General features: G+C 34.8%; 6 protein-coding genes and 1 pseudogene across 9 annotated transcripts; 3 read left to right on the top strand and 4 right to left on the bottom strand.

Moving 5' to 3' along the window:
• Positions 1-492: 492 nt before the first annotated feature.
• On the top strand, positions 493-1,626 carry LOC132051991 (solanesyl-diphosphate synthase 1, mitochondrial-like; annotated as a pseudogene).
• Positions 1,627-1,703: 77 nt separating this feature from the next.
• Positions 1,704-5,271, bottom strand: LOC132051990 (geraniol 8-hydroxylase-like). The gene is made up of 2 exons (XM_059443308.1): positions 4,219-5,271; positions 1,704-2,437 (listed from the first exon to the last, which is right to left on the bottom strand). Exons 1-2 carry the CDS (start codon positions 5,098-5,100, stop codon positions 1,811-1,813), a joined length of 1,509 nt encoding a protein of 502 aa, XP_059299291.1. The 5' UTR covers positions 5,101-5,271; the 3' UTR covers positions 1,704-1,810.
• Positions 5,272-12,172: 6,901 nt separating this feature from the next.
• LOC132051987 (uncharacterized) lies at positions 12,173-14,370 on the top strand. Its single transcript, XM_059443305.1, has 3 exons — positions 12,173-12,465; positions 13,082-13,267; positions 13,980-14,370. The coding sequence occupies exons 1-3, from the start codon at positions 12,400-12,402 to the stop codon at positions 14,178-14,180; spliced, it is 453 nt and encodes a 150-aa protein (XP_059299288.1). The 5' UTR covers positions 12,173-12,399; the 3' UTR covers positions 14,181-14,370.
• A 1,629-nt stretch (positions 14,371-15,999) lies between these two features.
• LOC132051986 (uncharacterized) lies at positions 16,000-19,257 on the bottom strand. Its single transcript, XM_059443304.1, has 2 exons — positions 17,726-19,257; positions 16,000-16,562 (listed from the first exon to the last, which is right to left on the bottom strand). The coding sequence occupies exon 1, from the start codon at positions 19,211-19,213 to the stop codon at positions 17,783-17,785; it is 1,431 nt and encodes a 476-aa protein (XP_059299287.1). The 5' UTR covers positions 19,214-19,257; the 3' UTR covers positions 16,000-16,562; positions 17,726-17,782.
• A 5,253-nt stretch (positions 19,258-24,510) lies between these two features.
• On the bottom strand, positions 24,511-33,727 carry LOC132051985 (phosphomevalonate kinase, peroxisomal-like). Its single transcript, XM_059443303.1, has 11 exons — positions 33,570-33,727; positions 32,491-32,550; positions 32,249-32,399; positions 31,999-32,096; positions 31,687-31,796; positions 31,507-31,559; positions 30,140-30,526; positions 27,949-28,053; positions 27,072-27,299; positions 25,704-25,826; positions 24,511-25,061 (listed from the first exon to the last, which is right to left on the bottom strand). Exons 2-11 carry the CDS (start codon positions 32,496-32,498, stop codon positions 24,795-24,797), a joined length of 1,530 nt encoding a protein of 509 aa, XP_059299286.1. The 5' UTR covers positions 32,499-32,550; positions 33,570-33,727; the 3' UTR covers positions 24,511-24,794.
• A 2,320-nt stretch (positions 33,728-36,047) lies between these two features.
• LOC132051984 (protein IWS1 homolog 1) lies at positions 36,048-41,032 on the bottom strand. The gene is made up of 11 exons (XM_059443302.1): positions 40,774-41,032; positions 39,674-40,178; positions 39,357-39,476; positions 38,929-39,149; positions 38,701-38,830; positions 38,553-38,615; positions 38,386-38,463; positions 37,789-37,883; positions 37,625-37,690; positions 37,365-37,518; positions 36,048-36,732 (listed from the first exon to the last, which is right to left on the bottom strand). The coding sequence occupies exons 1-11, from the start codon at positions 40,791-40,793 to the stop codon at positions 36,634-36,636; spliced, it is 1,551 nt and encodes a 516-aa protein (XP_059299285.1). The 5' UTR covers positions 40,794-41,032; the 3' UTR covers positions 36,048-36,633.
• Positions 41,033-54,203: 13,171 nt separating this feature from the next.
• LOC132051983 (inactive poly [ADP-ribose] polymerase RCD1-like) lies at positions 54,204-62,818 on the top strand. Of its 4 annotated transcripts, XM_059443301.1 has the most exons (9): positions 54,205-54,463; positions 56,170-56,293; positions 56,722-57,199; positions 57,275-57,948; positions 58,296-58,537; positions 59,427-59,521; positions 61,426-61,590; positions 61,702-61,797; positions 62,473-62,818. In XM_059443301.1, exons 3-9 carry the CDS (start codon positions 56,849-56,851, stop codon positions 62,536-62,538), a joined length of 1,689 nt encoding a protein of 562 aa, XP_059299284.1. In that variant the 5' UTR covers positions 54,205-54,463; positions 56,170-56,293; positions 56,722-56,848; the 3' UTR covers positions 62,539-62,818. The 4 variants fall into 4 exon arrangements, with proteins under 4 accessions (XP_059299283.1, XP_059299284.1, XP_059299281.1 ...); XM_059443300.1 differs by having other exon boundaries at positions 54,204-54,463; positions 56,722-57,948; positions 59,427-59,491; XM_059443298.1 differs by having other exon boundaries at positions 56,722-57,948.
• Positions 62,819-71,799: the final 8,981 nt, after the last annotated feature.

Here is a 71,799-nt window from a genome sequence, read left to right as displayed (position 1 = left end):
TAACTTTAAGGACAAATTAGGGATTTCAATATTATGGATCCTATTCCGCGTCATTGCATATGTAAAGTCCGTTAAAAATCGGACGACGCTCATCTCCAATGCATGAACCTCGATCCCTCCAGTTGGTCCAGTGCATATTTAATTTTGTGACATCTGTCTATTTCTAGATCTAATTGCTCTTAAATATGCATTGGGTCAACTGAATGATCATGTACTGGAGATGAGCCTCGTCCTTAAAAATCTGGTCCTATACTTTGACATTTCTCCTCTTTCTTTTCTAGTCTATCGAAATATATAATCATCACACACAAATTATACATACATAGAAAATAAAAACGATGGGTTTATTTCATATTTTCAAAAAACCACTTCAGTAGATGTCGATGGCTATTTTCCTTACGTCCCCAGCAGCAATTACAACAGTCCAATCACTTTGCCTCACAAATTATTCATTCATGGGTTTCTAATGCTCTTAGGCAACAAATTCATCATCGAAGCACTGCTGTAGCAGAGGAGCAAGTGGATCCATTTTCCCTTGTTGCAGATGAGTTATCCCTTGTGACAAACAGGCTGAGATCAATGGTAGTTGCTGAGGTCCCAAAGCTGGCTTCAACTACTGAGTATTTCTTCAAAGTGGGAGTAGAAGGAAAGAGGTTTCGACCAACAATTCTGTTATTGATGGCAACTCTGCATTGAACGTACCAATGGATGTTGATTCTTTGTCCAGAGATTTGCGTACAGGGCAGCAGTGTATAGCTGAGATCACTGAGATGTACCATGTTGCCAGCCTACTTCGTGATGATGTACTGGATGATGCTGACACAAGACGCGCGATAGGTTCTTTAAACTTTGTGATGGGAAATAAGCAAAGCTGTACTAGCTGGAGACTTTCTACTTTCCCGAGCATGTGTCGCACTTGCCTCTTTGAACAGCACAGAGGTTGTATCCCTTATGGCAACTGCTTTGGAACAGCTTGTTACTGGAGAGACGATGCAGATTAAGACGTCTTCTGATGAATGTTGTAGCATGGAGTATTATATGCAGAAAACATATTACAAGACTGGATCATTGATTTCAAATAGTTGCAAATCAATCGCACTACTTGCTGGGCATACTGCTGAAGTCTCCATGTTGGCTTTTGACTATGGAAAAAATTTGGGATTGGCATTTCAATTAATAGATGATGTTCTTGATTTCACGGGCACATCTGCAACCCTTGGCAAGGGTTCATTGTCTGATATTCATCATGGGATTATAACTGCCCCAATATTGTATGCCATGGAGGAATTTCCTCAACTGCGTACGCTGGTGGACCGAGGCTTTGATGATCCTGTCAATGTGGATATCGCTCTCGACTACCTCGGGAAGAGCAGAGGGATACAGAGAACAAGAGAACTTGCAAGAAAGCATGCTAGCTTGCCTCAGTGGCAATTGACTCTCTCCCAGAGAACGATGACGAGAAAGTGCAGAGATCAAGACGGGCGCTTGTAGAACTTACTCACAGAGTCATCACAAGAACAAAATAGGGGGAATAAAGGGAATCTTTCAGGTGCAGCCACACATTCGATTTGTGTACGAAAATTTTATTTTCAACATCAAATTAAGTCAAATGCAGACTCATTCATGTTCCGAAAAGAGCCTGATAAAATTTCATAAAAGAAAGACAAAATCAAGTTACAGCGGAAAATCTTTGACAAGATTAATAAGCAAATGATATTTCCCCCTTCTTAATTAATGAGTAGCCATAAAATCAAAATGTTAAGGACATGTACATATCATCCATATTTTACATAGATAGATAGAGAGAGACTTAAAACATGACCTTGTAATTTTCTTCCATACTAGGAATGGCAACAAGAGGAATAGCCTTCCTCAAGGTAAGTCCATATTGTTCCACCGTGTCCAAATTCTCTGGTGCCAACCCTTTTGGCAACTTCCAATTAAATGGTTGAACAATAGAAGCCAACATTAAATTCACCATCCTTATAGCAAGCGGCATTCCAGGACAAATTCTCCGGCCCGTGCCAAACGGTATATACTCAAAATCCCTACCTTTGTAATCCACACTAGATTTAATGAATCTTTCGGGCAGAAACTCTAGTGGCTTTTCCCAGTACTTTGGGTCTCTTCCCATTGACCAAACATTCACGAAAATTTGACTATTTTTGGGCACGGTGTAACCGAACATTTCTGTGTCGCTCAAAGCTTTACGTGGTACGAGTAATGGAACTGGGGGATGTAGTCTCAAGGTTTCTTTTACAACTGCTTGAAGGTATGGAAGTTTGTCGATGTCCGATTCTTTCACTAGCCTTTCTGAGCCTATTTGTTCAATAATTTCTTGTCGTACTTTGTTGAGTTCTTGAGGTTTTCGAAGAAGTTCTGCCATTGCCCATTCTGTTGTTATGGCGGATGTGTCACTTCCGGCGATGAATAAATCCTGTCATCATCAGATGAGTGCCAGGTGTAAGTGGCAATTTGAGTCCATATTTAAAAAATTAGCCTATTTAATTCATATTTTAGTGAGTTGTGTCACTCATATGTTAGGTGGGTAAATATGGGCTTCAAATCTCTTTTTGACCTATAAAAATATGGGCAAATACGGGTAAAATATGGGTATCCATATAAGAACACACTATATCCAATAACAACTCATTTCGAAAATGAGAAAATTCTTTGTTACCTTCCACCCCACCCCAACCCTTACCCAATCACCCACCCCACCATGCCCCACCGCCACGCAACATTTTCTATAAATTTATTTTACTTCTATAAAAAAATATAAAAAGTGAGAAATTTTTTTCTTACCCCCCCCCCCCCCCCCCCTCTAGTTTTTATTTCATATACTTTATTTTACTTTTCTAAATTTTTTATAAAAAATGAGAAATTTTTTTCTTACCTCAACTCCGACTCGTACCCCTCCCCCGCAAATTTCAATTTCATATATTTTACTTTTATAAAAAATGAAAAAAAATTTCTTACCCCCCACCCCACCCCTCCACGAATCCCCCCCCCCCCCAAATTTCAATTCCATATATTTTACTCTTATAAAAAATTTATAAAAAATGGAAAAAAACTTCTTACCCCCCCCACCACCCCCTCCACGACCCACCCCTCCCCCTTCCCCTCCCAAATTTCAATTTCATATATTTTACTTTTATAAAAAATGGAAAAAAAAATTCTTACTCCTCACCCCACCCCACCCCCTCCACGACTCCCCCCCCCCCCGAAATTTCAATTCCATATATTTTACTTTTATAAAAAATGAAAAAAAGCTTCTTACCCCACGACCCACCCCTCCCCCTTCCCCTCCCAAATTTCAATTTCATATATTTTACTTTTATAAAAAATGGAAAAAAATTCCCCCCCCCCCCCCCCCCCCAAAAAAAAAATCAATTTCATAGATTTTACTTTTACAAAAGATGAAAAGAAATTTCTTATCCCCACGCCACCCCTGAAATTTCTATTTCATAATATCAATTATGAATATATGAAAAAATTAATTTAAATTGACAAAAGAAAAAAAACTATAAACGTTACACTTGAAATAATATTACACTTGTATGATATGGGCTAACCCATAATCAACCCACCCATTTATCACCCAACCCATATTTACCCACATAAAATATGGGCGGTTTGAAACCCAACCCGTTTTTGTTAAACTCATTTTTAACCAAACCAAATCCAACCAAACCCACCCATTTGCCACCTCTAGTGCCATGACATTCAAATTCTAAAACCTATTATTAACTTCTTATATAAATCCTAAGTTTATTTTTTGTTCTATAGCTAGCTAGTTTAATTTTGTAATTGCTATAAGGTAAATAACTTGCTATTATGAGTTAACATACAAGATACAGTAAAAGTTACTAATTCGTTACACTTTTAGAATGTATATCGTCGGATGACACTACTTTGTCAATTTTATTTTTTTTTACTAAATACACATATTACCAATATGTAAAACAGGTACATATAAATTAAGAGTTTAATTTGATACACATCATCAATGTAAATAATTTTACATCAGCGGGTCATTCAAAGGATATTTAGAGGCAACCTCCTTATAATATAGAATATGAAACCTTGAAATTAAGAAAAAGTCCCTGCTATGCTACAACAGAAAAATGTGACTAGATGGTCTAAAAACTATTTACAGTAGTGATAATATATATAACGAAAACTCATTAATTCAAGAGGAGGAGAAAAAAAACTTACCAGGATAAGAGGCTTGATAGTTTTGCGATCAAATCCGGACCCTTCATCTTCACATTCATCAAGAAGTACATCCAAGAAATCCTCTTTCTTTTTCATCCCCGAGTTACTTCTTGATTCTAGTCTCTTTTCGATTTCTTGTTCAAATATCTCATGCAATCGTAAATACGCTGGCGTTATATGACGTTTCACTCCTTGCAAATCTAGCCACCTCAGAACCGGAAAATAATCAGACAAGTTAGGCTTCCCAGCATCCTCATTGATAGTCCAGACCAAATCCTTAAACTCTTGAGCCGTCTCGAATTCCTGGTCAACCATATCAATCGAGAAAATCGTGTTCGATATTAAATTCAACGTCATCGCAAACGCCACGTGTCCTATATCAACAGCCGAGCCACTCTCACACCGTTTTCTAATATGACTCACAAGTTGTTCAGCCTTTTGGTGGCGGAGTTCTTGGAGAGAATCGAGTCTTTGGTTAGTGAACAACTGCGTGTTACATATTTTTCTCTTGTTCCTCCACATGTTGTCGGCTGGGACCCATGCTAATGTGGCTTCTGGGTTTGGTTGGGAGGCGACGACATGGGGAACTGTGCGCGCTGAGAATGTTTTGTCGTGTTTTTGGAGGATTTCTTTGGCTGTTTCTGGGGAGGAGGCGATTATGGTTGTGACCGAACCGAGTTTTAGAGTCATCAGAGGGCCGTAGATTTTAGCTAGCTCGGCTAGTGATTGGTTGGGTTTTGAACCTAGTTCTAAAAGTGAGCCGACTATTGGGATACCAGTTGGACCTGGTGGTAGCTTTCTGGATTTAGAATAGACATATGGTTTGATGATGAACCACCAGAAAATTAGTGAGATGCAGAAGAGAATGATGGGAAGTTCCATTGTCGTCTCTTCCTGTTACATGTTTCTAGGGAATCGATGCCTGGATGTAGTTGTTGATATATCCATATTTACATTTACATGTCTCTAGATAAGCTTCAGCTCTAGCTCTCAACAATACAGATAAGCTTCAGACATCACAATAACCGTCTGACTCTATTCCTAAAATAGCCAACAGTACTTATGGATAGACTAGACCTCTAGATATCTTAATTGATGGAGTTTGTAATTTATGGCGTACAAAGAAAATCGCTAAACGCATCAAATCCATAAATTGAGTTAAATTGAGAAAAAAATTCGACTAGTGATTTGGTTTGACTTAATTTGGTGTTGAAAAAAGAAACCCGATCATAATTGTTTGATTTGATTTTAGCTAAAAAAAGTTAAACCGAATCAAATCAATCCGATATACATGTATTTAATTTTTAAAAATATTTTATACATAAAAATATTCATTTATATGTAATTCATAAATATTTCTTAAATTCTTATCTCTTATCATATTATTTCAAGCTTGGACTTAGAATTTTAAATGTCAATAAGTTTTATAGCCTAACTCAACACTAATGCTAACAAAAGAAATTCAATTCTAACACTAGGAATGACAATAATGTTAGATATTTGTTCTTTAGTTTTACATAATTGGTTTAGAGAGTGAAAATACATAACTTAATTTTATTTTTTTATTTGTCATGTAATTAATTACTATTAGCTGTACTTATTTTAGCATTACTTAGTATTCTTAGATTATGATCATTTTCTTTATGACTTATTAATTAGCAATATTTATTTAACCGATTTTATTATCTTCTTTTTTGAATATTTTAATATAATATCATCACTCATCTCACATTTTGTGTTATTTTCTTAAGAAACCCCTTAATTATATAGTTGTATCTTAGTAGGACTAGAGAAATACTTGAAGTAAAAGTTATATATTTTGTCTGAAGACTTTTCCGGAAAAATCCCCAAAAAATCTGAGAAAACAATTTTATTGGTTTAGTTTGGTTTATAGATTTAAAAACCTAACGCAATTGGTTTAGTTTGATATTTAAAAAATCTAAACCAACCTGGTCCATGTACACTCCTAATTAGGGTTGTTCACGGTTTTGTCAAACCGAAAATTTAACCAAACTGAATAAAAAAATCGACATTTGATTTGGTTTGGTTTTAAATTTAAAAAACCTATAATATTTAGTTTGGTTATGGCTCTATTAAAAAATAACCGAATAAATAACCGAACCAAACCGATAAATTATATACAAAAAAATTATAATTATTTATATGTATAATATTAGTTTTTCATAAATAATTATAAATATTTTATACCTTTTAATCATTAATTTGATTTTTGGTCTACTTATTTCACATGATTGTTTAAGGCCCATGTTTTTAAGAATATGTCCAAGCCCATGTATTTAAGTCTTTTAACTCTTTTAAGTGTTAAGTGTAAACCTACTAACAGAAGCTCACGTTAGAGTCTAATGTCTTTAGCTTAAATTTTTAGCCTTTCTTTGTCAGCCATTTGATTTTAGATTGTTTCTTCTTCTTTTTTTCCGAATTTATGCCTTTCTTTTTTCTTGTCTGAATGGGTCCTAAACTTCTAATATTTTTCATATGAAAAGGACAGAGGTTATAGATTTGGAGGTTCCTATAGAGGATACTTCGAATATCGTGTGTGTGTCACGTGTCAAGTACTCTCTAATGTCCTAATACTTCTTCTGTGGGTAATCCTCCTAAAAAGCAGAAAAGAACAACTCCTTGTAGTCGAGACCCTAGCCTTGGGGATAATGATAGAAAAACATTTGAAGTTTGGGATCATTACACAAAGTTTTTTTAATAAAATGGGAGAATTGAGGGCAAAATGCAAGTGCTACCCCAAAGTTTAGGATCATTACACAAAGTTTTTTTATTTCATATATTTTCATTTTAATTTTAGGTAGTTTTTATGTTTAATTAATATGTATGTTTGTAACAACAACTAAAAGCTCCTATGCTCTACTTTATTTCCAGGGTATGTGTATTAAGATGACAAAAATGGTGCAGCCACTACTAAGTTAGTTTTTAGCTCCCTATGTAATAGTTTAGTAACTTTGGGTAACTTGAGTACTACACTATCACTAATAGTGAAAATGTTTCGATGATGTATGTTCCACCTTAAACTATAAATAAAAGTTATCGTTTGAACAAAAAAAAAGACATGTCTTTTTCAACTTTTTAATGTTTTACTGATAAGTCTCATGTCTGCTAGTCATAAACCGAAAATTCAAATCAAACCGAACCAAACCGGTGGTTATTATTTTATTTGGTTTGGTTATGGTTTTAGACATTTAAAAACCGACTAAATTGGTTTGGTTATGATTTTAATCAATAATCGACCTAAACCGAACCATGAACACCCCTACTCCTAATTTGTATATGTATGAATATCCTAGGTTGATAAGCTAATAAGCTAACATGTATGATTCTTGGCTAAGAGAACTATAAATAGGCCATCTCTATGTAACATACTCTGCTGAGAAATACAAAAGATATTCTTCCTTGCGTTAATTGCATTTCTTCAATTGGCACTTGGATGGTAATAACTGGGAATCAACAAGGAATGTAATGGGATGTATTGGATATGTTCATTATTAATTAGAGATTTCATGTTCGAGCACTAGGAATGAAATTTATTTTGATTGGGAGTGTTACCCCCTTGAATAAATTTTAAGCAACACAAATTTGTATCGGGCCAATGGGTTCCGGCCCACGAGGCTAAAGAAAAGAAACAACTTTTTTCAAGAAAGATTTCTTTTGCTTTTTGGTTCCCAATTTAGTGTTTGGTAACTGCTTTGCAACTCTGACTAATCCTAATTTGTGAGATGTAAGATCCATTAAAGGGTAAGCGGGTTCACTAAAGGGTCGGGTAAGTGCTCTCTATCCTACATTTTTTTTTCACTCTAAGAGTTCAAATCTGAAACCTCTAATTAAGGATGGAGAAATTCTACGTAACCTAGTAACCCACTATAACTCTGGTGTTAGGATGTCACTTAGTATTTATTGGGTCATCAACATCTAGAATATCCGGTCCTATAACCAAAATTGATTCAAACTATTTGTAACTTCTGACTTTTGAAAATCAAAAGGGCATTAATTAATTTTTCAGAATCCACCTTTTACTACTTGAGAAAAGCATATAGTCATCAAATATAGTATTTATTGAATAAATAAAGATAATTTAATCTAATATTTTTGTAATTACTGTTATTACATGACTTATTAATGGTATGTCAACCCCTTAAACGACAAATAAATTAGAGCTTGAAGTATAATACAGAGAAACCATAAAATTTAGCAATAATTAACTTCGTCACCCTAGACTTATCATCATTTCATTTCATTTTATTGATTTGTTCTATTAAGAAATAACATAAAATTCTTGTCACATGCTCTTTCAGTCTCAAAATATTTATCGTTCTTACTAAATGACGTAATACCTAAGTAATGACGTGATAGTTGTAAACTTTTAGGAAAAAAATATTTTAAAAATTAAAACCAATATTTAGATTAATTTAGCACTCAACCCACTCTAAAGCCATTTTTTTGCGCGGAGTGCCCTTCTTTTGGGCTGGTCTTTATATTTTGCCCCTCATTTATGTCTTCTTTAATTTTTGCCCTTGCCACTTTGTTTAATGAAAGTTTTTTGACGAAATTACCCTTACCCCATTAAAACTCTTTCTATTTCGTCATTTGCTCTTTTCTTTTCTTTTTTTTTGCTTCTTTCCTCCTCTTTTTTGTGTCTATCTCATCTGTTCTAAAACTTAGGTACGAATTTGGATCTTTTGCTCGTTTCAATATTTGTTTTTATGTTAAATTGTTGTTTGTTGAATTGATACCTTTGTCTTCGTCATTTTTTATATTTAATTGATCCTTTTTTATTTAAAATTATAGTGTTTTGTTATAGTGTCTCTACGATTTTTTCAACTTTAGTTTCGTTCCCCATGTATATATTTTGATTTTTTGAATGTCGTAATATGTTTTAGCTGATTTTGATATGCGTTTTGGTTTTCTCTTTGTTGAATCTTTGAAGTTTTGCCTGTGAACAACTTTTTATGTTGTTACTGCTATTTTTGTTTAATAATCTGGTTTTTTGAAGAATGTGTTTCTCTGAGGCAACATATGCCGGGTCCGGCAGAGTTTATGGTTTTTGAAACTGAAGTTATGCCGGTTCCGGCATAAAGTTATGCTTGTTCTGGCATAACTTCATGAATTAAGTTAATTTATGTGTGTCTTGATTTTTTAGTATTGTCTTGTTAATAATTTTGATTTTTATGCAATCTTATGTGTTCTTGGTGTTGTTTTGTTAATAATATTTTGTTTTGGTTATGAAAAATGAAAGTTTGCCTCTCACGGCATACTTTGTAATTTTTTAAAGTGAACTTCTCCTCCTCAGACTTGTCTAATTCTTAACACTTGTACTTTTTTATTTTGCTTATGAAAATGAAAGTTGCCTCTAACAAGATACTTTGTTCTTTTGTAAAGTGAAATTCGCCTCCTCCGCATACTTTTCTAGTTCTTAACACTTGCGTAAATTTTTGTTTTGCTCATAAAAATGAAAGTTTGCCTCTAACAAGATACTTTGTTCTTTTGTAAAGTGAACTTCGCCTCTCCTCCGATACTTGTCTAATTCTTAACACTTGTGTACTTTTTTATTTTGCTTATGAAAATGAAAGTTGCTCTAACAAGCATACTTTGTTCTTTTGTAAAGTGAACTTCTGCCTCCTCCGGCATACTTTTCTAGTTCTTAACACTTACGTAAATTTTTGTTTTGCTCATGAAAATGAAAGTTTGCCTCTAACAAAGATACTTTGTTCTTTTGTAAAGTGAACTTCTGCCTCCTTCGGCATACTTGTCTAATTCTTAACACTTGTGTACTTTTTTATTTTGCTTATGAAAATGAAAGTTGCTCTAACAAAGATACTTTGTTCTTTTGTAAAGTGAACTTCCTCCTCCGCATACTTTTCTAGTTCTTAACACTTGTGTAAATTTTTGTTTTGCTCATAAAAATGAAAGTTTGCCTCTAACAAAGATACTTTGTTCTTTTCTAATGTGAACTTCTCTCTCCTCCGCATACTTGTCTAATTCTTAACACTTGTGTATTTTTTTTATTTTGCTTATGAAAATGAAAATTGCCTCTAACAAAGATACTTTGTTCTTTTGTAAAGTAAAATTCTCGCTCCTCCGATACTTGTTCGAACTTTGCCCGATTATTTTTTGTCAACCGAAGTTACTATAATTTCAAGTCTAAGTCATTGAGCATTGTATACTAATCAAATGGAACGTATAAACTAATCAAAATCGAACAAAGCAATAAATTTGATCAATTCTATGTTGTTGAGTAAAATTATAATTCGCAATGTTGAATCTCAACGCATATCGCTTGTTTAGTTCATAGAAGATGATTTGTTGTTGTTGTCAAATATTAACAAATCTAAACTTAATAAAGCATCAAATTGAGTTGAATTACATTCAATTGAACGCTATATATTATGTATTTTATCTTTTTCGATGTTGTAGCAAAGAAAATCAATGGAGATTTCTCCTGAAATGTTAGAACGATGGAACGATTGAAAGGTTTGTTGTTGAAATGATGGATAGGTTTAATTGGATGTTTGGGGTTAGTTACGTACTTTCGCATTTTTATATGTTATGGGTAGGGGTAGTAAAGTTTTTTCTTATTATCTTTTAAATTAGTGGGCGAAATATTAAAGACCACGCATTACGGGGCCAAAAATTAAAGACCAGTGCATTTGAAGGGCATTCGCGCCAATTGCAGACTCAGTTCTTGACCTGGCCCGCTCAATGGGTTACTATTATATAAGAGATGTCTTCAAACTTTAATAGCATTTAACTAAAAAGAACCCGATGATTCTTCAATTAAAAATTTAACTAAACTATTATAAAAATTTAGAAAGGCTTATTCTTTTAAAATAAAAAATAAAAAAATCACATAAATTAAAGCCCATATAGTATCAAAAGGGCATTATACAAATTTCTTCGTATTATTTCACTAATGAAAACAATAATTACAAAAAGTGGTTCTTCCTTGCAAAAAAGAGTTGACTCGTAAATTATCATACTCATAGAACTATAGAAATGACTGTTGCTGCCAGAGAAACCAAAGGGTCCCAGTTGAGCAGACAGAGACAACGAAGATTAGATTACGTATCCAACAGATACAAGTTTACTGTCTACTCCACTCAAACAAAAACACATCACCTGACAGTTCATCTAAGTTCCTACCTTTCCTTGATCCGCTGTCTTTGTTTTTGTTTTTTTCGTAAGTACTAAATATAATCTTTTTATCTATAAACTTATGTCTAATTAAGTAGTTTTATATAAAGTGAAACTAAGGGCTCGTTTGGTTAGAGGAATCAGGTGTTATATCCCGGTTTAGAATTTGGGACTAAATTTATCCCATATATGGTTGGAGGTTTAAGTTAAAATAGATACCCCCTCCATCCCAATCTAAGTGTCTTAGAGGGTGTTTGAATTGACTTTTTAAAAATAGTTATTATAAGCTAAAGTTGAAAGTCATAAGCTCGAAATATTCAACTTTTAGCTTATTTTTGTACTTTTTTGGGCCCGAAATAAGTGCTTAAAAGCATTTTTTGTCTTTATCAAACACCACATCTTAGCTTAAAAGATACCAAAAAGCACGTAAAATAAGTCAATCTAAACACCCTTTTAGTTTGACTGAAAGACAAAGTTTAAGGAATAAAAATAAACTTTTGAATCTTATGATCCTAATTAAAGATGTGTGTAATGTATTAAAATGTCCTTTTAATCTTCTGGTTTTTAAAACTTGCTGATGTTTGAATTGTCAATTTATTAAATATAGAAAGAGATACTCTTTTTAGGATAAATTGGAAAGTAAAACATTTAAATTGGGACGGAAGAAGTATTAGAGTCAGGACTATAATTTGGTTAACTTATCCACCTTTTAGTTATATCGTAATTTTAATGCTAAGATTATAATTCTGGAATATAAAACAAACGGCCACTAAAGGAGAAATTAATAATGATTCTCCCTAACCAACACTTTTGTACTTATTCCCAACTTTTCCACTTCATTAACGCCCAAGTAGGGACGTATATATTGACTAACTGAATCCACACAAAATTCAACTAGCCAGGCAACCTTGTTACGTATCTTCTTCTTTTTTCTCTTTCTTTTTTCTGATTACAATATACAGAGAGATTAATCTGTGTAATCAAGACAGCCATTTGGGTGCAGGAGAAGTGATCAAAGAGGCAAATATGGTGGGCTTATTCTCTAGATTTTCTGTGAGCAGAGCTGCCCATCGTCGAACTCAAAGTGCACTTGTCAGTTTCTCTCTCTCTCTCTTTCTCTCTGTGTGTATATATATTTGTTTCATCATTTTACGTAAATTCTTTAGCTTTATGTTGATTTTCTTGTTTTTCAATTTGGGTGTCAAGAGCTTTTCTTTCTTATGTTCCTCGACTTTGTTGTTTGCTTGTTTCCTTTGAAACAAATTGGCTTTTCTTCCGAGGTGAACTAGATTGATCTTTGTGTTCTCAATTTTTCTGATACACTGGAATTTCAGGTTGACTAATTCTTGGCATTTTGGTGTTTTCAGTCTCTCAATTGTGTCTAATTTAGTCTAACCCAAATTTTGTTTTGGTGTCTACATTTGGTCTTTGTTCTGCAAAATCATTAAAACAAAGTTGGTTCTGATTCTTCTCTTTTCTCATGAATTTGACTGGTTAAACTCATTGTATTGATTGATAACTTGTTAAGCTTATAAATGGCCAAGTTCTTGTCATTAAACACTCAACAATTGCTCATAATTAACTCGAAAACATAGTAATAATGTCTTGAGATCTTCCCTTTCGCAAAAAGTCAACTTGGACTTCTTTCCTTAGTGGAGATTTAAATCTGGTTTAGTTATGGCAATTTGTGTTCTCATTTCAAATGCAGGATGAAAGGGAAGTATTGCCCCCAAATTTAGAGGAAACAGATGCAACTAGTATAGGTGGAGCTTCCTCTGTGGCGCCTTATGGTATTGAATTTGCATACGAGTTCAAGCCAGTTGAACACCCACCTGAGCCTCTTGATATTGATTGGCCAATTCAATGTCCGCTGCCAGAACCTTCAGTACTGAATGTAAGATCTTCAACTCACCCTATGTCACTGAAGTTGTGCTCTATAGCCAAGTGCATATGGTCTCATCTTGAGCAAGTGTTTGAATTCCTAGAGGATAAGTACTATTTTTGTAGGCATAAATTCCTTCCTAGTTAGTTTTCTCTGTTATATTAATGGTGGACTCGAATTGCAACTTTAAGGATTTAATTAAGAAGCGCGAGCACATACTTGACAAATGATCTAATGTGATAGTCAAGATAAATGCTCTCTAATTTGTTCAGTGAAGTAATCCGCAGCCTGCATAATATTCCTATTTCATCATTTAGAATTTGTATAGTTGATGGCTTCCCGTGTTGACCTTTTTTGTGTGTGCATATGCCTTCATACATAAAATGGTCAGATGAAATTGCAGGGCTCATATGAAAAATTGGTCAGTTTGTGAATTGATTCAAAGTATGGTGGCCAAAGGGGAATATGGTTAGACGATTTCACGAGCTATATTTGCTTCTACGATCTATAAGGAAGGGCTTGGTGCTGGCTTTGCTGATTAGTAATAGGTGTCCCAATTCAACTGTTTGATATAGTGCTATGTTGGTAATGGACATAAGGCATATGATGACTGCTAATAGTACAAGATCGCTATTGACCCCTCAGCTCTTTCATTTATAATCACTATTGATTATAAATAGGATTGCTAACTGCGAATTTGTATTTTTCTTGACTATTCCCACAGGATGGAAAAATATGGAAGGAGCGAGTCCCTGCTGTGCGAATTAGAAAGCCTGATATTCCCGTTGTGCAGGAAGGAAGAGCTGCCAACTCTGAGTCAGCTCGAACAATACCTAGACCTCCCATGAATCATGTTATTCTTCCGTCAATCAGTGCACCTGAACGTAGTCTGCTTAAATTTCTGGAGGAATCAGGGATTTGTTGATCGATTGGTTTACTTTGTCGAGGTACTATTGCTATACCGCAGAAAGTTGAGACTCTCCGCTCGCCTCTTCAGAAGTTCCCCCTTTTGTTTTTTTCAGTTTCATGCTTGGTATTGTGTACGTATTTCACAGGAAAATTCAAACACAGTTGCATGTAAATTTTATAATAATGTTAACAGAATCATTTGTACAGTTTACAATAGTAATATTTTAGGTTAGTGTTGTATCTTTTACATCATTATCGGTTGGTTCTATGTTACAACAAACATAACATATGTAGATGGTTCTTGGAGAAACAGGATTCAAGTCTAGCTCAGACCTATTTGAAACGCTCGCACAGGCTGTTTATTGTGTTATGTGTCTAAGTTTCTGTGCACGCCTGAAAGCTTGAACTTGGTGTTATGACGGAAAAAATTCACCAAAAGTGTTTTCCGGAAAATGAGTCATTTAGACGAGTGGATATAAAAATCTTGTTTAAATATTAAGTAAATAGTGGTTATAAAACAAGGACAATGACACATTTTCCGCATTCTTGGTTTCCAATTGAAGGACGCTCCCAAGAGTACAAAAGATTAAAAAGAAATTCTCAAAGAAGAGGGAAACTAGATAGTATCCGACTCTTTTACTTACTGATAAAAAAAAAAAAAGGGTATCTGATTCATGTCCCATGAGTGCCGGTATCTTAACATGAGTGTGACAATACATGGCCATAAAATTTGGTGTAGGTACACGATACGGGATTCTTCATTCCAGCAACTTGTTAAGAGTGAGGTTTAACTTACATTTTCCTCTTATTTAGTTGGATAATATTGTATATCCTTACAAGAGAGTATGCCGTTCGCCCCTATTTCTAAAGTGGCTTATGCAACCTGAGGAGGAAATATGAAAGATCATCGAAGACCTTAGACGGTATGATTAAAGTTTCACAACTATGAAGATCCGATTGATTGGAATGAAGATCCGATTGACTGGAGATTAGAAGCGTAGTTGATTGATCGAAGAAATCAGTATGAGCCTTTATTTTTTCAAACGGGGCCTAACTGCTTTCTTTTCCATATGAGCCTCCACGTACTAAAGAACGTGATATTGTTAACTACTGAAAGAATTTGCTTCACTTACAACTGTACTCAAAAGTGTTTTGATGCGTTTGTTATGCGGACAGAATTTGCCAACTTCAGAATGGGACAAATGTAGATCTTTCATAATTTTAATTTTAAAAATATATGTAGGATATAACTTTCAAGGCTTTGCTACGGTCCTGGTCAGTGCTCATAATCACATAATCCTTTTGAGTACCATCTTTTTTGGCTTCAAGACTTGCAAGTAAATAACGAAAGAGCAACATATCAAATTAAAGAAGAAAAGGACAGTTAATGAAATGACATCGATATCAGTACTTACAAGACTCTTCACTTAACTAAGCACATAATCTATCCAGTTAGATGATGGGATCAGTGGATGACATGAATGTATGGTCCGAATACTTGAACCAGCTCATTTCCATTTCACTTATCAATTCTTCCTAGCTATGCTCAGTGCATGATCTTGAACATTTGTTATCTGAATCCTTCATCAGTATAACACTTCCTCAGTATAGAATTACAAAAGGACCTGGTATGAGCGGTACATAATGAGTTGATAGTCAAACCATAACTTGAATTAAAAAATAACACAACTCTTTGTTCAATACAGAATTACAAAGGACCTGGTATGAGCTGTACATACTGAGTTGATCGTCAAACCATAGCTAGAATTAAAAAATAACACAACTCTTTGTTCAATACAGAATTATAAAGGACCTGGTATGAGCTGTACATAATGAGTTGATAGTCAAACCATAACTAGAATTGAAAAATAACACAACTCTTTGTTCAATACAGAATTACAAAGGACCTGGTATGAGCTGTACATAATGAGTTGATAGTCAAACCATAACTAGAATTAAAAAATAACACAACTCTTTGTTCAATACAGAATTACAAAAGACCTGGTATGAGCTGTACATAATGAGTTGATCGTCAAACCATAACTAGAATTAAAAAATAAAACAATTCTTTGTTCATTGGAAAGGTACGATACATATTAGTACATACTACCAAAAGATAAACAAATCAAAAGAACCATTTTTCGTCAACCAGTTAAAAGCTTAATGGTGACGCTGAGAAAAGCAAAAATTTCCAAAAACTCGTTGAATATCCAAGCAAGATACCAGATACACTACATTCTCGTCGCCGATTTTCAGCCTTCCATTAATCGTGCCTCAGTGAACTCCCACATTTATCTGATCCTTTCTAGGACAACAGAAAACCATGGTTGTGGTCAAAGCCACGCAGGTGATTTCTCCAGACTTTTGCAACCTCCGGATTGCTCTTTGCCATTCAACCCTAAACAAGCATATAACATGGATGACAAGAAATGAGACAAGCCCAGGTTTTTTATGCGATCAACCATATACAGACATAAGATTGATAGTTTGCCCACTCAGCAAACCTCTCTCTCACATCTCTTAACCTTTATAGGCAAGGAAGCTACAACAACAGGGATGTAGAAAGAAATGAGGGGGGCTCATCGGAGGTCATCCTGAAGGTTCATTGGACAAAAGTCACTATTCTAATTTGTCACTTAAACATCATCCAACTGAACTCAACTAACTCAAAATAAAACAGGCCAGAATTTATATATTTTGTACCGGAAAGCTGATGTGGCATATATATAAATTCCTACCTACTTTATTTTTGAGTTAAACCCGGCTTAGTTGGATGGTTTTAAGTGACAAACTGCAATGAACGTCTACTTGGATAACCATAGAATAAATTTTCCCCAACAACTGAGATGTTGTTCTCCAAGAAAGCTTATATAATTTGTGCTTGAATATAGGAAAAAGTTTGGATAGCTGAGGTCACACTTAATCTGCTGGGTTGGTCAATAAAGGGACGCATGAAACGACATAGCAAGATATAAGCTTGCAACTTTCTGCTGGGGATTGTCAATAAAGTGATTCATGAAACGACTTGCAATGCTCTGCTGGGGTTGGTCAATAAAGGGATGCATGAAATAAAGGGTCATGTGTTGGTGGGGGGGTCGAAGGTACACCGTGTAATTAGTCGTGGTGCGGGCAAGCTGGCCCGGACACCATGATGGTGGGATTATACTGGGCTTGTTGTTGTTGTTGTTGTTGGACACCATGATTATGAAAAAAATTAATACTAAACAAGGGGATGCATAAAATGAAATAGCAAGATATAAGTTAGAAACTCTCTGCTGGGGTTGGTCAATAGAAAGACACGTGAAGCGAAGGAGCAAGATATAAGCTGTCTTAACTTAGTTATTTTTTTAAGATAATAAGATTTTTAGATACCAAGATACATAGATATAACTCACAAGAAGGATTCGTATAAAATCACTAAAAGTAAGGAAAACGTCATGTTCCAACTTAGTCGTGTAAAAGTATATAAACTAAAGAAAGCATGTGCTTTTCTTGTTACAACGTAGAATGTATAACAACCATTCGGGCAAAAGAAACTACAGCTAAGAGGGAGGTACTCACTTTGAACTGCAACTCCATTTATGATACAGCATGTATTCAGCTAGAAAAAAAATCAGCTCAGCAATTGGAACATTTGACGGCACTGTTACCATTACAAGATTGACTACTTCTTTGTGAAAGTCGAGCCGGCTTCTTAGAGTAGCAAGAATTCCACTCCCCACCATCTTGAGAATAATAATCCATCGGATAATCCACGATTACCCCTTCCTTCACTTTTTCACCACCATTATCACAATCACCACAAGATTCATTCTTTGAACACTTCAAACCTTCATCGTCTGAATTCACAGTTGTCTTCTTCCTCTCCCACCACCCAGACAAATCACCCAACGCAATCTCTGCCTCAAACGGCGTTAGCAAAGGCTTCCTAAACGCATCTCCCCAATCAATCGACAACCTAGGACACGCGATCTGAATCCAAGCATCCACCGCATCCTCAAACAACGCGATCCTCGTAGGAGATATCTCCGACATCAACACAACCGTCCAAGTCATCCCTTTCTCCGACATCTTCTTCTCTAACCTATCCAATATCCTCGGATTCCCTTGCCTACCTAACGTCCCTAACACTATCCCCCAATTCCTCGCTTCCCTCCTCGCCTTCTCAATCGCTCTCCTCCTCTCATCCTTCATTCCCTTATGATCATACTCCTCCACAAACAACTTCCCTATAAACGGATCGTATCTATACGTCTTTATCCCCGGATTCGCTATCATAAACGCCTCTAAATGAAACCTACCATCAGCCACAAACACCAAAACCACATTCTCAACATCATTAAACCTGTTCTCAACGCTCGGGGCAGTACAACCGAGTACTTCCCCAGCCGATAAGGGTTTACTTTGCGGGACCAAAACCCTAAACCCTAATTTCTCCAATTCGGGCTTTACAGCCCGAATAGCAGAAGCAAACTGAATAGTCCCAGCCATTACGATATCACCATACGTTTCATTATCAGCATCATAGAAATTGAATTTAAGTTCATTCAACAACCTGTTAACATCAATTGAAATCTCGACAAATATATAAAGACAAGGAATAGTAGTGGAATCAATAGGTACGAGGCAACTATGTCCGAAATGGATCAACAAATCAGCGTTGAGCGCACGCGCGGAGAGGTCGTCTACACAACACGCGCCGTAAGTGACGTCACCTAGGATGAAGACGTGTGTCGCTGAAGTGAATGTTGAGAGTATGTCGGAGATGATGAGTGAGTACATGAGGAGACCTTCGGGGAACTGTAGGGCGACGCGCTTGGCGTTAGTGGTGTGCACGCGCCAGACACATTTGTGGATTTCGAAGCTGTAGTTTTGAGGGAGGAGTGAGATGGCGGAGTTGAGTGATGGGTTGTTTAGGATGGTGTCGGGGATTTGGTTTTTAATGAAGCGTTTTGGCTGACGTGGACGAGCAGTTGGTTGTTGGTTTCCGGTGACTGTGGCGGCTAGCGCCGTCGTAGGGTTAAGGTCGGCGGCGTGTTCTTTCTCCATGGTTTAATTAACTGGAGAGTGACTGGAAAAAATGAATAAGCATTTAAAATCTATATATAATATAAAAAGTTTCCGATTGATGACTCCTGATTCCTATTTATCTTTTTCTCTTTGTCTAAATATTGCTTTGGAATTTACAATTACAAAATCTTTCATTATAAGCCTTAAATAACACTAAAATCTACACAATAATGTCTTGAGTCTCTTGAGTTTCCTATCTCTATTTTACCTTATTTTTCTTTCCTCATTATTGCTTCTCACTCATGCTTTACGTTTCATGTTGAAAAGTTTGCACATCAATTAGATTTTAATGCTCTTAAATTAACCTTTAAGAGGATGGTTCATTTCCCTTTCTCCATGTAAAGCCTTTATATATCCAAATCTTCATCCTGTCCTGAAAACCGAACAAACCATTAAGTTTTATACCAAAAACTTTGTTTAATCTCATTTTTGCCAAAGAGAAAAAAATGTAACATGAGTTTTTACAGAGATCAAACTTCTTTTTAAAAAAAAGTTTATTCTACAGCAGCAAGGTTGAATTATCTAAGAATTTGATTTTCGTTAAATTTACCAATTGTGCGGGTATGTTGTTGTTGTTGTTGTTTTTGTTACCAATTGTGCGGGTCCTAAAAAACCAAAATATATCTGGCAAATTCAAAAGTAACTTGGTGATGTACTACTCCGAGTACATGCATATCTTGCCATTAAAATATAACCTCCACTAGAACTTCTTTGTGGATTCTTTATCTAATGCATATTCGCGACTTATCACATTCATCTCACCAGTGCAGTAGTAGAATTTCTGGTGAATGCTTCATTTTTCCAATTTACTTTTTATTGTATTTTTTCGTGTGTTAATCAATGCTTTTACATTTTTGCAATTCTTCCATTTTCGTTGGCCAATTACTCTGTATTCTTTCTTTTTCTTTGTGTTTATCAATGTAATTTGTCGTCATTCTCTAAGATTGAGGCAGCTGAAGATATCAAGCAGAGAGAATTTATTACAGAATATGTTGGAGAAGGTGAAGTTCTGTCACTTTCTGTTCATATTTTTTACTGAAATATTATTTATATTTTGTGCGTTCTGAACTTTCATTCAATAGAAAACATACGTTCAGTACTTTTCAGTTATTAACGGAAAAGACGTGTGAAGAAAGACTTTAAAAAATGAAGCACATGATGTGCTGCACATCAGAGAACAAATTTTTAACTTGTGGGAAATCAATCAGAAAATGGTGATTGATGCCACTTACGAAGGACCGAAACCCAAGTACATAATACATTATCATAGTTGTGCCAAATACTGAGATGCACAAATGGTATGCAAAGTAATTAATCATGTTTGGGTATATTCTCCCTAACTATTTAGTTTGAGAAGTTTGGAAAACTCGCAAGTTAGTAAAATCCATATAATTTTATTGAGGAGGCAAAAAAGCTGTGACAGATCATCAAGCGATGTGACACCAATCTTAGACGAGCAAATTTTTTTTTTCCACATAAAACTGAGTAAAGCACCTCTAGAATCAATTACTAATAATTATTTTTTATAAAAAATAATATTATGCATGAAAAATAATAGTATATAGGAAAGGAAGGCGAGAGAACTTGTGTAATTGTGTAATGAAATCCCACTTTCCAGATTTGATCATGCAAGATTATCTGCAGAAAGATTAATTCTATATTTGTTTTCCTTGAAAGATTAATTCTATATTTGTTTTCCTTTACAACGTATTTTCCTCTAGCATATTCAATTTTTATTTTTTGATATCCATTATTGCATCACTTTTTGCTCCTCTTATTAACAATAATGTTAGCTCTAATTATCTTTGTATAGATTTTATCAAGTTCTATCTCATTTTAATTACTAAAAAAATACAATTGATATTTTTAAAGTAAAAAATATTTTGTATAAATAGTGTGATTAAAGGCTAATTAGGGATCCGGAGTATCCAAACTAACTAACCTATATATAAATATATTTGCCCGTTTAAATGGTTCATATTTACCCCTCGTTATACTATCTCACTTATACCCCTACCGTTAATATATGCAATATTTAATCTTGTCCACTATGGCCAATGTTGTGGGCCTGCTTGTCCAATCCCGTAGGTAAGAGGCATGTTTAATCCCAATTAAATAAATCTTAAAATTAAAAGACCAAATGATGCCTTCTTCTTCACCATTAAAATGCTGTCTTCGACATGTTCAAAATCAGCTAGTAAATGAAGTCATAACTTCAGCGAGAAACTACAACAAAAAGGATAAGAGAAGGGAAAACTTCTGCAAAGGCATATTATTGTACAAATCTCCTAACACATTTATTACGATGGCCTGCTCGATCGGTGCTGTGTGACAAAAACACACATAGGCAGATATAAAAATTCCTTATGACACCAGTGTACAATTGCCTAACACATTTATTAGATGGCCTGACGATAGCTAGCTGTGCGACAAACTACACACAGGTCGATCTAAGAATTTTTCATACTAATATATAACTTGAACCCACATCTATGGTGGCCGTGGTTGTGGTGGTGTGTTGTGGTTTCCTTATCAATCAATTCTTGAACATGAAAATTTTAATATCATTTGGTCTTTTAATTTTAAGATTCATTTAATTTGACATTTCGGCCTCTTATGTGGCAATGTAATGGGACATAATGATGTGCTTGGCCCGTGACATTGGCCAACAAGTTAAATATAGGGGTAAAAATTTCAACTATTCTAACCTCCTAATTAATATTTTCTTCAAATCAGCCCTTTTTCCCTATAAATAATACACATTCCCTCCATCTAAAGTTCAAGACAGAATCACATCAAAAATGAGATGGAGGGACTTAGTAATCAAGAAAAATTGTAGCTGTCCATTCATTTTTTTCCGTACTTTAGTCATCATTCTGGAATTAAAAACAACCAAAACTTATTTTTCACTTTCAGTACATTCAAACAACCAAATATTCTTTGCAAAAACTATAATCAAACACAACTTCATCTTCAACTCCAACTTCCACTTAACTCCAGAATACCAAATAAAGTAAAAAATATTTGGTTTTTATGGCCAAACGCCTACTTAATCTTATATTTTCAGATTTGTCCCTATTAAGTAATATATGATTATATCTCAATATCTATTTAATTAGATCATTTAGGAGTTTATTTTCTTAAGCGCAAGAATATTACACACTTTTGATCCGATCTGAAACTAAATGGCACTTGTTAATAGAAAAATTATAATTTTTATAATTGATTTTTAATCAAATTGATTTTTTCTTCGTGTAAAACAAAAAGGTGACAGATCATATGAGATGGAGGGAGTATACCTGGTCTTGTACAGTCATCATTCTGGTCTTGTATAGTCATCATTTTCTTATGTAGGTAGTATACGGCCCTTTACTTCCATCCGTCTTGATCATATTAAGCCGATCTGAAACTTGGCACTTGTTTAATTGTTTTTTAATTGATTTTTAGAATGATGGCATTTTTGAATGAAGTCTATCCAAACCGAATTAGCAATTCTTCTAGTTCTTCCTTCTTTTTTTTTAACTTTTTTTATTTAGTATAATATTGTTAATGGAAGGAAAACATTACTAAAAAAACAGTATTAGTTTGATAGGAAAGACATGGTGTAAAAGTTGAAGGATTGGAATAAATAAATGAATTTGAATTGCATGAACATTAGATACTACAAATATTTAATCTGACTGAATAAAATCTAGAAGAGTGATCTCCAAGTTGCAGCATCTTCAGTGTAGCAATTCCAATTCTTGCTATCATCTCTCTCATGACCTATTTAGCAAATCTAACATTTCTGTAGATATTCTCTGTACTTCTTCACTACTTGTATAGTTTTACGGAGGTAAGTTGTAATAAAGGTCTCAATTTTCAGTTTCAAAAAAGTTGTAATAAAGGAATCCTTTTGTCTTCTTTCCTATGAGTTTCGACCGTTTTTGGTTGTGCTGAACAACTCGCGGAATTAAATACTAGTCCACGAGGATCTTATATCAGCTATACATTCCCCTTGCATTTCTGTCGTAGCCATATGAATGAATTGAAGCAAGTCCATGGCTAAAACTTGAAAATTGGATTTGTTTTTGGAAACTGCCTATTCAGGCAATCTTCGGGTTACTTGTACTCTTTCAAACTGGGGCAGCATGGATTATGCCTGTTCAATCTTCGAGAATTGATTATCCAGGTTCATTTAAATAAAACAGCATTATTACACACCACGTCAAGAATATTAACCTAGAAGAAGCTCTGTTATGGTATATTCAGATGATTAGTTCAGATTCATGAGTAGATTTTCAAGTTTGGACTTGATGAAGATGGGTTCGTGCAGAATAGTTTGACCAATATGTATAGCAAGGGTGGAGAAATTTGGAAATCTTGCCGTGTTTTAGGCAAATGGATCCGAAGAAAATAGCCTCTTGGAGTGCATTTATTGCAGCTCATGCTAATTCGGGGATGGTCTAAATGCTTAAATGTTTTTGATGAAATAATTTTGAAGAATCTTGGAGGGCAGAAGAAAGTGGATAGGTTGATGTGCTTTTAGCTTGTACTATTTGGTTGTGCTTGATTCAGGCATGGCCACACATGAATATCTTTGAGGAACATGAATGAATGAAAATATTATGATATAGCACTCAAGGGGTGTGGGCTGAGTGGTCAATGAAATGGTTTGAAAATCATCGGAGATCAAGGTCCAAAGTTCAGTAGAGAAAAAAAATATTAGGTGATTTTTTCTCATCTGCTTAAGCCTTGGAGAGTAGAGTTAACTCTGCACTATTTTAGTAGGAGTTGACGGGCATCTAAAGAAATAGTCAAGGGTGTGCATGAACTGGCTGGCACCACCATTATAAAAAGAATGTTACAGTAGATCTTTAAAAGTCTTGTATGTAAATCAGTAAATGTGGCTGCCTAAAGCTGGCAAATGCTTTTACACTAACACAAACATGTGTGTTCCCCCCTACAAGGATAGTTAGGAATGTCAGAACGTTTAGTGATTGTCCACGCATATATAAACTAAGCTTCAATGATTTATGTAAAAGAACTTGTTGTGGACCCGAATAGTTTCCACCATTTCAAAGATGGAACTTGATCTTGTAGAGACTACTGGTGAGTAGTGAATCCACATTCTTTCTTTTTTCCTCTTTCAAATTGCCCCTTGAAACTGCCCTTTCACTTTGTGCAGTCCAAAACTCTAATAAAATTTCAGCAAGCAACTTAAGCAATAAAGTTTATTCCTTGGTCGGTAATGCTTTGGGGTGGGATCAACTAGAATCGACAATAAACTCCAAACATAATCCCATAAGACAGACTCATCAGTTGAATGAAGCTAACCTTTTGATTCCACAAAACTTCAATTAAGCATACAGAATTTTGAAGTAAAAAGGGACCTAATTCTAACAAGATCAAAGTTTTTTGGGTAAAAATACAACAGCTCTCATTCTGTGCTTATTGATGAAGGTCATTCTGACGTTACAGTATAGAGCTCTAATATATCCTTTTTGTGTTGTAAAATTTGATGTTGTAGTCATATAGCATGACAAAATCATTGTGTGTAATATCAAATGCTCGCAGGTCATTACTGAAGTTGGATTGAAGAAACAGCTGCAGTAATTTCCTTTGCTCGAGGATCATTGTCTTCCAAAGACACACCACGAGGATCTTCCGTCACTAGCATAGCAAGAACATTGAGCGAACTCCAAGTTTCTGTCACATTTTTGCTTGAAGCCCCCAAGGTAACAGCAAAGACTGCATCAAATCCACCAGCACCAGGAACACCAGCCAACAAAACCCCCTCCATACTCATCGTCGTATCCAGAAGGTGAGTTTGTGATTCAGGTTCAATCTGTGAATTTGACACATGGTGAAGAATGGTCAAAAACAAGGGAGAAGGCAGCAATGCAGCTGACACCTAAGAGATTTTTTGATTTTATTAAGTCATATTCTTAGTTTATGGCGTGCAGTAGCGTGCCAAACCTTAACATGCAACAGAAAGCACGGCTAGTAAGCCCAGTAGTCTTAGATGGAAAAATCCTGAAAGGCCGGTCGATCAATAGAGAGGAAGTCAAAGTTAAATCCTAGAGCCATTTTTTGGCGCTTGGTCGACAGGAAAGGACCCAAGCTTACAATTTCTCCTGCAAATGAAGTCTGGTAAAACTTGCAGGATTTTGAAGGGTATTTAAAAAAGATTCTTCTCATTGAAGAACTTTTCCCGCAGATACCAAAACATGCATGAAAACTTAATCTTTTTCTTTTACTTCGTTAGAGCGCTTTCTCTTTTTTACTTTCTTGACATTCAAATGAACCATAACGAAATGGACACCAGTACATCAAGAGTGGTAGTCTTTTGAGGATAATTCTTCAGAGACAAAGCTTATAGACTAGTTAAGAATGATGTCCCAATAAAGTTTCATCTGAAGTAAGTCATATCTATGCGAAAAATGAGATAGGATAGAAACATTCAGTTACATGGTAGCAACAAACATACCGGAATTCCTGCAGCCTCTCCCATTTTACGCATATAATACCTGATTCCAAGCATGGCATCTCGGGCTCCTAATAACTCTTGAACAATTTCTACTTGGTTTGGTTCATTTGCTCTATCAAGCCACTGTTCACGGTGAAACCAGAAAAAACTTAAAGTTCTCCGAGGAAAATTCATACACTGCGGAAGGAAAATTACATAATCCAACTAAAAATAATGACACTCAATTTTAAGACACAAATATTTGTTGAAGAAATACTTGGAATTCAACTTTGCAAAAGTTTCTCTTTGACATTTTAGCCAGTGTTACTAGAAAATGTCTAACTGGTTGATCTTGAAAATGATCATTCACACAGGCAGGAGAAAAGAATTGAATGACTTTTTTATATCGCCGGTGCTTGCCTCTAAAACGTGATGGTATTGAGACAATATTATGTAAGCAAAATGATACAACAAAAGTGTTAAGGGAGAAGAAGTTAAGCTAATGGTTGCAAAACGTGATTTGAAGGACTCGAAGAAGGATGCTTGAGGGGAAGAATTACGACTCTTAACAGAAAGAGGGTCTAAAGATTGACTGGATGATAGTTCAAAGGGGGCTCCACTGCCTCAGAAAGACAGAGTGAAACTAGAAAGTCATCCTTCGATCCTTATTGATATGATTCAAGGATAAAATACAGTTCAAGATCAGAAGTGGATGGGGAAGTATTGAAACGAGTAATAGGAATTTTTCGAATTTGTTTTTGATAACACTAGGAAAGGATAAAACTTCTTGATTTGGCTATTCCAGGAGAAAGAAGGGAACAAGAAAGAGGGGGCAGAAAGAGAGAAGGGGTGAACTTAAAAGGTTGGTAGCACTATATCATGAAAATAAAAGGAATTGAAAGAATGAAAAGAAAACCAGAACAGGGGGAAGAAATCCCTTATTCTACATGTCTTAGCCTGCAATTGCAGTATGTTTGTGTTAGCTGTCCATTTAGTAATGCATTTTTCAGCTATTAAGGCAGTAGTAGTTTTTCTGTGGTTTTTTAATGAGTATGACTTATCAAGAAGGTAGCCAACCCCAACTTGCTTGGAATTGAGGCATAATTATTATTGCATGACTTATCAAGAAGGTGAAGGTAGCCACTGCTATGGTTAGGAATCAACTCAGTAAAGTTAAGCCAATTTTCATCACTTCAACACCCCATGGATAGTTAGCAGATTAAGCCTTTCCAGAACAAGTTAGCAGTAAGCACATCAAGGATAATTTTACCTGCCGTAAGGAAAAAATAAAGCGAAAAACTTATTTGTGAATACAAATACTTAGCAAACATTTCTACATAATACTAGATCTTGAACTTCCTTTCCAGTTTTTGACCAAAAGAATTTTACCTTTTCGGCTGGAAGCAGGCTGCAGTTGCTGATGACGCGTCCATAAACATTATAGTTCCTTTCTGCCAATTTACATAAGGCATTAAGGTGCATTTCCAATGCAGAGTTTCCTTCTGACAACTTTCTCCATGTTTCTAAAGAATTCTGAGGATCAGACTTCTGCCATTTCTTCACAGCGCCAACCATTGATGGGGTAGAAGATCCTCCACTACCCGGTTCTCCAAGTACCTGCAAGATGCATAGCAATCAATTTCAGCAACTTAAGGGAAGAAACACCATGCACTACAGACAGTTTACATAATAATTAGAAGTCAAATTCTGTAGCAGCAAAGTGTAGTAGAGTGCCTCCAAAAGCAAGAAAGAACCCATAACAGTAGGCCAGCATATCGAAATTTTTAGACAGGATACATCTTCGATGTTAATGTTTATACAGCCATGGCAAAGAATCCCATTAAAGTGGGCCAGAAAAGGCATGATAAGTTGCATCAGTGACCTTCCAAGAAAGGTTAGATAACCATCACAGTTGAAGAAATCAATTAATCTTAGCACAGCAAAATTTGTGTGTTTAGCCCTAGCAACAACAAAAAGTATCTATAAATGACAACAATATTTAGCAGTTGAGGTAAGCAACTTGTTTGTGGTTCGCTATGACTGCATGATAATCAATATTCTGTCCAGGCAACAATGAGCTTGGAGGTCAAAAAAGGATGTGAAGATGTGTAATTAGAAGTAGTGTTATTTAAAACTTACAAGACATGATTAGCAGGTAAAATCAGATTTCTTTTATCATGCAGCTTACTAGAAGCAGATAAGAAATTGATCACAGTTAAGCAGACAAACATTCATGAGAATATGGAACATCAGTTATCAGACTCACGAGAGTCATCAAGGGAGGCAATGAAAACTTGGTCCTCTCGTGGTCCCACTTGGCTTTCAGGACATCATCAATGACTTCTGTTAGTGGTGTTGCCATACCTGCATTCTGCAAATCCAAAATAGTCAACAAGTCAGATTAGTTTGGAGACTAGATTCAATAAAATTAAAATGCAAAGTTTGCAGTATCTCTTAAATCCATAATATAGTACATCTTTTCACTACTAGAGCTCTTCTTTTATATTAGTAACTTTTTTCCTATATGGTAACCTACATCTACACCAGCCCAACCACCCTCCCCATGAGTCATAGTGTCCCTTCCCACTTCACTCTTTTGGTGACTCGAACCCCAATATCGAGGTCGGATGTTTTCCACTTGAGCTACCCTCTTCCTTCAAGTTAAAGAAAACTACTAATAACAGAAGGCATCACGTGTCCCATGAGTTTCGTCTGGTATGTAAAGGGACCATGCCGTCATTCCTTAACTTCAGTAAAGGAGAGTTCAAATAAGCAACTGACAATCATCTCTTCTGGAGCTGCTGACAAAAATATTGATCAACATGGATGACTTCAACCAAAGTGGTTTGGCAAATAGATAAAGCAAAAAATTCACTTATCATGCAACTGCCCCTTACCCAACATTAGCTTTAGACTTGATACCAAAATGATTAACCTATTACTTTTGTAGAACCAAATTTGAGATTCCGATCACAGTTTTGGTTAGAGATGATTCTAGCATGATTACTTTGTCTAAAAACTTACTAGAGAGTAGGTCATGTGAATTTATGACAATTAGGCCTCATGTATACAGATGACCAATATTTTGAAGAGCGGAAACTATCTTAGTTGCAGCTTCCCTTCTTACCCTTTTTGTTCTCTAATTCAAGAAATAACCATAGATAGTTATACTTCTGGGCACAAATAGAGCCTCAAGCAACCAAGCAACGGTTTAGCCTTGGCACCAATCTCAATAGCCTAAAGCAAGTTTTATCAGGCCTCTGAGCTAAAGGTCCAGAGGAATAGCAGTTGTTCTGAACTTAGCTCCACCATAGATTTACTTTGCCATGAAGGACTATTGTCAGCTCATACTTTGATACCACTTTCTCCAGACTTCATGCATAGCCCAGAACTAATTTTCCTTATTTGTGCCATCACTAACCAGAACAGCGTCATCCTATCGAAGTTAACATTAAACAGGATAATAGCACCTTGTGGTAATAGAAACAGCCACAAGACGATGTGACTTATGTATACTTTTTATATGAAGTTGTCGCAATTTGCTAAGAGTATACAACAACAACATACCCAGTGTAATCCCACAAGTGGGGTCTGGGGAGGGTAGGATGTACGCAGACCTTACCTCTACCTTTGTGGGGTAGAGAGCAATAGACTCTCGGCTCAAAAGAAACGTAGTCAATGCAGGATTGCAAGAAAAATAAGACAGCAAAATATCAAGATATAAAACAAATGGAGCAACACATAGTAATACACACATAAGGATAACAATCACTGCAATACCTAAATACTACTACTAAGAAAAGGAGAAGAGGAGATGGAAAGGCTAGTCCCCCACCTCTCTCACACACAGCACGACAAAACTCAACTACCTACTAACCTTCTATCCTAATCCCTGACCTCCAAATCTTCCTAACTAAGGTCATGTCCTCAGTCAACTGAAGCTATGTCATGTCCTGTCTAATCACCTCCCCCAGTTTTTCTTCGGCCTACCTATACCTCTCCTAACTCCTGCAATCGCCAATCTCTCACACCTCCTAACTGGCGCATCCTCACACCTCCTCTTCACATGCCCGAACCATATCAGTCTCACTTCCCTCATCTTGTCCACCACGGAGGCCACTCCGACCTTGTCCCGTATAACTTCATTTCTAATCATATCTTTCCTAGCATGACCAAAAGCTATTTAAGGCCAAAAGCTATTTAAGTATTGACATGGACTTGCCATGAGCTTCAAAGGAGAAGAAGGATTTGGCAGATTAAAATTTAAAGAATCTAGCAACCTAGGCCCATTATTTTTATCACTTTTCCTGTAGCTCACTTACACTCAAAGCTTGAAATAGAGAATTCCATTTCTTCTATCTTTTTTTTCTTTTTCTTTTCACAATGGTAACATCATTTCTTCTATAATTAAACAATGACTCTAAATTGATTAAATAAGTTGGAGTGATGAGGAAGACCTGAGCAGAAGAAAGCACTTCAGGTGAAAACCGCACATAACGTTGGCTTCCATAAACTGCAGAGCTAACATCAAACCCACTGCCAACTTTACCCTGTGCAATGCAGTGGGCAGTTTGAGCTATCACGTGAATGATATCAAGATTACTAGCATCTTTCCTTCTGTGGGATTGATCCTCAGAAAAAGAGGAGAGATTAACAACACCAAGATAATGAAGCAAAGCAGCAACAACAGCTGTTGTCATAGCTGCTGATGACCCCAATCCAGTTTTTGCAACTTCAGGCTTCCGATTTTCTCCAATTGAATCTTCTGCATTAAAGGTGATTGATGCAAAAGGTGGAAGGGAAGCCAATGACTCAGGTGTTAGAGGGAGTCCACGCGCTTCAATCTACAAGAAGTATTTAACAGATTAATCTCAACTATCTTAGAACAAAAATAAAATAAGGCAATAAACGCTTTTGGCCATGTCATTTGTTATGTACATCTTGTGCAACTGAGACTTCCGCAAAGAAATTTGAACTGAGTCAGTCGTGAAATTTTGAAAAAGGATGCATCCAAGACTCCAAGTTGATCAGTCCCAGCCACAGTAAAATCCCTATAAGAAGACCACTGCTATTTCTTGTCCTATGCTCCGGTATTAAGTAGAACTGATGAAGGACGCAAGTGATATCAATGAAATTTAAGTATTCTAGTTTGACTCTGGTGTGAAATGCATGTGATTTAAACATCAACTTTTACTTAATCAATCTGGTCTTATGTAACCAACACCATTATTTTGATAAAGGTAACTGAAACACTATTCCATAGCACTTCTGCTTAGTTTTGATTTGTCTGTCATTTCTAAACATAAGAAGATTTTTGGTCAAACATTATTGGCAATTGGTCAATTTAATAAGAAAGTTCAGCTTAGATCACTTAATTCAGATTGAGTCATCGAGGTAATTATTTTTTCTTTAAAACCATCCAAGCAATTCGGCAAAGCTCAGACTGCATAACTAATATGACAATATGTCAGTGCTATGTGACATTCACAACGTTCAATCATTCAAATATTATTTTCAAGAAATGGTTCGATTTTTCCTTATCATCCAATCAAATTTGTAACTACTTCAAGAAGAAACGAATATCTTAAGCTCCTGTCAACATGGTTCCATCAAATGGATCCGAGGGTATAATAAAGAAATTTGTTGGACATGATCTTATGATTTAACAGCTGCCACAAATTACAGTATAGACTGTTAGAGCTTCATATTTTACATTTAGGCCGTGCTAAAAATGACAACCCAAACTCACAAGAAATAAGCATATATCTCTAAATTATATATACTGGAAATATTCAAATATAAGTTAGCTGTAAAGGAGGAACACCTGATTCCGATACGAATAGAACTCATTGCATCCCAAGATTGTTATATCAAGGCCTGCATGAGTAATAATGTTGAGATATTGATTTCTTTTTATTTTTAAAAGAGGAATTTAAATCCAATTATCAATAAAATGACTTATCTTCAGGAAAAAAAGGCAAAATAGTAAAGAGTCGGACATTACCTTTCAGAAGTAGTTTCTGTAATATATCCTTCTTATCTTTGTCAAATGTTGCATGGGCTGCTGCTATGGCATATTCCACTGCATGTTCTACAAAGGGGTTTCTTGATTGACTGAGATTAAACAAACATAATAGTTATTGATTTTCTGGACACTTATATCCTCTAATAAGGAAACAGATTGAATCATTCAAGTATCTAATTAATGTACTTATTCCTTAAATAACAAATCCATTGGATTTGGACAGAAACAAAACGAAAGAATAATAGATCCTCTAATTGGAAAGGGGTGAGCTCTGAGATTGACACTACTTGCCTGGATGAGACAGTGTGAAGTTTTAAATTGTTAAGAGACAATTTGTACATAGTTTCTCTGGCCATCTGAGGAGAAGTCAATTTAACATCTGCCCATCCCTAAAAAAGTACAAGAAAGTCACAGGTTGTTTATAATCTACTTTACAAAGGAAAACTTATACGAAAGTGCTTTTTGAGAAGAGAAAAAGGAAATTATCAAACTGACTTCTGATCAAATGATTATCCAGTTTAGTGCGGAAAATATCACTCACCCATGCCCAACTTTCGGGTTTAATTTCCTCGTAAAGTGGCTTCACAATCGCATAAAAACGAGCATTTGTACTCAGTACAATACCAGCATTTGGCCTCTCCAAAACAAGATAACCTCCAGTCATCAGAACCTTTCCAGGAGCAGAGGCCACACTATTTAACCATAAATAGTAATTGCAATCAGACACATTAAAAGTTTATGTACAAAAGGACACATTCAAAGATCAAGTAAACACACACTTACACAGCCATTTCTTTATATTTCTCTCTTGGATGAGGGAAATTGTTCTTTGACAGAGATTAGCTGCAATTCCAAATTACAAAATCTTACTCATCGTCTCGAAAAGATAAGGACAATATGAAACATAAAGAAGATCACATCCTTAATATTTGATTGTGAAGAAGTAAATAGAAAAGAAAACTAAAATATGATTTCAATCATTTCATTCGATGGCTCAACACGAAACAAAGTGGAGGTCGACTATATGAATCCTCTAAAAGAATTTCACTTTATGCAAACCCAATTAATGCCAACATTAAACAACTAAAGTATGATACAAACTCAAAGGAAATGGAGATCCTTGATTTCACTCAAATGAAAGCAAATAGTTCCAGTTTGGTTCAATAAAGAAACCAATGCTTAAATCATTTAACATGTACTTCCACTAAAATCATGAAAGAAACTGAACTTTCCTGCCTACAAAATCATCTGTTGATTATACGGAAAAGGCTCAAATATGCCATCCAACTATCGGAAATGGCTCATTTATGCCACTCGTCAATAGTTTGGCTCATTTATGCCACTCGAACTATAGGAAATGGCTCATTTATGCCATCGAACTATAGGAAATGGCTCATTTATGCCAAGTTATATGGGCCGGCATAATATATACTTGAAAAAGTTTTTATGAATATATTTGTACTAACTTCGAACCTGTTGTGGCAAACATACACACACACACACACCTACTAACATAAAATCTTTCACAAATTAACAATGTCAAATGAACTCAGTAGCTCACACTTCTGTATTTATAAAGTCCCATATGAATAAATTGGATTAACTTCAAATTGACAAGAGATCAGTGATATCAGAAAACTACAAAGTCATGTGCCACCTAACCAAGAATGGAAGAATATTTTTAGAAAACTGAAATCAAAAAAGCAAATATTTCCCAATTTACAACTATGAAGAAATGAATTTGAAAAAAACCCATAACAGTAAATTGGATCGCGTTCAGATTGACAAGAGATCATCAATATTGGTATTACAAAGATAAAGTTACTGCAAAGATAGAGAGAAGAGAAAGAAGAAAAACGTACATTTGCAGTTGTGTAGAGGAAACTGCAGAATTGAATGGATTTGAAGGCGGCAACAACTATGTCAAGTAGTAGTCCAGTTTTGACATTTCATGGTGTTCAAAGTTTCCTTTTTATATAGCAGGAATTATTAGTTATACAGTATTTAGTTATTCATTATATCTTATATCTTGCATAAAATAATATACAGGTTTCACCATAACCTATACGTGTATTAATCAGTGGCGGAGGCAGAATTTTCGCCGAAGGGGTTCAAGATATAAAAAAAATAAACATACGAAGAATCCTGAGGGGTTCAACGTCTACTATATATACATAAAAAATAACTTTAACTCAGAAAAACGGTGTTTTTTTTACGCCGAGAGGTTCGGATGAACACATCAAGATAGTGTGGGTCGCCACGAGTATTAATGATGCGGTTTCTAAATTGAAAAAAAAAAACAATTATATTAATTTTATACATGAATAATTTGCCTCTGAACCAACTATCAAAGGAGATTTTAATTATGCAGAATCGAATACATGAATAGCTTACCTCCTAACTAGCTACCAAACGACCCTTAACAAACAAAAAAAAAATGAGGATTTACTGATCAAATGTTAGAAAATAAGTTGTTTATGTGACATCTATTTAATAGCCTTCCATTGCTGAAGTTTTGACAAGAGAATACATTATTTTATAAATGAACTGCTAGCTCTAAATTCAAACTTGAGAGGCTGCTTAAAAGCAGTGCTATCATAGCACATGCATTTTCTACAAAACAACCCCATCCCCACAAAAATATGCTAAACTCTATTTTCACGAATCGAAACTTTGCTTTACTAACCCACTGAAAGAGTGGGTCATTCCACCTAATATTCCATTTTATTCACGAGTTTGACTCTATTTTCTGGTCATTCCAGGTTGGCTCAGGAGGTCAAGGGCTGACCATAAATAAATTGCAGGTGTTAAAATACATAAATTCTTAACCATTGGACAATAATTTAGTGAGTGCCATCACATAAGAAAATATAATCTCAGGCATAACTTTTCTCATAAATAATACGTCTGGTCCACAACGGACAACTCATATTACTCATATTACAAGTAGTGGCAGTTTTGCTCTATAATTTCTTGTCCTTTCATTTTTGCTATTATCTGTTGTGTCATGTACTTCGATTATCTTATTTTTATGTGGCAACTACTGCTTCTTTTTTCAAACTGCTTTATTATGGCTTTTTCGCGTTCGGTATTTTTTTTTCATCTGCTGCTTTGAATTCTTTGTCATGTTATACCTTTTTGTAAATGCTTTCTCTTGGTAGGAGTGTGAGAAACAGCTTCTACTCTTTCCAAGAGTTAGGATAAAATCTGTACAACCTCTTTACCCCCCCCCCCCACCCGCATTGTGGGACTTCACAGGGTATGATGCTGTTGTTGATAACTAATAGTATAACCTTTGTTTATAGTATAAAGAACTTACACATTGACAATGTAAGATTTAATAAACACATTGTATAAATGCATGGCTTCTGTAAATTAATTTCAATTTGTCATAGTTCTGTCGCAAGTATGTGACGGAAAAACATTTTGTTGGAAGCAGTGTTGCCGCAACACGAACGTTAATTTATAGATTTCAATTTGTCATAGTTCTGTCCAAAGAATATTTAGAAGCATTGACCCAAGTGATAGCAATGACTAAGAGACTGACCTTTTAATTGTGGGGACTTGATGAGTTCATTTATTTGCTTATGAGGGAAATGTAAAACTGTACATAGAATAGTTACTACAGAATATGTTATTCAGGCCATGGAGTCGTGCCAAATACTTGTACTAACATAATTAATTAGAGCCCTGTGGGGATACTGTCCGGTTTAGCTTTTATAGGTCCAAAGTTATATACCACTGCTATGGTGCCGATAGATTTACTATTTCAGCGCCATTATCATATCGAACATTGCAAGCTGAGAATCTATTTCTCATATATCGTTCCACCCCGAGAAGAGGGATGTGTACCTCTAGCAACAAGAATAGAACCACAGACTCCCATGTTGGTAGGGGTATAAGTCTAACCACCTCCCCGTTTCTGGCATGCTATAGTGATTAAAGTCTCTCGACTTTTCCTCTCAATACAAGCGACGGTTATGTTCATTTTGGTTGCTCTCTAGGCAAAGAATTCAGTGTAGTTGGACATTAAGAGGACAAATATCAGATTTACCAGAAAAGAAGAGGCCAACTCCACTAAAGTCTATTTTTTTTTATTTTGCTTCAGTTTAACTATTACTTATCTAAAGTTGAATGGCCCAACCAATTTAGATTCGAGCAAGATAAGCCCATTGATGAGGTAAAGCGCTTCCTGGACCTCTAAGGGGGTCCATTTCACAGTTTTCCCTATAACATACAACAATGACAACCAGAAGTAAGTTGTTTCTATAGGTCTGTCTGAAGAGTCATTGCTTTAGGTGAAATTTGGAGGGATTCCAATAGTAATAAATGACCATGTAACAGGAAAAAGTACAATTTGCCTTCTTGTGAAGAAAGAGATCTTTTTCTCAACTAGCTCAAGTTTAATGTAACAAGCAAATGAAAGGGTAGAACCCAGGCAAAAGATGTTGAGGAAAACAGCATAATACATTCCAAAACGGCAATAACATACTCCAAGCTGCATCACCTATAGCAACAGCCATGACTTCCATTACACCAATGACTTGAAAACTTATTTGTAAACTGGGAAACGAAATTAATGGGTATCAGCTACCTTACCATTCTTTATTTGGTTTCTAGCTGACACACCAACATATTACATGGAAGATGACATCCTCAGGGAACTGCCAAGGAAGGAATAACAAAAGTAAATAAGATACAGCACCTCTAGTCATGGCGACCAATCATCAGCATAACGTACTAGAACCCCTCAAACTAGTTTCAAAAATGACATGGCCATGTCCCACATTCACAAGGCACTGCGATTAGCCACTGTCCGGATGCTAAGCTCAGAAAAACACCCATCTTCCAGTGCATGAAACTGTTGTGTAGCTGAGCCGACAGGCTTCCTACCCTAATAAGAAGGGCAAGCACAATATCTAGAACCTAGAGGTACTTCACCATGCCACGACCCTCCACACTGAGTTTTGTAGCTTGGAGTTTCTTCTTTTTTGGAGCTTTTAACTGCTGCAGTTTCTTATTCATCTGCAATGAACATACGAATTCAGTGTTAGATGAGAAGCTATTCCTAATATGTAGCAGCAAAGGAAATAACATCATAACAAAAATCAAACTCCAGAGATTAAAATAGTTGTACTCAAAAGGAGAAAAAGATAGGGTGATCTCACACCATAAACCCCATTCACTGAAACTAAAGAGTACAGAGGATGATACAATCCAAAAACCGAGTACAGAGGATGATAAATATCAGGTTATCGCGCACAACAAAATCTATTCACTGAAACCAAGTCTAGCAGAGACTCCAGCATTACAATTTACACATTATTTCCTCCAAATAAAGGATCTCAAAAGAGCATCCTAGTTAAGAGGAATGTCCAAGATGAACACCAAACTTGAGCACTTCATTTTTTAAGTAGAAAGCTTACTGGCTCCTCTGACAAGGACATCAGCAGGCTTCATCATAAAAAGCATCCCCCTTTACTATCTTTTTTCTTTACTCTTTTTTTTTTAATGAAGTAAGAAGTTCCATTAAAAAGGCATCAAGATCCCTTTTGTTTTTACTTATCTCTACTCCCTAGTGCCAAGAACCCGAGATGGACGAGAGTGAAATGAAGAAAATAATATAAATACAAATTTACTTAGCAAGAGGCACACACCTTCATTCGGCGCTGGTCTTGAACCATTGCTCTAGCCCTGGCCCTAACTTCTTCAGGATCAACCTTAGACTGCGGACGCACCACAAAATCCATTGACATTGCTTCAGGCCGTGATGTAAGTTGCCTGCCAGATGACTGACCAGACTTTTGGCCCCTGCAGATTTGGTAGCATGTTAAACCTTGAGAAAAATAACGATGCAAGGGACAACACCGAATTCAAAGATACAAGGATCAAAAGGTGCAAAGTCGGAACATCCTACTGTGAATATCCAGCCAAGTCAAGGTCATCGTCTCTGGAGTCCATTCCAGATGCTTTATTCATGGGTCTGTGACAAGACAGAAAATATAGTCATGGACGGTAAAGATTCAGACATCTTAGACAACTGATATGAAGACCACTAGAAGAACTAAAAATATTAGATACTTTTTCAAGGAAGGCCGCCTGTATTGAGCAGCTCTCTCATCTTCATAGTTTCTCATGTCTTCAAACCTTGTACTCTTGTTGAATATTGGTCGACTCTGGATCAAACACAACCAAATTTCAGTTTTATACACATTGATAAGCACCTATTCTGTGCAAGAACAAAAAATGGATAATAATTTTTTGTGTTCTTAGGTGGAAAATTTTCCAGTAAGAAGATACCCTCTTGTGATGTTAAATACATACGGATTATTCTATTAAAAAGATATGACCTATCCAAAAAGAAATAAAATCCTATAAACCGTTTTATTTCGAACTACCAAATACACAATGAGTTGCAGTTCTCCAAACTCCCCAGGAAAGCAGAAGGGTATAGCTGAATAACAGAATAAGCTAAAGCTGGAAAGATGTTGCCTAAAATATTCTCCAGGTACAGTGATGACCTTGAAAACCAACTCAGCATTTTAGCAGCCAAAGAATTATTCACACTCCCATACATGGAGAAAGCTAAGGCCCAGGCCCCCAACAGATAATCCCTCTTTTTATATTTCCTTCCACGAGGGGAAAGAAGAAATTAATAAGTAGTTAAATCCAACTTACCCATTTGTCAACCAAATCCTTAGCAAGTTTCCTGTTAGATGTAGTCTCCTCGTCTGACTTCGAGAGAAACATAATAACCTACATCCAACAAGCAAGTAAACAATAAGTCTCCCCCTTATGTCTCCATTGAGAAAGCTATTACATTACCACTTCTACGTGAAAGGTACCTTTCCGAGACCACTCTTTTTCAACTGCTCTTTTCTATCATGCTGCTCAAGATCAATTGGATACTACAGAAGCATAGAAGTATCAAGTCAAATAATATTACTGCAAACAGATACATAACTAACATGAATCTAGAAACCATGGTCATACATCACTAAGGATCTTTAGGATTGCAGCACGAATGTTTATATTGGGCAGGCTTCCATCTGGAAGGGGTTCAAGCCAATTCTTCAAAAGAGTCAACACTCCATGATCTAAAAATTCTTGCTGAAGTTGTTTCCTGCAAATTGAGAAATTGGAAGCATGAGTCTACAAATATTAGCCTCCAAAAAACAAATTCAGTCACTGCCGTGAAAAATAAATGAAAAGCTCACTCACTTGGACAGGACATCTATGAGAAGAGGAAGTTTTTTTAGTTTATTTATTGCAGGTTTGGACTGTCTATTCAGTTCCGCATCCTCTTCTGCAACAACTTCCAGCTCAGCCATAACATTCTCTACTAGCAGTGCAATTTCTGCTGCACTCTTTTCAGTTTTCTTTTTCTTCTTGCCTCCCTTGAAGAGCTTCTTGATTTCGTCTTCCTCTTCCCCTTCTTCAGCCTGAAGAGAATCAAATTAAAACAAATATATCATTCATATCGTCAATTGGCTTTACAGGTGCCGAAGCACTCAAGAGAAAAGCAAGAAAGCGCCAAAAAGCATCACCATTGTACAGATTTTTACAAACCCTCATGCATAAAGCAACTACAAAATTGGGAAGTGAGGATGAAAATATAGCAGGAACAAACTACAAGGACAAAACTCTACCTCTGCATGCCTGCTGGGAGACAGTTGTTCAGTGTCGCTTCCATACCTGTCAGCTGGATCCACACCAGTATCATCAATGAAGTTATCATCATCCAGTGTCTTTGGACCTTCTTGGTCATCCTACACATTTGAAAACGAACACATCACAAACATGTCATTAAAACCAAAACTACCTTCAATTTGGATATCCATTCAACTTTATTAGCTCCTAGATAGACTAAACTAACAACATTAGTAACTCTTGCTTTTCCTGAAAAGAAAAAGAATTCCTTCTGAAATATGACAAGTTACAAAGCTATTGGAAACATGAAAACAACCTCAGAGTCACCACCAGCAATGGTATCCCACATCTCCTTCATCTCCTGCTCGCCATCTTGGTCCTTCAACCTGCTTCCTCCAGAGTAACCCCCATTATTCCTCAACTTAAACTTCTTCTGTCCTTTCTCTCCCCTCTTCTTCATCTTCCCCTTCTCATCACTAAACTCCACGCCAAACCTCTTCCTCTTCCCAGAGGAAGATGAAGGACCACCACCATCCGACTCATCACGCACAAGACCTGCCATGTCATCACCGTAAGCATCCTCATCTCCTATCCCAATATCCGGCGTGCTCTCTCTAGCCGAAGAAGATTTCTTAATCAACCGCTTCCTGGGCTTAGACTTGTTAGGATCATCATATACCGGGGTCGGAGACCGTTCTCGCTGTCTCTGATCCCATGCATCGTCATCGTCCAGATTGTCACCAAGGAATTGTTCCTGCTCGTTATCTGATCGGACATCCTCATCAAAGTCCACTAATGCCTCTCCTTCCTCATCTACGTACCTGAAAGACGAAAAAATACCCAATCAACACACCATCTGAAACCCTAATTTAGCTCATCACAAAACAAGAAAGACCCACAAATATCCAAAAAATTCAAGATAAAATCATCATTAAAAACCACAATTTAGCTGTTGTATCAAAATGAATCATAAGAAAGGAACAGACTTGCAAAAATATTGATTATTGAAAACCCTAATTCAACTCATCATACCAAAAAGAGTCATCCAAAATCTATACATAAAAAATCCACAAAATTTCCGATCAATTAATGATCAGAACCCTAATTCAACTCATCATCAAAACGGGTCATCCAAAAAACAAACGACCCGCAAATAAACAACATAAATCTAGATCGATTCATCAACAAAAAAGCTAATTCAACTTATGACCAAAATGGGTCATCCAAAAACGACCCAAATCGACCAAAAATCCAATCGTTTTTTCTCATCACCAAATGGGTCATCCAAGAAACAACCCAAATTCACCAAAAAAAAAAAAAAACCCCAAATACAAACAAGAAAAACCATTGAAACCTAACTCATTGTTCTCGCGAAAAAAAAAAAAAAAAAAAAGAGAAAAAAAAAGGAAAACTTACGGATCGTTGTTGTAACTCATCTTGAACGCTACGCTACTTTACTCTAGACAAGGATGCACAGAGAAAAAAATACTTGGATGGCTATGCGTTGAATAGTATAAATATATATATAGAGAGGTGATTTTGTTAAGCGGGGGGGTAGCTCAACGAAATCGAGAAGAATTTTTATAGGCTATGAAACGAGTATGATAATATAGCGATGGAGGTTTAGGACTTGCTATTGTTTACTCTACTTGCGTTGGTCAAAATTCTAACTGCGCCATATTATAACTTTTTCATCTTACCTTTTTCTTTTGGGTATTCACTTGTTGCTTGGGTTCTTTTCTTTTTGCACTACTACTTTGGTAACCAAGTTATGAAGGGCTTGTTTGGCATGATTTCAAAATTAGGTTGATTTACGACACAAACAAAGCGAATGTGAGTTTATAAGTAGGGTCTGGAATGGGGAGGATAGTGTGTGCGCGGACTTTACCCTTTACCTTTGGGGAGGTATTGTCTTCGATAGACCCTCTGGCTACAAGAAAGATGAAAATAAGGACTAGCAACAAGCATAAACATCAGCAAGATAATAAAATAACTTAGGCTAAAGAAACAACAGGTAGTAATAGAGTTTTACTAATTTTCTAGCCTAATTGTCGACCTTCATGCCCTGCTATCAAGAGTCGTGTCCTCGGTGAGTTGAAGTAGTGTCATGTCCTGCCTAATCACCTCACCTTCAGTACTTCTTAGGCCTACATCTACCCTTCCTCAAGCTCATTATTGTCAGCCTCTGACACCTCCTTATCGGGGTAGCTTTATATTCCTGAACCATCTTAGCCTCACTTCTCGTATCTTGTCCTCCACCGGAGGCCATTTCCATCTTTTTCGAATATCTTAATTCCAAATCTTATCTCTTCTGGTATGCCACACAGCCATCTCAGCATCCGCATCTCTGTCACTCTCATCTTCTAGGCATGGAAGTTCTGGACATGAAAGAATATGGCATTTGTTATTGTGACGCCTTAAAATATTTTGACATCGTATTTATGAAGTATAATTTGCTCATTTTGTAAGATTGTAAGCATTAGAAAGTTTTGATAGTTTTCACAAATTATGAGATTTTCATATTTACGAAAAAATATCTAATTTGATATTCAAAATGTGTGGCCAAACGGCTACAAAGTATATTATTTATCTTTTTCTTAAAAGATTTAAACTCTATATATATATATATATATATATACATATATTGTAGATAATAAGATTTGTGTCGAGAAAATAATCAGGACTGAAAATATGGTAACAATCGTAATATATTTTTTCAATATAATTAATATTACAACCTCTATTATTCCTCTAGTTCTTCTTTACAAAAATAAATGTAATGGTCTTTAAGCTTGATCTTGACTTGTATTTGAATTCTCTTGAAGGTTGATCTTGATTTGTATTTGAATTGAAAGATTTGAAACTTAATCTTGAATTTGATGGATTTGATCTTGATTTGTATTTGAATTGAAAGGTTTGAAACTTGATCTTGAATTTGATGGCTTTGATCTTGATTTGTATTTGAATTGAAAGGTTTGAAACTTGATCTTGAATTTGATGGATTTGATCTTGACTTGTATTTGAATTCAAGGGCTATAAAGTTTGATCTTGAATTATAATCTTCAACATGATTATGGATTCGATGTATTTGCCACAAACGTTTTGATGACCACCGCGAACAATAATTATCCCACAAACAAATAGATATCGAACGCCTATCATAATTATATTTATTATAAATCTATTTGTAATTATTTTACAAGTAATGATATTAAGACTTTGTAACTTATCTTAATCATTCAAATCTATTCAGACTCATTAAGTGACTGCAACATAACCAAAATAAATACACTCAATGGTTAAGATCTGAATGATTAAGATTCAGACCTAAAAAATAGACGAACTCAATGACTGAGATCTGAATAATTGAGATTAAGACCTTTAATAAATGCAAACAAATTAGGCGTATTCACTTTTTGTTCATGTCATTGTAATCCTATATAAGCGAATCAACTAACTTTTGAAAAGGTAAGTCTTTACTGCAGGTTAAAACTTACCCTTAAATTTCTACCATATTACATTAATTTATCATATTTGAGAAATATAACAAGGTGAAATTGTGTATTAAATTAACTATGATTAGATGAAAGTGGTATATGTATAAACACTGGTGTATTAATTGATTTGATGTAAACAAATGCTGGTAAGTTTTTCACTTAAATATCTTATCTTGGATTTCGCTTTACTGAATATCTGAAGTAGGAAAAATTGTACCTATTAAACCCTTTAAAACATCCGGCCAAAAAAAAAATGCATGGAGTTTACACGTGAGCAACATCACAGTTAATTGGAGAGCCATAATTTTTGTTAAGGAAACCAAAATATAAAGAATTAAGTGAATGAAGAAGCTAATAGGATTCAACATGTATTATTTGCATAAGAAATAATTTTAATCTTGATACAATGTAATTGTTTGCAAAGAGGTTAGGATGAACCTCCTTCCGGCCCTAGTTCCGCTTTAATGATAGTAAATAAATAAAACAAAGATATGTCACCAAAGAAAAGAAAAGACACAATTTTTTTATTTATTTAACCCCCTTGACTTTTGGGTCTTAAAAAATACAGCCTTGAAAATTATCTTCTAGGCTAGATGCTCTTATTTCTTATTTATAGATCGTAAATTAAAAAGTTGTTAGGTAACGAAAGCAAAACCTTTCATTTTTTTTAAAGATTGATTTTCAACAACAATTTTCAGGCGAGCTAATCATTACTTTGCTAAAATTCGTCCTCACTCTTCTATTTAATTGACTTTTGGGATATTAGTCCACTTATTCCATTTCTTACTTTAAATACCCGCACCACTTTAAAAAAAAGAGTGGTTGGAACCTTTGAAAGATGACAATTTTATAATTGTTCACTTTACATATTCATTTCATTTACAATAAGAAATAACCACCAGTTTGTGATGCGACGCTTGCATTTTGATGTATTCTTCTTTATTACTTCAAGTAAAATTTTTGTAGGCCTCGTTGTATTTTATGTTATCATAGTCGTTATTATAAGGTTTGTAATTTAAATTTGCCTTGTCACTCAAACACAATAGTTAAAAATTTCCTAAGTCCGTAAATATGTATAAAGATATATTTCAACAAACCAATATTACCCTCTATGCAGCGTCATTGTTTGAATTCCCTATAGAACAATAAATTCTACTATGTAAAAAATATACTGGCATCATCTCTTTCACTAGCTGCAATTCCGCATCATATATTGTTATGCTCTGATAATCGGGGAAAAAAATAACGAATAGAAAAGAATATATATTTGAATGTATATGTGTATCCAATCTAAAGAAGATGAGAGATTCTATTAGAAAATTATTTATTTCAGTGTAGAATAAATTTCATGTTTCTTGTTTTTTATTTGATAATAAAGAGTAAAAAATGAGAAAATGTGATAAAAACAACTCAAAAATATAAGATTATATAGACATTAACTTCATTTTAGTCGTGGTATATATTACAAAATAAAATGTCGAAATGTATCTTCTAAGCTTAAGGTATTTACATATAATAATAAATAGGGTTTGGATCTCCTCTGATACACTCAATACCAATCAAACCATCATAAATACTAGTCTTAAGTGCACGTGTGTATCCCGTGAATTAATAAATATATAAGAAAAATACCTGCAAGGGTGGCCCAGTTGGTTGAGCATGGGGCTTCCATAATGGAGGTCTCAGGTTCGAAATCCCCTGCCTACAAAAAGCAGGGGATTTGCCTTCTGGGTCGAGCTCGTCACACAGGGCTTGCCTAGTGCGGATTATTTCTTTTGTGTGGTTTGCGAGCTATTATACAGAAGCGGAGTTTACCCTGTGTGCATCCGAAGGGTAGCGACTGTGGGTTCGCTTGTCATAAAAAAAAAAAAAAAATATATATATATATATATATAAGAAAAATACATTTTTCATAATACAATTTATCTAAATGATGAAAGTGAACGTTATTCCATGGACATAATATATGAATTCAATATTTACTGAACATCCAAACACTGAATTTAGTTAACTTAATTATATATTATTTGTAATTACTGATAGTTTAGTATATGAGATACAAATATATTATGTCATTGTATCTCACGTAATATTTTTTTATAACGATATTCTTAATGTATTTTACATTGTCTTATCTTATTTTAGTTGCTCTGTCATGATCTAAAATTTTATTATAAATATTAATATTCCTTATGAAAGTGTAATATATAGTAGTTGTTTATTATGTTTAAACGCGTTAAACACATTTCATATTCAATTATCTTACTTTGCTCAACATTGTCATTCCTAATTTGATATGATTTTAAACAATGGGGTAAGATATATTGGGTAAGTTTGAATCTAAAATCACCACAAAAGGGGTCAAAATTAGACTCTCTCCCTCTCATTCTAGAAATCCATAAAGCTCTTGATATGCTAAGATTCTAAAATAAATACAGTTACAACTCTCTATAACGACATTGTTGGGTCCGGAATTTTTTGGTTGTTATACACCTATAACAACATGGATATTTAAATAAATTTCGCTGTTATAGGCAAAAAATATGCATAAAATCTAATTTTTTATTTTTAATTGTCAAATTCTAAGCTTAATCACACTTTGTATAACGAAGATAAATCTTTTAATAATGAAAATATATGTATTCATATGATATTCTTTGTCATAAACAGTTTATTAAAGGATCAAATATTTGGTCAAAATCTCTACACTTATTATTGATAATCATAGATATTCTATTTTTTTTTATAAAGATGGTTAATTATTATATTATCAAAAAAAGAAAATAATTGTTATATGGGAGTAATCATAGATTTCAAAAAGGAAAACAATGTGAATAAGGAGTACGAATCCCATTTGTTAGAGCAAGCAAATAGATAAATCTTTGATTTCTTCTAATCTTTTTAAAACAAATAAAATCTGACCCTTTTTCTATTGTTTATCCTAAAATACTGTCTAGCACTGGCTTCAAATACGACAACCAAAATTCATTCAATTCAAAACTCTTCTTTATTAGCACGGATTTCTTTAGAAACAAAGGTAGCATTGTGTTAATACAAAACAGACAATCCTACCGTCACTCATGAACAACTAAAGGAGAAATTTAAAAAATAAAAAATTAGATTTTATGTATCTTTTTGCCTATAACAGTCAACTATTATTTAAATGTCAAATGTTGTTATAGGTGTATAACACCTATTCGCTGTAACAACCAAAAAATTTCGAACCCAATGATATTGTTATAGAGAGGTTTGACTGTACTTTATAAAAAAATGAAATTAAACTACTTAACCTTTTTGTCACGACCCAGCTCCGTGGGCCGCGACTGGTGTCCTATCTGGACACCCCAAACAAACTCACAAGCTAGATTGTCATATTAGGGCATATCGTTGCGGACATTATTCGTGCGTGGCGTGAGACATCACACAAATGCGAAACGAATGCTATCCTAAGTGGTCGCCGGTGCGGAATCATCATATCAAAATCAAAGGCGGCGGAATGCACGTCGCCCGGACATACACATACATACAAACACGTGGGCCATATCGGCCATAGTAACAACGGGGCCGCTTAAGGACGCAAATCGAAACCATATGCGAACAAACAGGGACCCACGACCCACAAATATGACTACAGGCCTCTACAAACAGAACAGAACAAACGAACATATGACGGGACAGGGCCCCGCCGTACCCGAACAATCACAAATGTACAGAATATGCATAGCAAAACATATATACCGAATATGAGCTCCGGACCGAGGGGAGCACTTCAAAATAGCAGAATGGGTAGCCTAAACCGGAGGATCGCCCAACCGTAGCGTACGGCCTGCGGGCATGAAACGCGACCCCAAGAAAGGGGTCGATGCACGAAAGAAGTGCGAGCATGTAAAGCGGGAGGTACGACAATCCAAATCATGAGGCGGAGTCGGAAAGATACGAGAAACAAATACGAGTAACGGATCAAACTCATGCGAATGCAAATGTACGAGAATGCAAATAAAAGTCATGCATAAGGCTCGGAACGTGAGGTCACCCACGACGCCCATTTCGTGCCACAACACACATCATACTCCGGAAAATTTCAAATCCCGTACAAACTCCGAACACATCACAACGTCACACACATCAAATCATCGGGAACATATCGGATGCCATATCACATCATAACACCGTAAACGGTAACCGGCCCTATGGCGAGGTCTCGGGAAACCGTAACACATCATCTTGCCCGAATATGTCATAATGCGCACGATCACGGGACCGGCCCGGGTGCGGCGGAACGAAGTCATAATAATTGGCACGAGGGAATAGTGCGAAACCATATGCATATCAAAAGTAAATCCCAAGACTCGACACATAATTTCCTATACCTATACCTTAGCCTCAGAAGGCTCAAAATGAGTATCGAGTTAATCAGAACTAATATATCAAAGTTACGGACTTTTAGTTTATCAATTTTTCGAAAAACACATCGTAGGTCATTCTCGGAAAAATTTAGTATCAATTATAGTAATGAGCGTTCAAATAACGTTATAGGATATTTCCAACGGACCTCAGAGTCATAGGCAACGTTTTCCTTTCACGTCGTACGAAAATGAGTCAAACGAATCAAATAAGGGAAGTCTCAGGACTTGAGGGCCCACCTCGGGTCAGGTCGAGGCGGCGGACATAAATTACAAACATTAGGCTCCCTAAGGTTATTCATAAGAGTTTCGGAGCGATTCAAATACATTTGCGAAAGTTACAAAGGTTTAAGCATTCTTTTAGCCAAATATAAGGATTATAGTTCAATTGCGCTGAATGAATAGTATGCCAAATCGAACTCGGATTTCCAAGAGCAGAATTATCCCCGAGGTTCCGATCTTAACCTAGTAGGACTAGGACATGCCAAAAGAAGAAAAGATAGGCTTTACATACCTTATGGGCGCCTTACGCTCGCTTAAACTCAAATCCCGTTTGCTCCAAAATCTACAAATGGTCATGTTTACCAATTAGCAAATTTCAAGCCTTTAGAACTTGAATCTTAACTTATATTTTCCTACAAAAATTTGGGCAGCATCTCCCCTATACATATAACATCCCCGAGATTCAACTCGGCTCCAAACATCAACAACCAACCCAACATCAATACCAACAACAATAACGATCACCACAAAACACAACATAGCATAAATAGTCTTCTTTTTTACATAAGCAACAACTTCTACTCCAGCTTCATACTTCTAAACTCATCTCAATAATTTCACATTCCTTACTAATCAAGATCATTACGATACGACTTGGAAGCATTCCATATCATTTTACAAAATTTTCACAAGATATACAAAATATACAAATTTTCCACCAAAATCGTAATTCATCCAAAACTTCCAACCTTCGACATAAACATCCACAACATATTCTTATCTTCCAAATTCATTTACAACAACAACAATTTGCATCTTACAACTTCATTTTCATAATTACATAAACTATACTAAAATCACATACTTTCCGACAACAACTTAACAACAATTTTCTCATGCCCACTAGAACCATTAACCTTCCATTTTCATCACAAGACTTCAACAACACAATTAACATACTAAATAATTTAATCCATCTCCCTTCATGCAAGACACCACACGGCCACAACACACACATGCACCACACGGCCATGCACACACACACACATAATAATTCCATGATTTCTATTCAATTCTAATCGTTATAACATACTCACATCTCCCATAACATAAAAGATTAAGATTCTTACCTTTTTCTCAAATTTTCCTCTTGCCACAAACGTCGTCCTTTCGCTCAACTAATTATACCACGTCGAAGAGCGTCTTGATCTTGTCAAGAATTCAAGGAGGATGAGATTTATGGATCAAAGTTGAAGGCTTGGAATATTTTTTTTTTCTATGGTTCAGCCGAATGCCTCTCTTGAGGTGTTCTTCAATTTCTTTGCTTTGTTTCTTGAATTTTCTTGAAGGTTAGCTCCTTATATAAATTAATTAGTCACATGATTTAGTCACATGACTAACTTCATGGGTTTGGGCCAAGGCATGTTGGCCGGCCACCCCTCTAAATATTGGGCCTCAATTTCTTTCTCCTCCTTTTTTTTTTTTTAGCCCAATCCATTAGAAATCTCGTTTTGTAATTCCCGAAACTAATTTTCGAAATTCCAATTTTTGCCCTCAGGCCATTTCCAATGTTCTCGTGTCACTATTTTCCATAAGTAACAACATACACACCACATGAAATTAAAACATAGCCTTATTCTTGCAAACCACCATTATGTCCAAATTTTCCGAATGTGCAAAAACACGGGATATAACACTTTTCAAGTACAAATATTACAGAAGAGAGTGATATGTGTATACATGTTTCCAGTATGACGATGAAATTTATTCTTTACTCATTAAGTGACCTTTTAGGCTTTTTATTTTGTTTCAAAATAAGTGACACTTTAAGATTTCAAGAAGAAATTAATCATATTCTTCCAAACTTACCCTTATTTATAATCAAGAATCATTAAATAACTTTTCTTTTTCTAAGCATTAATTAGGGGTAAGTTAGTAAAAATACTCATAATTTTCTAAAAATAAATAATTTAGTAAAAATACTCATAATTTTCTAAAAATAAATAATTTCTTAAAGGGTGTGCATGAGCTAAAAGAGTCACTTATTATGAAATGGAGGGAGTATAACCTACGTCCATAAGTCAAACAAACATTTATATAGCTTAGGCTAATGTAATGATGCGTTATATCTTCAAAGCTTAAGATATTTATATATATATATATATATATATATATATATATATATATATATATATAAGTTTGGATCTCATCCGATACATTCAATACCAATCAAACCCTTATAAATATTACTACCAAAACTATATGACTCGTAATTGATCTCTAACAAAATATCAAGTTTTTGACCTTTTAGAAAAGGATTAATTTTACCCTTCGTTATACTATGGGTTCAAAAACACCCTTACCGTTATATATATGATTCAAATATACCCCTCTTCCGTTAGAGCTGTACAAGGTGGACATCCAATCCCACATGACATTTGATGAGGTGGACGTGCGTGGCATGCCACCTCCGTGCCCCCAACACATTTTACCCTCCCCTTCACTTGTTCTTCCACCATTAACATTTGTTTCCCCTCCACCACCAACATTTGTTTCCCCTCCACCACCATTCCCACCTTAACACCACCATGACAACCTTACTTATCTAAGGGTGTCTTCGGTATATGGAGGAAAACATTTTTCGGAAAATGTTTTTCAATTTCTCATGTTCGTCTGGTAAAAATTTTTAGAAATATTTTCTTAAGGGAAACAAGTTCCTTAAAAATGAGGAAAATGACTTTCCTAGTGAAAGTATGGAAAACAAGTCCCACAAGTGGCATTATATTCCACCACCCATCCTACCAAACCCTAACACTCCCCCCCACCCCCATCTCTACCCACTACACCACTCCTCTACCACCCAACTCCCCCCCTCCCCCCGACTCACCACCCTCCAAAAAAACTATTTTTAAAAAAAAAATTAATTTTTTTTGGCTATTTACACCACCCACCCCTTGTGACCCCCTCCCGGACCCACCCCTCCAAAAAAAATTAATTTTTTAATTTTTTTGTTTACACAACCACCCCACCCCCTCCCGAATTTTCTAATTCATATATTTTATTTTATTTTTATAAAAATATTTTAAAAATGGGACTTGCGTGGTTAAATTTGGTGTGGTGGTGGGGGTGAGTTGTAGTTTGGGGGCGGGGGCAAGTGAATTTCCCATTTTTTATAAAAGTAAAATAAATTAATAGAAAATTTAGGAAGGGGCTGGATGGAGCAACAGTGTGGGGTGAGGTTGGGGTGCGTGGTGGTGTGGGCGTAGGGGTGCGTGAAGATGAAGTCCGTTTGAGGGTAGTGGTCGAATTGCGTTTGAGGGTAGTGGTAGGGGGTGGGGTGAGTGTGTTGTGGGGTGGTGGAGATTGAGTGGTTATTTTCCAAAAAATATTTTCTACTAACCAATCGAACATGAGATAATAAGCAAGAAACTCACTTATTTTTCTTTAACCAACCGAGCATGAGAAAATAAGTAAGAAATTCACTTATTTTTCAAAAACACATTTTCTGTGAAAAATATTTTCCCCATACCGAATAAACCCTAAATAGGGTAAATCTGGAAGCAAATTATTAATTCTTTCTTGATTACGTAAGTGGACACTTATTTTGAACCAAGATAAAAAGACTACGGACCTGTTTGGCCATGAGAATTTTTCACTTTTTCCGGAGTTTTTTTCACTTTATATGAAAATCAGTGTTTGAAAATCAGTGTTTGACCATGAAGGAAGTTGTATTTGGAATTTAAAAAACACCCAAAACTCTGTTTTCACCTTTAGTGCATTCAAATAACCAGATATTCTTTGCAAAAACTATAACCAAACACAACTCCATCTTCAACTCCAACTTCAAAATTCCAAATAAAGTGGAAAAGATTTGATTTTCATGGCCAAACGCCTACTAAGTGAATACTCATTATGAACCAGATGGAGTAGTTCTTTATAATAAAGGTATGGTTGAAAACAATTACTCCATCTGTCCCAATTTATATGATACACTTTTCTTTTTAATTTGTCCCAAAAAGAATGATACATTTCTATATTTAGAAATAAGTTAACTTAAAACTTCTCCCTTTACCCTTAATGAAATGATTTACACATAAATGTCTATGACTTCTTTTACGCCACAAGTTTTCAAAAGTCTTTATTTTTTTCTTAAACTACGTGCCTAGTCAAACTATATCATATAAATTGGGATGGAGGGAGTACTATTTTTGTCATTAGGATAGGGGTGTCAATGGTTTTCAAAAAATGACTTAACCAATCGAACCGTACCGTACCGAACTGACAAGGCCAATTTGTATAGATTTTTCTGCTCGTACTCTGTCAAATTATAGTAAAGTTTAAGATATCGTCCCACAGAGATCGGAACCACCTATGCTACAGATTTGTATTATCTTTGTTACTATTTGAGAGAATCAAATTGATGAAAGGTGAGTTTGAAATTATAAATTACTTAATTAAAACAAACCACTTCCGGAAGATTTATATATAAAAAGAGTTGGGAATTGCTGAATTCACTTGATATATTTTTACCATAAAATCTCAGTTTCTACATGCATTTCTCTAAGGAATAATTGCTTATTGCTAATACAATTATATTTTCACACTAAGAAATAAATAATTAATTAACACTCCGTGAGGTTATGTCAATTAATTTCTTTAAAACTAGTGACGATTAAACTGAAATATTTTCTTGCTTGAATTGTGCTAAGGAGTAAAGACCTCTTGCGATTAGCCTTTAAATCAATAAAGTTATTTGAGTCAATCCCTTCATGAGAATTAGGACTGAAAGAAATAAAATAAAGACCATTTAAATCAATAAACTTATTTGAGTCAATCTCTCCGTGAGAATTAGGACTGGAAGAAATAAGATAAAGATTTGGAATAATAATAGTAAAAATTACTCTCACTCAGCTGTTTTACTCATTAGTTATTATATATTAATTTTGCTCCGCGAGAATTACAAAATTAATATAAGAATAACTTAGAGATAGAATATGTAGACGTGATAATAATGAATTGAAATTATCATTCCAAAGACAAAATTGAAATATAAATAAAAAGTTTCAAGCCAAGAACATATAAAAACTGAGATAGTATCATGAATATATCAAGCTTCCTCAACTATCCCAACAGAAAGAAATTACTCCATTATGGAGTAAGAAAAACTAAAAAAATAGAAAATGTTATCCTACAAAGACAAAAAGAAGAGAAATGGACCAAGACTAATTCTTCCCTCCTCGTCAGAGTTTGACAATGTCCATTTTAGCCATAAGGTGACTTTGTCATAACCGTTTTGCTTGTTAGTAATGGTTTAGGTATGATAACATGTTATGACTTCTCGTAACCGTTTTGCTTGTTGGTAACGGTTTTGGCATGAAAACATGTTATGAATTCTTGGTTTTGTTGTAGAATGTCTTCCATATTCTTTCAATGACACTCTTGCTCCTTTTTATCCCGCTTTGTTGTGTTTTTTTGTGATATCTTACTTGACCCTCTATTAATTCTTTCCTGCAATATTTTGTTAAAAATATGGAAAAATTATGATAATTTTTACGGTTTTGTAAGAATAATTATATATTTATAATCCAAAAAAATACACTTATCACGAACCGATTTTTGTCATTAGGGTAGGGGTGTCAATGGTTTTCAAAAAACGACTTAACCGATCGAACCGTACCAAACCAATTTTTAGATTTTTTTTATAAAACCGACGGTTTTTATATAATTTATAACCATATCGAATTATTAGGTTGATTTTTAATTTTATAAAAACAAATCGAAAACATACCGAACCGTACCGAATAAGTTTATATGTGTAAAATATATTTTATATATTAAATTTAAATATAATAAAGTATTAAAATTTTAGCCTTGGGTTGGGGATGATGAAAACGACTACAAGCCGGCAATATAATTAACACCTAAAGTTTCAACGCTAAAACCTATTATACTACTCCTATTGAAATTAAATTAGTTCTAGCATCTCGAGTAGTAACTAGCTTATAAGCTACAAGGTATTCCGATGATCTTGGATAGAAAGCTACAAAGTATTAGATATCTTTTTTCTCGTGTGATTTTAAATTTATCTTATTGGATACTTAATTTAGTAGACTCTAGCTTCTTGAGTCTCATCTTGATTGATTTTTGTCCCCTCATGTGATCTAAATTATATATTTTTTTAATCTTTTCTTAACATTTTTTTACACTATCGTAAAATAGTGAGATCAATATTTATTCTTGTCGTCTTTCATGTTTCTTGATCTTTAAATAATAAAAATGTCTAGAGAGTTTTTGCTAAAGTCCTATAGAAGTATGCCTGATATCGTATCTTTAACTTCTACTAGTGACTATAACATGATGTTCTTTTTCTAAAAAAAAAAAAAAAACAAAAAATTAACCGAACCGTATCGATACCGAAGAGAAATCGAGATGATGAGATGATTTCGAAAAGTCTAATTTTGGTTCTATAAAATCAAATAACCGAAAAATTAATATGGCATAAATTTTATAGTATAACCGTCTGAACCTCACCATTGACACCCCTACATTAGGGTATAAATTATTTTTGCTAAAGCAACACTTATTTTGGGAGGAGAGACTGAGAGTAATAAATTGAAATAAACTATATATTCTCAATTGTTTTTTTACCAAAAAAAGAAAAGAAAAAGATGAGTTGGTTTAAAAAAGTGGTCTTTTTTTCCTATGTGCCGTGCGTCCCTTTCCGCCCTTTCTTTTCGGTCAAGCAAACCAAAACCCCAAATATTCAAAGTCCCCCTTTAACAAAATCAGATTCTAGAAATCAGATTCTAGAAATCCAGTACTAATTAATTTTTTTATTAGTAGTTCAATTTCACAAAACAATTGAATAAAAAAAAAAAATCATTCTTTCACTAATATCGCCGTCTTGTAAAATCCCCTTTGCTTTGTTCTTCTCTCTGTGCTTCCATAATTTTTTTTAATCAATGAAGGGCATCTGTTATCGTGGTAAGGAATTTTTTTTTTTGTTTTTTTAAATTTTAGTAGTTTATAGATCTGACTTAATATGTTTTGATTTGCTTTATTCTGGAATTAATTTGACCTGATTTATGTTTGATTTTTTGATTAATAGAGTTTGTGAGGGTTAAAACATCTAATTTTTGGTAACACATAACGCAAATTCTTAATTGTTTTGAAGTAAGAAAAATTACATGTTTAAAAACTTCTTACTCCCTCTGTTTTAATTTGTTTGTCTGGTTTTGACTTGACACGAAGTTTAAGAAAGTAAAGATAGACTTTTAAATCTAGTGGTCTTTAATTAAAGATATGTCTGAATGTACTAAAATGCCCTTTAATCTTGTTGTGTTAGACGTGTTATGTGGGGAGTTAGAATTAAAGGGTTGCCAAAAAAAGAAAGAGGCATTCTTTTTGAAACGGTCTAAAAAGGAAAGTAAGAGAAACAAATTGAAACGGAGGAGTAGTAAAAACAAAATATAAGTTGTGGCATTCTAAAAATTTTATGCAAAGGGAGTAAAAGTTTATCCTGATGTAGTTGCTTGTTTATGTGAAGTTGTTTTGATAGTTTGCTAGATTTTCGTCTCGGTATATATGACTGATTTCTTATTTGGGTTGTACTTTTTATTTCCTCTCCGTCGGATGGTGTTTCTATATGATGGGTTTAGATTGGACTGAGTTTAAGATGTTAAGTTTGATTTATGTATTATATTAGTGATTTAATAAGTTAGCTTGGTGGAGATTAACATTAAAACAAAGTTAAAAAGATTGATAGTAGGTGGCATTTTTATCCGTGAAAGATCTTTTCAAAACGTGTAATATTTTTTTAGTTGAATTCTGGCAAGCCTTAACAGCTTGTTTGGATGGTTGTTGCCTATTGTATTGTGTTGTATTGTTAATTTAAATACAAGTTTTGATTATTACTTAAATTTTATTGTATCGTATCGTTAAATACATCGCTGTGTAACGACGAAAAGTCCCATTTTATGTAACTACCGATTTGGTGTGATCGCGTTGTTACTTTATTATTTTTCTCATTTTGTCTTATAATTTAATAATCCTAATTTATCCTTTACCCTACCTTTCTATAATAACTCTACCCCGTACCCTACTTTCCTTTTAGGTTTATCCTTCATATTGCTGATATATAGCATTATGTAACAACGGGAAACGATACAATTTATCCAAACATTTTATTCATCAAAACAATACACTATGATACAATATAGTAGGATACATTATGAAATGATTGGTAACAACGCTAGGGAAATTTATTAGGCATCAATGTTCATCTTCTGCGCCTACATATTAACAGTCAATTTGTCAATCTTTTTTCTAGTAGATATATTTTAGAGAGTAGGGGGAGTTCCAAGCAAGGATGTCTTTCACATACAGTAATATGATAGGGCGAAGGGATGGACGGATTGGGATAGAGAAAAATCTTCCCTCTTGGAGGAGAGAAATTATAGTTGCCTCAATTAATTTTCATAGTGGACTATGATGTGGGATCAATATATTTAGGAGAAATGCTGATGGAGAACAGTGACCCTTTTTATTTTTTATTTTTTAACTATTAATCTTTTTCAATTATTTATTGCTTTGTAGTGCAGAAGTTTGAATTCCAACGTTTACTTATCAATTATATTCATTCATTGTACATTTGCTTTTGATTTGGAAACTGAGAAAATTTACATTTTCAGAGGAGGTGAATTAGATTATCTCTGTTAGTTTAGTGTTGTGCAAAAGGTAAGAATTTGTTGACTTTACACCGACGTTATGGAGAAAAGTGGCTTGTACAGAGATCACCGTGCAGTACAGAAGTTGGTTAGTATCTCAAACTATGCTATGTTCTGCACACACTTTCTTGTTCCTCCTTAGAATTTAATTTATGTTTGTTTTTCAAAATGATTTTGGTAAATAGTCTGTGACTTTTGTTGGATGTATTTCAATGTTTTATCTCAATGTTTTATCTTCTTACTTTGCCCGTGATGAACTATGAAGTATACTTTTGTTGCTAGAAACTTAGGTCAATTGGCTATTCAAGTGTTCACTTGGCATTAATTACTTTACTAACATAGGTATTGACCTCTATATCTCTGTGGAATGCCTTTGTTCAGTCAGTTGAGTACTTGCTTTCTAAAATTTTTGAAGCTGGACAAAGCCCTTTAAGTTGCATTCAACTGATATATACATGAAGATGCTGTTATGAATTCCTTTTTTGACTGATTGACTTCCTATTTGTTCTTTGCTAGGTTTCACATTTTCTTCTCCATGATGTGGCTTCTCGGAAATTTATCACAGTAGATTTATACTATACTACTTCAGTATTTAGCCTTTTTGTTTGGTACTTGTAAATAGATAGTTTTGTCTGTAGATAAAATGGAACAAAAGTGGGTTAGAGTGTTAGATAATGGCTGTACGACTGTGATTGGATCAAAGAGAAAGGTGGCTTCTCAGAATTTGGCACATTTATTTAGAGCCAGCAGTGAGAAACTGTCTGTTCAATCCAACTGTGATAGCAAGCTTGGGAAGAGGAAAAGGACTGTTGACTGCGAGTCTAATTGTCAGTCACATCTCAGGAAATCTGTACTCAAGAACTACCTAAACTTTATGAGAAGCAGACTGCCGCAACGTGTACTGTTTTATCAGAACAGTGAATGGACTGACTTCCCTCAAGATATTGTTCTTATAGTTAAAGAAGATTTTCGGGCAAAAAAGACTGTTATTGAGGTGAAAGTTTGTGACCTTCATATAATGCTTGATATTCTATATATGGTTCAAGTAGATCTGATAAATGGTTTACAGAAACCTATTGCCTGGATAGATGAAGCAGGTAGCTGTTTCTTCCCTGAGTCGTATCTTATCAGTTGTGAAATTCATGGGAACTTTGAAACCCAGTCAAAGAGAACTGAAGAGTTCATGACAACTGAGCCTGATAGGGTAACTGATATCAAGTTGCAGCTCGAAATTGACTTAAATGGACTGAACAATTGTAATTTGGAAGAATGTGTGCAAGAGTCGAATATCGGTTATAAGAGGATTAAAGTAAATCCTTTTAAAGACAATCAAGAATTTGCTGATGATAAAAAATCAGATGCAAAAATGGAACAAGTTGCAGAAAATAAACAGAACCAGGAAACTATGTCTCCTGACTTAGTAGCTAGCCTGAAATTGGTGGATGCAGAATCTGTCAAAAATATGTTTAGCATGGGAATGAATAGCTTCCCTAAAGTGGATGAAATCAAAATTACCAAATGCTCTAGTAATTATTTGAGAACTCGCATGGAACTCTTTGAGAAGCAGGTTGAAATAACGAAAAAATATCGTGGGAATGCAAATGTTCGACATGCTTGGCTTGCCGCTTCCAAAGATTTAATATCTACATTTATGAACTATGGCCTTGCACATGGCGGACCTAAAGATAAGAATAAATTTGGAGTTGGAGTTCACCTCAGTGCTCGGGATTGTGCATCCAAAAGGTTTGAATACATTCTCTTGATGGAACGTCATTCATAACTGACTATATTAAAGCTTTTTCTGTTTTTCCAGATCATTTGAAACCCCAACACCCGCCCCCCCCTCCTCTCTTAAAGACAAGAATAGGTTTTTCTTTTCTTTTCAGTGAAAAGGAAATATTACTGTGTTGCAGTAGAAACTTATCTTCTGGTATGATTCGTAATATGAATCTCCACATGACTAACAAAGAAAGTTCTAGCATTCGCTTTACCGGTCTTTTCCGTCTTGTTTATGTCTGTTATTGTTTCCTTTGAGGATCTAACATTAACCTTTATTTTTTCTTTTCTGTCTTTCCTTTTCTCTCTTCCAGTGCTATTAATTGCGATGTTGACGAAAATGGCGTTCATTACATGGTTTTTACTCGTGTGATTTTGGGTAATGTGGAACCTTTGCACTGGGGATCTGAACAATGTCATCCCAGTGATGAAAAATACGATAGTGGAGTTGATGATCTTGAGAATCCTACTTTTTATGTTGTTTGGAATATGAATATGAATACGCATATATACCCAGAGTATGTTGTGAGCTTCAGAATTCCTCCAGGAGCTGAAGGTGATCTCCACTTTGTTCCTATATTGAAGCATCACGATGACACAATCTGTATAGGCCTTATAATTCTTACATTTTGTTGACACTGTTGTTCGTACTACCATGGAGCCTGCTTCATATTACTCCCTTTTTCATATTGGGCCATTCACGTTGTCGCTTTCCTTGACATGGAAACTTCATCCTTATTTGTTAAACTTTTAAGAAGTATCATAGTCACTTTTATCTTTGTTAAAGTCAAATGTCAGAAAAAAGTATAGTATCTTAACTCTACTTTGGGGCCTAGTTTTCCTTATAACTACTCTCAATTAATTTTTGGAGTTAAAATTGAACTCGCAATGTTAGTCTTTTGGCAATAAAATTTAGTTACTTAGTAAGAGTGTCGAATATATAGCAAGCTTCAAACTTTACCGGTTCAAAAAAAAAAAAAAAAAAAAAAAAAGGTATAGCAAGCTACATTTGTTTCATTTCAAAGTAACAAAAAGTATTTATGCTAAGAATTATTTCATTTAACTGGGAAGTGAAATAGGAAAACCAATTTTTGGTTCAGACACAGTATAGTATCAATAATCTTATTATTCCAAACTATGATCAGAATAATGGGATGAAGAGAGTATATTTCCTTTGAGACATTTGCTTTCCGGAAAAACTTTGAATTTAAACCACAATGTGATAGTTATGTGGTGAAATTGTCAATGTTCTCTAGATATGTGAAATAAATGAAAGTGACAAGTTTGTTGCTGATTTCAGATTCTTTAGATATGTGAGGGATTCTTTTTGTGCATTTTCTCGTTTATTATCGTTTTTAGCATTATAACAATTGTGGAAAACTTTTAAATATTTTCTGTTTGAAGAACCATGCAGCACTTGAATTATTGCTACCACACTTTTACAGGACCCCGGTTTGGAAACAATAGCCGGATTTGTGTCAGTACTTGTCATCAGGGCCCTGTGGATCAGGTACTGATAAATACATTCCCGAAGGACTCGGTAAGTTTAGCTACAAATATTGTGCACTTGTTTTTTTTTTTTTGTGATCAAATAAATATATTTTCATTCATAAACATGGCGGAAGAGCTGGCCGTATACAAGGGGTATACCAAAAGGTAAAGAATCTACCAAAAGAAATGATTCTCTACAAACTCCAACCAATCTACTATACAAACAGGGACTTTATGGGTGCACCAAAAGAAAATAAGTGACCGGAGAGTGCTCCTCAACTGAGAGAAACTCGTCTCTACCCCCTCAAAAGCTCTCCTGTTTCTCTCTCCAGACAACCCACATTAACGCGAGAGGGACTACATTCCATGCCCTACATCTTCTTCTTCTTCTCCCGCTTTTCCAACAGTGCATCAACTCTTTCACATTGCCCATGAAGTACCAAACCACCTAAGCATATCCCACCATAACCTCATGGTTAGACTACAGTCTAGAAGAAGATGATCCACGTGCTCACCTGTCTCCTTACACGTGTAACACCAGCTGACACAAACAACCTTATGCTTTCTAAGATTTTCCACTGTCAAGATGTCCCCCCCTAGTAGCTAGGCAAGTGAAATGCATACCTTTCTCAGCACCTTAGGTATCCAAATTGCACTACAGGGAAAAGCTTCCATCTCCCTAGCCAAAAGTTTCTCATAAAAGACTTAACCTAGAAACTTCCATTATTCCCCAAACCCCACAACACATCAGGGTTATCTGACTGAGTGACTTGCCTGTGGAGAGTAGTCAACAATGCTTGAAACTCTGTCACCTCCCAATCGTGGAAGTCCCTTGTAAATCTCAAATCCCAAAAAAGCTCACCACCTTGAGTCCCCCTAATCTGCTGTATAATCGAGTCTCTTTGGCATGACATTGAAAAGACTCTGGAACACACCTTTCAATAAGCTGCCTCCACACCAACTATGACCCCAAAAAGTTAACTCTCCTCCCGTGTTCATTGAACTGAAAGATGGGGAAGTTGTGGAGAGACTTTGTTGGACATGCAACAAAAGCGAAATGAACTGCCTGATAATATGACCTTTGAAATAAATTTGGGATTTTGATAAACTTCTAAAGAAATCAAGCACAATAGGCGAAGAAGAGGAACATGAAGTTCACTAATTCGAAAGACCATGTCTTGAATTTCTTTGGCAAAATGAGTGAACATCAAAAAGCAGAAAGTTACTTTATATGCTTTGACATGTTTGTTGCTTATATTTATTGCTTCGATTTATCTTCTTGATCAATGACTGAGTTACTAATTCAGATGCATGCTAGTTTTCTAGGACATCATTGATGACACAGGCACTTGTTTAAGTACTATCTACTTAAGTGTTTGATATTACTTAATGGGTTCACAATTGTAAAGTACTATAACGGTCGTGATGCAACAAAAAATCTGCATCCACCATTGCAAAGGCATTGTAACTGCAAGTGCTTAAACAAGGGTATTATTTATGTTAACGGTAAATTCTGGCTCTGCTGCAGAGTTTTGTACATTTGTCTACATCTTGAGATCAGCTATAAAGTCCAGCTGTTTCTTCATCTGCTTACACTGCTTAGCTTGCCATGGATGTTTGCCAACTTTATTGTTGGCTTCTAGATTTAGCTTCCTGATTCTCTGCTCTTGACACTTGCTTAGCTGGCAATAGGTACTAGTATTGTGAAGATTTGGAACTTTACTGAACCTTGTCCTACAAGAAACATCTGTTTTGTAGCCTTGCTGGAATTATATTGAGGGGAGAGCGAGAGAGAGAGAGAGAGAGAGAGAGAGAGAGAGAGCGAGAGAGAGCAAAATGACTTGATTGTATGACCTTTCTGCTTCTTTGTCAGTAGTGCCCTTTTAATTGTTATCTGTTCATCAATTATCTGGAGATCTTTTTAGATAACAGTTATTGTATGTTTATCTTTAGGGAAGTCATTGTCATCAAATATCAATGGGTAAGTTGGCCCTAGAAAAGGCTGCAAGGACTCCAAAGTCCCCTTGGATGCCATTCCCCTTGTTGTTTGATGCAATCTCCAACAAAGTTACTGCAGAGAATATGAACCTTGTTACTAGCAATTATGAGTTGTTTAAGGTTTGTATATTTGCAGAATTTTTTTCTCTCATTTTACACCTGCATTTTTGTACTTCATTTTGTTGTTCTAAAGATCTTCTTCTCTTATGGTTCCTTCTCCGACATTGATAGAGCAAGAAGATATGTAGGGATGAATTTGTCAGACATTTGAGGTTAATTGTAGGCGATAATCTGTTGAAGTCCACAATTACAAGCCTTAAGTGCCAGGTATGTTCTATGCCATCCATCTTGAGAGTTTGTGTCGTTGCGCTGTATGTCTAGTGGCTTTTTTTTCTAAAACTGACAGCTGCTTTATATTTATTACATATGCTTTACTTTAAAGTAAGCTGGCTTATATTTACTTATTAAAGTAGAAATGGATATAAGTAAGGGTATTTGCGTACCCATAAGGGTGGCCGAGTTAGTTGAGCAGGAGATACCCCAAATGGGAGGTCGCAGGTGAGAAACCCCTGCATGCTTTCTCGGTTGAGCTCGTCGCACGGGTCTTGCGTAGTGTGCTTTACCTCTCCAGTGTGATTTGCTAGCTATTGCACCAGAGCGGGGTTTACCCAGAGCACACCCGAAGGCTAGCGACTGGGAGTTCCTTAGTTTACAAAAAAAAAATAAGGGTGTTTGCGCTATTTTAGGTATTCTTATCCATTACTGTAAATGGATGCATTTTCTCATTCTATATTCTATCCCACATAAATTAATTACATAGATTCTTGCATAAGTTACTTACGAGGGATTTGAAATTGGTATTCGGTTACATTGTTTTATGTCGGACCGGGATTATCTTTTCTTCTTTGCGAAGTCAAACGAGCCCTAGTGTTCCTTCTTTTACTTTTTATTTCATCATTTGTTTGTTTGTTTACTTATTTGTGTTTTGTTTCTCTTTGGCAGGTACCGTCTAAATCCACTGAATTGGTCCCGCAAAAGCAAGAGCCAGAAAGTGCTGCCTTTGAATGAAATACTGCCAATTCCATTGGCTAGAGCGACAGAGTAACCGTCTTTACGTGAAACGCCTTCTCCCTGTTGTAGTGACGTTGTTTAGGAGGTTGGATTCCCTTTCCTACAGTAATGTGATAGTAAAAGCATCTCATCTTTTGTCCTAGAATATGCGGATGCAATTGCAAAGTAGTTAAGTTCTTTTTCGAAGAACTTAAAAAAAGTAGTTAAGTTCTTTTTCGAACTGGCTTACTCTTTGAAGTGAATGCTTATAAAGTTTACCTTTGAGGTTTATATTTCATTCTCGCTCTGCAAGTGGTTTATATGTATTCTGCAAGTGGTTTATATGTATGTGTGTTGTGAGAGATCTTTCTTACTGCATGCATAGATGGTAGGACCATGCATCAAAACTGGGATACTGTGAATTGCCTAACTTCACCTTCTGGTCTATACTGCTGGTATGAATGTTATGTATCAAGATCTCCTATTGCTGTACCTCACCTTGTGTAACATTCTTGTTTCTCGGTTTTTCTCCTACTGTTTGGTGACCATATCTTCGATATTTGTGGGTTTGCATGAGCTGGATCTGTTAAGAACGATGTGACTAGAATATGTCCAAGCTATGTGTAGGTTCACATACTATTACACTAGGTAGTTAGATGGCGGCATGGAAGCACGTCATTACAATTGGAACAATTATCTATGATACTTTATTCGCACCTTGAAGTTTTCCTTATCTATGACACTTTATTCGCACTTGAATTTTTCCTTTCTCATGGAGTTATAAGAATTTAGATATTGCTGCTCTCATCAAGGGCATGGCCGAGCGATTGAGCTGCTACATTATTTCATTAATAGAGGTTCCTGATAGAAACAGCACTACCCGAGGTGAGCCACGTTGCGAGAGCATTTGTGTTTAGAGTAAGTGTGATCTTATTAGTCCAAAGCATGAGCTGAATTTAACATCTGACCTAGATCAGTTTCTGTACTAGACAATCAACAACTACAACAACTACTACGCCTCTGTGTAAGACTATTGTCCTAAAAGTGAAATATCGTCCGTCGTGTGAAAGGGCCATCTCACATTGACAGTGACGGAGAACAATTCAGCAAAAGCTCGATTTATAGCTCGATCTTGTAAAATTATTGTTGTGCTCCCAGGTGAGGTCCATGGCACTTGAATTGGAATGACATCGATCTGAGGTTATTTGGCATAGTTCCTGCGTGATGGTGAGTGAGTTGAGAGTTGGTAGTTTCTACCATTCCTTGTATTATGTAAATTAACTTTTTTCTTTTCCCAACATAGGAGTTCATTCAGTGATCAATTTGGAAAGCATTATCAAACTTGCAACTTCTCTTAAAAAAGAAGAAAAAGATCTGCTATGAATATCGTCATTCCTTTTGCAATTAAGAGTATGTATGCAAGGCACCATAAAATAGCTAGTATACAATTGAAGATAAATGCACGCATATATATAAGCCGTTTGGTAGGGTGTATAACAATAAGATACTGAATAGGGTGTATTAGTAATGCAAGGATTATTTCTTATCGATTGTTTGGTGTGGTGTATTAGGTATAACATGCATTGTATAATTTTTGAAAATTAGTGAGTATTTGTTTACAAAAATATCTTCCACATTCTTTAGCTTTGTAAAAGGTTTTGAGGGACTTCCAAGTGCAATTTTTTCTTTAACCATATGCTTATACATGCATTAATAATCTTGGTATTGCTAATATCACGGTTACTGTGTATAAGGATAAATACCAAATGGCATGTATATCTAATATTAGTTATACATAGGTTGAAAAAGTGTACCAAATAAGGGATTAATAATAGCAAAGCTAATACGTGCATTATTTTCTCTAATAGATCAAACGATGAATAAGCAAGTCGATAGCTAATTGTTTTCCAATTTCTTCAGAAGATTTATTCTACAGACCAGACTTAAAGCCTTGTAGCAGAATGGAACTTATCCGATTATATGTTGCTAAAAATGCTTCAACTTAAACGAATAGAAGATGTGTACAGGAGTTTCCATGGTCCTATTTGATTGGACTGTATGTATAAAAATAAACCTTTTTGGACCCCCCTCAATAAGTAATGTCATTTCTTGTTTTTTCTATAAGAGAATGGAATTTGAGGAAAAGGGAAAAATGAGAAAATTCTGAACTGTGAAGACTGGAGCATATTATGAAGACATTTTATAAGCAATGAGTCATATATGTCAATGCACTGATACCGGGACTAGAATCAGAAAAATTTCGGTCAAATACCATTCAACCATCTAGTTTACAAAATATGTACATAATGTATAGATAGTGTATAATGCAAATTAGCTATGTACGGAGTATATAAGATACATACCTATGCATATCTATGCATTACTTATACAGCCGGAGTATATAAGATACATACCTACGCATATCTATGCATTACTTATATAGGCGAAGTGTATAGGCAATGATACTTCGGCCATATTTGATAAACTAGATGGCCAAAGTGTACATTTAGGTAAGTTTCCCATTAGAATCCTAATCCAGGCAACTTTCAATAACTAATAGGCCACATCTCAATCGTTCAATAATTCTCGGTTAATTTTGTAGAAGTAAGGGGTTTCGAATTTCAGCTTTTACAACTATGATGATTTTTTTTTTCTTTTCTTTCTTTTCATTCTGTAATTTCTGTTGAAGATTTTATCATATTGGTTACGCATGAGTCCCACCAGTCGTGCCTAGTAGTACATTATTATTCTGATTATGTACATTAGTGAATTTATCAGTTAATATAAGTCTGTACTTTCACATTCTTTTAAAAAGAGGAATTAAACTATTTGGGTAGTAAAAAGAATAAAGAATAATTAAAAGCAAAGTGTTAATGGGTTCTTGTCGAAAGATCTGAACCTAATTTTCTGTGAGTCATTGTCATTTAAAATGTAGGGCATTTCGAAGAGGTTCACTTGCTTAAAATCTTTACAAAAGATTCAACATGTTTCCAACTTTTTGGCACTTTCTGCTAGTCTTATAATAAGAGGACCCTATATTTGCTAAAGGACCTAGATGGGAAAAAAATGCGTCAAGTATTACTTTAATTCATTCTTTCTTGTGTATGATTTGAAAGCAAATCATATCTTTAATTAATTCTCTTTTTATTTATTTATTCTAGTATGGTTAATGGTCAAGTCTACTTTGAGCATATTTTTTTTCCTTTTTGCTTGTAAAGGAAGGAGTCGGTTGCATCATTCTCTCCTGGGAAATGTCTTAGAGATTTGGGAATATCTTGAAAATGATTTTTCTTTCTTATACTTGTACCAATTGTAGGGTCTATTTTTATAATTATCAGGTTTGAGAATTTTCCAAGTTGGCAAAGTCATTGAAAGAATAAAATTCTAACGAATGGACCATATCTCGTACGTTCAATTGAGTTAGCGTTCTTATTCGTGCACTACAAAAAGTATTTTTTTTTCTCTCATTTACCCTTCAGGTTTTATTTTTTCTTTTCTTAAATTAAATGTATTCTACTTTAGAAGTAAAATGCATCTTATCCCATCTTTATTTTTTACACAAGCATATTTGTTTAGTTTAAAAAGAGAACCAATATTGATTTGACCGACGAACTACGGGAGAGAATAAACATTCTTTCTTTGATTTGATTTGAAGCAAGATTTGTGGAAGTAACACTCAGTGACTTGCACTGAGAATAAAAAACTAAAGGAAATGTGTTAATTCACAGATAATTGGATTTTAAACCAAAATACAGATACAATTAAATTTCTCTATAATGTCTTCTTTACGTTATATGTATATGTTTTCTATAATACAAAAAAAAATATTCGTACGAAAGACACCATTATAGAGAGTATATGATGTGTGACTCTTAATTATTGCAACTTAGTTTTATGATGATCACAGACGCAATTATGCTGAATAGCGTATTTCTTTTCTAAATGAAGAAAGGCATTAAAAGAAGTTGACAATCTGATTCAGATTTGAAGTATATATGAAACAGTCAATATGAAACAGTCTCCCTAGATATCCAATAGGGCAAAGGTGCAAATATACCTCTCAACTTTACGATTTAGAGCAGATATATCCCTCGTTATAAAAACGGTGTGTATACATATTCTTGCCGTTACAAAATGGTGCAAATATATCTCTGCCGTTACAAAATGGTGCAAATATACCCTTTTCGCTGACGAGATTTAAAAAAAAATCATTTAGATTATTTTTAATTAAGAAAATGCCACGTGACTTTTTTAAAAAAAAAAAAAAATCTACCCATTTTTTTTAGTAGACATACTTTTCTAAAGCCACATATTAATTTTTTTTTTCTGGTTGGTTGGGTCTGGTTCGTTTAAAAAAATGGATAGACTTATTTTTTTAAAGTCTCGGAGATATTTTTTTAAACGAACCAGACCCGAACCACCAGAAAAAAAAATGTGGCTTTAGAAAAGTATGTCTACTAAAAAAAAATGGGTCGACTTTTTTTTAAAGTCACGTGGCATTTTCTTTAATTAAAAAATAGCTTAAATGATTTTTAGAAAAATTTCGTCAGCCGAAAAGGGTATATTTGCACCACTTTGTAACGACAGGGGTATATATACACCATTTTTGTAGTGAGGGATATATCTGCTCTAAATCGCAAAGTTGAGGGGTATATTTGCACCTCTGCCCTATCCAATATGATATATATAATAGTCAAACCTTTTTTCGCGATATCGTCTCGATATTTTTTCGCTGCTAACATCTAATAACATAACATGAAAATTAGTTTCAAAGAAAACTTGACTGCTATGGTGAATATAGATGATAACTGTTATAGAGCGATCTGATTATATTCAGAAGATTATAAAGAAAATTATACATTAATAATTCAATATTTAGTCAAATATGCACCAGAAGAAAATATGTCGCTCTGAAGATGCCTTTCGAAGCTGTAATTATGATGCGATAATTTACTTTTGTAAAATAAATATTATCATATAGCATCCTGTTTAATTCAGGTGTCAATTCGTAACATCGATCATTTTTCCAATCCACAGCTTGTGGAATCTATAAGTGCATGACTACTGCGTATTTGAAGAATTTAATGCATTTTTTATGAAATGATAATGCTGCTATTAAAAAGATTAAATTCCACACCTTTTTTGTTTTGTTTTGGTTGTAGTTGTCAATCTCTAATTAGGAAACTATATTCCCCATGTCCTAGTTAATCAATAAGTAATTATACTGATGGAAAATTCGAGAATTAAATGATAAAACAGAAAGAAAAAGATAAGCATATCATTCGTGTGCTTTAAGGGATATTATGGAATAATCCGTGAATCTTTGGCTGTTAAACACAAAAGGAAGTTTTCTGTGAAACTTATCGCCTTTTCACACATCAGATGGAGGAAAATATAAGGACAAATTCAAAATTTAACTGCTGATGTGCCATTCAATTAGTTAACACACAAGGAACAATCGTGGGGCCTAAAAAAATTGAGATGTCTTGAAAGACCGGTCGTTAAAACGATCAATCTTAATAATTGGGCTTGAGTTTGATGTATAATGTCATAAAAATACATCCTAAAGTGACCTTCTCTTTCAAATTTTCAATGGCGTTGTGATGCTGCCTCGTCTACCTTCTTGTATATTTATGGGAAGCAACTTTTTACCAAAAAAAGTTGGAACTTATCACGTTATTCAAATCTGGGCAACGCCAAAGAAATTAAAAGAAAGTTCATCAAACTATAATACCTTTTGTCGTAATGATTTTGTATTTTGTACAAGGTCACGAACATTCCATGTCAAATCATTTTGTGGCTCAAAGTTAGGCTACTGAATAAACATGTTGACCCATTTGTTTATTTATCAATGCCAAATCATGTCATGCAAAAATAGCGATTTATTTAGGTGTCGGTATAATTATCTTTTCCTTATTCATTTTTCCTCGGAATATTTTGTACAATTTTTGTGGCCTCACTTATTGCAGTTATCCCCGCCCTTTTGCGAGAAAAGTGCACAAACGACTCTTTTTAAAACTTATATTTAATGCAAAATATAATTTTTAAAAACGGCCATTTTTACAATGTGGGATTTTAAAATTTATATTTAAAAAACAGGCATAATTTACAAAGTACTTAAAGTTGAGTCACCTTAAAATTAAATTCATACATACACGTCTGGAATTAAAATAGTGAGTCAAGTTTTCAAGTTCAAAACTTCGGGTTTGAAGTTGTGCTCTGTCAAAGCTTAACTTCAGACCTCAATTCAAGTTCAAATTCGAGGTCTAAAGTCAGGTTTTGGCAGCGATCAACTTCAGATCCGTAAGCTTAAATTTAAACTTTGGCGTTTCAAACTTCAGAATTTCGAGTATGAAGTTAGACTTTGATACCACCCAACTTCAAACCCAAACCTTTGAAAAAGAAGAAAAAGCAGCAGCAGCAACACCAACAGGTTCAATATGAAGTTTGCTAAAACTGACTATACTTAAAAATAACTTTTAAAAACTGAATATATTTTAAATTTCGGCGAGCCAAGTCAACTCAAATCTTTATGTAGTAACAACATGGCTAGCCACTTTTCAGATTGTAATAGTTTCAGATTTCACAAGTGAAATAAAAAACTCTATAGCAATGGCTAATACTTAATTACATAGGTTCAAAAGTAGATATTTGTGAATTTTATCAATAAACCTTTAGTTGCAAGGGCTTTTAACATACTAGCGCAGCGCATAAGGCTAATGGCTCTAGTTTTGCAAAATACTTCTATCTCTAGTGCAGTCACCTTCTTTATTTCATTATCACAGTCGGTCTCTCTTGTTAACCAACCTGCCCCCTCGCCCCCCCTTATAAAAGTCAACATGGGCCAAAAATTGTTGATCAAAAATCCATTTTTATATCAAAGATTTCATCATTACCTTAATTTCGAGGTATACGTATTGGTATGTGTTTCAAGAAATCATGAATTCACTCAACATTTGCACCATATATGGTACTGTCAGATCAATCATTCTTGAAACTCATAAAATACATTTAAAATAATTAGTTGTAGTCATAGTTAAAGAGTAATAAAACGTATCTTATGTTCGAGTACACACTTGATTTGTCGCGAAGTCTATAATTACGTTCTCTTATTTTGTAAGGACTATCAAATCTAAATCATCTAATATTAAAATATCCATGCTTACTATATGATATACTTGTTTGTAGATTAAAGAAATAACGGTGTTAATGTAAGATTCCTTCTCGTGTCTCTACCATAATCTAAAAATAAAAAAAGCCTAGGGAAGCTGAGAATTAGCATGAAAGAAGGAACACCGAAATAGAAAACAAATTGATTACTGACAAACCTGGATGCTTCCAAACTATGATTTCTTTTCCAAATCCTGAAGATTAGGAATATTTGAAATGCACTTCTCAGTACCGAGGAATAGTTGACATTCATCCCCATTAATTTTAATAACTATATATAATATTGTTATAATAGCTTAGTCTTAATGTTAATCAAAGATTTGATTGAGGCCAACTCCGTTTGCCTCACAAATTAAACCGGTATTGTTAACCAAAAAAAATACTCATACAAATGTCTCTATCAAGTAAATTAAATGAAAATAATACATATTTTTTGCATATAAGCTTTTATTATTTTAATTGTAGGTAAGAGATATGAATTCTCATAATTTATGACTGCTATGGTTGCATCAGATAGATTGGTGTAAATGCGGGGTGTAAATTAAGAAAATATTCATAAGAAAGAAAAATAATTGTAGGTTTATATTTTAATTGTTTTCTTAATGTAAATCTGTACGTTGCTTCCGATGCTGTCGGGGAAGCCTAGGAAATCCAAGTGGTAAATAAATTCAACGTTTGACAGAAGAAAAAAAATTAATCTTGTGGGGTTCAAAAGATCTTTGACTTCTTATTATTTTACAGTTTGTTTGAACCTTTTGATTTCTTCCTTTTAAAAAAATAATAAATCTAGAGTAGACTATATCTTCTGGGGTAGGTTTTGATGTCTGTTTGCTATGAAAATTCCTATGTAAAATCGTCATGCATTTAGTTATATATCTGACTAATTAGAGTTTCTATTTTACCTTTGTGCATAAGAAAGAGACAATATGATTCCTTCATTAGAATTAATTTCTTTTTCAAAAGAACACGAGATTAGCTGCATTTAAGGTGTATGTTTGCTATATCTTATTTTATTTGTGTCAAGCTAATAAACTAATTTCTGAGTTCTAATCCTATTAACCGATACACTAGTTTAATTACTTTCTAATTATATCTGCATCACTCTTTCGCTCAAGGTATATACTTAATTACTCTTCCATTTTAAACCCTTTTTGCCCTGAAAAGGAAAACTGATTCTGAATTAGGAGCCCGTTTGGATTGGCTTATAAGTTGCTTATAAAAAAAAATTTTTTTTGAGTTTTTTTGAGTGTTTGGTGGCCATTAAAGTCATTTTGTCTTAAAATAAGCTCAAAAAAATAATTGGGCCCATTGACTTAAATTATCTAAAAAAAAGCGTTTAAAAAGTTTGAAAACAACTTATAAGCGAAAAAAAAAAATAAGTTAGACTACCCCAACTTATTTTTTTAGCTTATAACATTCGCAAAACAAACTTTATAAAAAGCCATCCAAAACAGCTCTAGAAATCATTTGCGAGAAATCACTTTTCATTTGGCACATTTGAGGTAAAAATTTCAATAAATTTATTTCATCTAAAATGAAAAAGAATTCATACATTAAAGATGATTTGATATTAGTACATTTGTGGACACAAAATTTTCTTCAAATAGACTGTTTTTTTTCATCTTTTTCTTTTTGTTGTTCAAATTAATACCCACGTAATACCCACATTTGATATTTTTGTTTTCCATTTCTGTTCCTTAGAACTTTACAAACTGGGTTGGGTTGAATTTGGGCAGTAAAAAGTCCAATTACAGCATGGTCTATTGGGCTTTCAGTATTTCACCAATTGATGGCTAATAAAGGTTGATAGTTGACAATTTGACCAGAAAGGTTTGAAGGGTGGATTGAGGTTGGGGACCCAAGTCTATCCATAAAGGATTCACAACATATATGTCTGGATTATAGATTTATATTCATAGTTACTTGGACACAAAATTTGATGCAAAAAAAATGTTATGGACCAAAGGAAACATTTACCGAGGTTAAAAGGGCTTTTTAGCCTTTCATTTCCATATAACCAAAAAGTTGCACATAGGTACATATGTAACGTGCATGTACACACATGCATAATATCTTTCTTCTAATTTGTGAAGTTTTTAATATGGTTCT

This window comes from Lycium ferocissimum, chromosome 4 (assembly GCF_029784015.1).
Source record: "Lycium ferocissimum isolate CSIRO_LF1 chromosome 4, AGI_CSIRO_Lferr_CH_V1, whole genome shotgun sequence".
NCBI lineage: Eukaryota > Viridiplantae > Streptophyta > Magnoliopsida > Solanales > Solanaceae > Lycium > Lycium ferocissimum.
Note: the sequence above shows the minus strand (reverse complement) of the source record. Positions and strands in the feature narration are given on the sequence as shown.

Coding starts and splice junctions, on each gene's coding strand:
- LOC132051983 (XM_059443299.1), top strand. CDS start 56,849: ATGGAACAAAAGTGGGTTAGAGTGTTAGATAATGGCTGTACGACTGTG. Junction 58,538..59,426: donor AATTCCTCCAGGAGCTGAAG/GTGATCTCCACT, acceptor ACACTTTTACAG/GACCCCGGTTTGGAAACAAT. Junction 61,591..61,701: donor GCAATTATGAGTTGTTTAAG/GTTTGTATATTT, acceptor CGACATTGATAG/AGCAAGAAGATATGTAGGGA.
- LOC132051986 (XM_059443304.1), bottom strand. CDS start 19,213: ATGGAGAAAGAACACGCCGCCGACCTTAACCCTACGACGGCGCTAGCC.
- LOC132051984 (XM_059443302.1), bottom strand. CDS start 40,793: ATGAGTTACAACAACGATCC. Junction 37,884..38,385: donor AGGATTTGGTTGACAAATGG/GTAAGTTGGATT, acceptor TGTTTGATCCAG/AGTCGACCAATATTCAACAA. Junction 37,519..37,624: donor GACTTGGCTGGATATTCACA/GTAGGATGTTCC, acceptor CCAAATCTGCAG/GGGCCAAAAGTCTGGTCAGT.
- LOC132051985 (XM_059443303.1), bottom strand. Junction 31,560..31,686: donor ACAGAAACTACTTCTGAAAG/GTAATGTCCGAC, acceptor TTACTCATGCAG/GCCTTGATATAACAATCTTG. Junction 25,827..27,071: donor GCCTGCTTCCAGCCGAAAAG/GTAAAATTCTTT, acceptor CACCGTGAACAG/TGGCTTGATAGAGCAAATGA.
- LOC132051987 (XM_059443305.1), top strand. CDS start 12,400: ATGGTGGGCTTATTCTCTAGATTTTCTGTGAGCAGAGCTGCCCATCGT. Junction 12,466..13,081: donor GTCGAACTCAAAGTGCACTT/GTCAGTTTCTCT, acceptor TTTCAAATGCAG/GATGAAAGGGAAGTATTGCC. Junction 13,268..13,979: donor CAGAACCTTCAGTACTGAAT/GTAAGATCTTCA, acceptor CTATTCCCACAG/GATGGAAAAATATGGAAGGA.
- LOC132051990 (XM_059443308.1), bottom strand. CDS start 5,100: ATGGAACTTCCCATCATTCTCTTCTGCATCTCACTAATTTTCTGGTGG. Junction 2,438..4,218: donor CTATCAAGCCTCTTATCCTG/GTAAGTTTTTTT, acceptor TGATGATGACAG/GATTTATTCATCGCCGGAAG.